This window comes from Macaca mulatta, chromosome 4 (genome assembly GCF_049350105.2).
Source record: "Macaca mulatta isolate MMU2019108-1 chromosome 4, T2T-MMU8v2.0, whole genome shotgun sequence".
Taxonomy (NCBI): Eukaryota; Metazoa; Chordata; class Mammalia; order Primates; family Cercopithecidae; genus Macaca; species Macaca mulatta.
Window position 1 is genome coordinate 163,433,223 of NC_133409.1, and position 72,089 is coordinate 163,505,311.

The 72,089-nt window shown below is 38.0% G+C and overlaps 1 non-coding gene and 2 pseudogenes across 1 annotated transcript; 2 read left to right on the top strand and 1 right to left on the bottom strand.

The window, feature by feature from the left end:
• The first annotated feature begins 13,734 nt into the window (after positions 1-13,734).
• LOC100430090 (cytochrome b-c1 complex subunit Rieske, mitochondrial-like) lies at positions 13,735-37,957 on the top strand (annotated as a pseudogene).
• LOC114677807 (U6 spliceosomal RNA) lies at positions 33,175-33,277 on the top strand. Its single transcript, XR_003729252.1, has one exon. It is a non-coding gene; the product is annotated as a U6 spliceosomal RNA (small nuclear RNA).
• Positions 37,958-61,279: 23,322 nt separating the features above from the next.
• Positions 61,280-62,560, bottom strand: LOC718893 (keratin, type I cytoskeletal 18 pseudogene; annotated as a pseudogene).
• Between the last annotated feature and the right edge of the window lie 9,529 nt (positions 62,561-72,089).

Below are 72,089 nucleotides of genomic sequence, written 5' to 3' on the forward strand. Positions count from 1 at the left end.
ACATCTTAAACTTGACACACTCACTAATGTTAATAATCTTTAAAAATGTCTGAAACCTAAGGATTCAGTCTTTGTTATTTGATTTTTTCCCAAATTTCTTCTTCTTTATTTCATTTGTTTTTAACACTGACTAGTCTTCAGAGCCACCAGGGGGTGGTGTGATGGGTCCCCCACCAAGGTACTTAAGGGTGTATGTCCGCTGCTTGGGTCTTGAAGGCTGGGTCATGAGCCAAGGTCATGGTGCCCAGCTCAGGAGCAGGTGTCCCTGAGAACCCAAACATCCCGGGGCATAGCTGGGAACATACCAAGGAAAACAAGGAAAACGGTCTCATCACACACACACACACAGAGTAGACAAAGGTTCAGAAAATGAACTTAAAAGCCACTTAGAGATGGGAGGCAGTGCAACTCTCTTCTTTTTTTTTTTTTTTTTTTTGAGACAGAGTCTCGTTCTGTCTCTCAGGCTGGAATGCAGTGGTGTGATCTTGGCTCACGGCAACCTTCACCTCCCAGGTTCAAGCAATTCTGCTGCCTCAGCCTCTGGAGTAACTAGGATTGCAGGCGTGTGCCACCACGCCCAGCTAATTTTGTATTTTTAGTAGAGGTGAGGTTTCACCATGTTGGCCAGGCTGCTCTCGAACTCCTGACCTCAGGTGATTCACCCACCTCGGCCTCCCAGTGTGCCGGGATTACAGGCATGAGCCACCGTGCCCGGCCACAGTGCAGCTCTCTAGAGGTGTCCCGTTGCCACCTGGCAGTGCCCTATACATAAGACCTAATGAACTCATCTACTCACCAAGGAGTATGTGAGTTTATTACAGTCCCAAGTTTTCTCTTTCTTAAAAATACATATGATACTCCAATACCATTGAATCAGAATTTTTAGGACATCTGCATTTTTAAAAGTTTCTTCAGATAAATATGATAATTGTGACCCACTGGTCCATCGTCTATTAAATATCTCCTAAAATCTCTTCCTTTTCTTTGTAAACAAGTTCATGTCAGAAGAGCGATCAATTCAAGATATTTTCTCTCCCAGTTAGCTATTGATCTAATCTATGCATTGTAGGATTTTGCCACAGATGAGATATGCAACAGTAAATAATCTCCAAAACAAATTAAATTTTTGATTCATTCTGCTGTCTAGGAAGACATAGGTAAGCAAAGACATAGTCCTGATTTTAAAAGCCTGTGAATCAAACACTTTGCCAAGGGTTATAGAGGCATCTATTGACTGTGTCCTTTCTATGCTTTCACATACAAATTTATATTTCCTGTCAATTTTCTAAATAGAAAACAAAAGAGTTGTTTAGTAAACATCCTTGGGGTGTTCACGTAGATCCCTGTTTAGCAGAAAACTTGTGAAGAAAATGCCCATTTTGTGTAAGGCTCTGTATGTAGGAACTCAGTCATGACAGAAATACGTTCTTGGAAAAATATAAACCCATATTCAAATGATTTTCAATTTTCTTTTTTTAGTGTGTTCAGCTGGAACTTGTCAGCATTTCAAGGGAAAGAAGTCACTCACTAATTAATGCTGGAGGTGGTGAGTGAATGTGTGTGTGTGAGTGTACGTGCATGTGTAGGAGGATATAGAAATTAAGGGAGAGTAGGTTTTTACTTTATTTAATTCCCATACTACTTTTCTCAGATTTATATTTCTTTGTGATTAATTTTTCTCAGACACAGTAATAAGATCTGAGTTTTTTCTCCAATCCCATGTTTATTTATTTGATTTACAGACAACACAGCAAGCCTTGCTTTGTTCTTCTGTCATCTTAGTTGTAGGTCTATTGGATCTTTGATCAATTTAGTCTTTTTTTCTTTTGAATTTTCTCCAGATACTATAAATTGTAGCAGGTCCTTTGGAATTAATATAGTTTATTACCTCGGTAGATGCACAGGAAGTGTTTATGACCTTTAGAGTGGATCAATGATTACAGGTTTTAAGAGGTTCAGAAAGTCCAAGGAGACCTTCCCCTCAAGCCATTCTGCTTAAAAAAGGAAGGGTCACCAGCCAGACCAGCAACAATATTCCAAACAAAATAAAACAATCATACAAACAAACAAAAAAACCCTCTGCATTACTGGGAAGGTAAAACAACAAGAACCCTCGTGCATTGCTTGTGAGATGGAAATGTAGGAAAATTTTGGCTAGTGTCTAGTAGAGCTAAACATACATATACCCTATGAGTCAGTAATTTCACTCATCTGTATATGTTCACCATAAATTCCTGCTGAAGTATATCAGAAGATTTCTAATATTTTTCTTTTCTTTCTTTCTTTCTTTTCTTTCTTTCTTTCTTCTTTTCTTTCTTTCTTTCTTTCTTTCTTTCTTTCTTTCTTTCTTTCTTTCTTTCTTTCTTTCTTTTCTTTCTTTTCTTTCTTTCTTTCTTTCTTTCTTTCTTTCTTTCTTTCTTTCTTTCTTTCTTTCTCTCTCTCTCTCTCTCTCTCTCTCTCTCTCTCTCTCTTTCTTTCTTTCTTTCTTTTTTCTTTCTTTTGAGATGGAGTCTTGCTCTGTCACCCAGGCTGGAGTGCAGTGGTGCGATCTCAGCTCACTGCAACCTCTGCCTCCAGGGTTCAAGCAAATCTCCTGCCTTGGCCTCCCGAGTAGCTGGGACTACAGGCATGTACCACCACGCTAGGTTAATTTTTGTATTTTTTGTAGAGACTGGGTTTCACCATGTTGTCCAGGCTGGCTTTGACCTCCTGACTGCAAGTGATCTGCCCACCTCAGCCTCCCAAAGTGTTGGGATTACAGGTGTGAGCCACCATGCCCAGCCTTGACATATTTCAAAGTAGCGTTGCAATGGACCAAAATATATGTGTGCATGCATATGTGTATATATTAAAATGAGCCAAAATGCCCATCAACAATCAAATACATGAGTTAATTATGACATACTCATACATTGGAGTAGTATGTAACTATAAAAATGAATAAATTACAAATACACAAGAAATGTGGATCCACCTTAAGGGCATAATATCGAACAAAAAAAGGCCAGACATGATATATCCTATGCAAATGGAATCACATCAATAAAACAGACATAATGTAATCATATTTTAGGCATGTATAATTGTATGTAAAATCTTAAAGTCAGGAAGCAAATAGGCATTTCAGGGATACTGGTTACAGCTGCAGGACGGGAGGCATTTATATTGAAGAAGTGGCAAGTCTGGGACTCTCTTATATTATGTCTTGCCATGAGTACCAGTTACGTTGCTGTGCATGTCAACAGTTCATTAAGGTGTACATTTGTTTTAGGCACTTCTCTTTATGTATTATATTTGATAATTACAAATAAAGTACCTGAACTATGTTTAAAACGAAAATGAAGACACAATCACATGTGTTGATAAAGGAAGTTTCAGGGTTTCACCTAAACTTACAAAAGCAAGGACAGACCCTGCTAATTGAACTTTGCTCTTCACTCCTCCTGGTGCGCCTTGTTATTAGGGCACATGTGGCAAGCTGTGACATGCTGAGGAGCCCCCCTGCAATGGTGTCAGGGGGATGAAATAAGGTTGGAGAGGAAGCCTTACATCGGAATCTCATTACTTGGGTGAGGTTAAGTCAGACACTTCATGTTACTATAGCATAGTTGTGTGTGTGTTCATATGTTAATTCTATTCTAGTATAATGAGGGAAGTGCTGGAATTCAGCACCAGCCAAGTACCTAATGTGCCCTTCAACCCCTGACCATAATGAATATAAAATGCTGGTAGTAATAGATAGATTGAAATGAAAAACCCCTTCATCTTGGCATGTGAGAGATTTGCAATCACATTTGGATTCTCAAAGTGCTGTTTGATTGGAGATTAACATGTGGGTGGCTTGACCTTTCTTGCAAGAGCCGTTGTTTTTACACTAGATGTGTGAAAAACAAATTTCAAATAGCTGCCCTATTGTACTTCTTTTGTGATTCATATTATCACCCTTTTAGATTTCTCAGCAATAATGGCGCTTATTAAACTCACTGGGTCTTTTTTTTCCCCTTAACTCTACTTAAACACCTTTTTTTTTTTTTTTTTTTTGTCTTCCATAGGGGTGGAATTTTCTACCAACAGAAAAGTTTTTTCACATTCTTACACTGTCAACATATGGTTTTTTGATTGGCTTGTGCTTTAGTCCCAAGAATGTCTGCTTTAGAAATTAAGGGAAGCCTTGGGATATTTTGTATAGAGATTTTTCACCAATTCCTAGGGGGGAAAACATCGTATATTATTTTTATCAGCTTTAAAATCATTTTCTTTCTTTCTTTATTTTGAGACAGAGGCTCACTCTGTTGCCCAGGCTGGAATGCAGTGGTGCGATCCCTGCTTACTGCAGCCTCCACCTGCCAGTTAAGCAGGTGGCAAGATTCTCTTGCCTCAGCCTCCCAAGTAGCTGGGATCACAGGCCACACCCGGCTAATTTTTGTCTTTTTAGTAGACTTAGTTTCACCATGTTGGCCAGGCTGGTCTCGAACCCCAGGCCTTAAGTAATACACCCACCTTGGCCTCCCAAAGTGCTGTGATTATAGTAGTGATCCACTGTGCCAGGCCCATATTTTCTACATATAGATCTTTCTTTTGTCTTAGTTTCTTTCCCTTCATAAGTGTTTCCTACATGTTACCTTGTAAACCAATATGTCAATTTTTCTTGTTACAGCTATCAAATTGCAACAAAGTAGATTTAGGTTCTTGTCAAATTCTAAAATATTTTTAATTAAAAAAATTTAGAAGATGATCAAAATTGACCTACACTTTTAAATCTCTGAGTGAAGAAATTATCTGAAACTATATATTTTGTACTCCCAGTGTGGATCAATTTATTTTAAGCTTTTTGGAGTTGAGGTTGGGGTGTGGTTTGGAGAAGCAAATAATAGTTCCCCAAATTGAGGGCAAGTAATCATACCACTGTTGAGATATCTGACATTCCTCCATATTTTATGTAGGCTGAGATGTAAATTATTTTCCATCATGTATGCTTTGTTTGGTTATAGATACAATCTTTATTTTATTATTATTATTATTATTATTATTTTTAGGATAGAGTCTCACTCTGTCACCCAGGCTGGAGTGCAGTGGTACAATCTCGGCTCACTGCAGCCTCTGCCTCCTGGGTTCAAGCGATTCTCCTGCCCCAGCCTTCCGAGTAACTGGGATGACAGTGAGTGCCACCACACCTGGTTAATTTTTGTATTTTTAGTAGAGATGGTGTTTCATCATGTTGGCCAGGCTGGTCTCGAACTTCTGACGTCAACTGATCCATCTACCTTGGCCTCCCAAAGTGCTGGGATTACAGGAGTGAGCCACAGTGCCTGGCCTTGGTTATAGATACAATCTTTATACCCGTAGCTCGTTTGAACTTATTTTAAATATTTGGAAGCTATTAAATAGTTCCTACTCAATGGAGTAATGAATGCCAGCTCAAAAATCAAATATACGTGAGGAATCTTTTACCCAATCAAATCAACTAATAAACAGTAATATATCCCCTCTAGAAAGTTTAGCTATTTTGGTGTTCAGTGGTATCTTGTTCTGTTTCATAGAACATCTTCTTTTGAAGAACGGCATGGGGCAAAAGGGAATGTAAAAAGGCATTAAAATATTTAAATTTAATTCTGGGGTCTAAGTTTCTTAAGTAGCATCTGTAAAGGAAGCCTTTCTGTTTTAATGTTTCCCCTGTATTACTCACATCATTTTAGGGGCACACCACAAAATATGTTATTTCAATAGCTACATATTGAGTTTGTTTGAGGAGAATAGCTTTGAAAATCAATTTATTTTGTCTTATTTTCCTTAAGGCTGACTTATAAAAGCAATATTCCCCTAGTTGATTTCCTTTCTTTTCATAAGCTACCCAGGAAGAGATTTTGTGAGTCATGTTGCACTAAAAAATGGCCCTTGTTCCTTAAGTGTCATATGGACTAGAGCAAATACTGACTTTAAGTGGTCTTAGGAGCAGATTGATGGGACATTTGTACGTTGAAAAGCTATCTCTGGGGATTTGTAGAAACTCTTATTCAGAAAATAGATAGAAGTATGCACGCTCTTCAGGGTCACTGGGGAGTATAAGCAAAATGCCATCCAACCAGCAGTGACTGCCAAGACTTATCCACACTTCTGCCATCCGGTAGAATATGAAACAAAGCTGGAGTAAGCAACTTCCTGTGGCCCTTCTGCTGCTCTCACAAGTGGCTTTCTTAGATGATAGCCTTTGTCATCTGTAAACGTGATTTACCGTGGAGAGGAGACAAGTGATCCTCAAGTAGCGTCAGGCTGAAGTTCATCCTGGTTCCATCAAGATTTTTCAAAGTCAGAAGTTAAAATGTGGATTGACCTACTTGAAACTTTCTTAGCTGAAATATGGAGGATAAAATGTGGATGACACAAGCAGGCAAGATCTGGGAGGATTCTCATGCACCTCAACATCAATGGAACCACATTTGAAACCCATATGAAAACCCAAGCCCTAGACTGAGTTACTCACAAACAATGGGAAAAGTGAAGTTTTACAGGGGGTAGGGAGAGTGGTGAATTATAGGAATATAGATAGTGTAGGGAGAAGAGAAATAGACTCAGAAGAGCATTTATTAACCCTGCTAACATAAACTTTGCTGATAATGAGCTTAAAGATACTTGAGATGATGTCTTCCCTGCCATGATTCAGTCTGGCTTCTCTAGGCAGTGCACATACTTTGGTGTAGGTGACAGGGAGTGTTACACAAGAATACACGACCACTTTGTAGTGCTGGCCAGCCAGATGAAAATGAGCTCTAGGTAATGCAGTATTGCTGTTGGGAATATCCCTGTTTCTGTCCTTGTGTGTGTATCTACATATAGTTAGATATCAACACAGACACACACACACACACACACACACAAATACACACACACAAACTTGGTGGCAATACACGGAGATTTTCATGATGCTTAAGAAAAGTGAAATTTCCTTTTCCTGGGGTGCATATATGTCAGTGGCAGGGTGCCTGAGGTGCTGGGCCAGCTCTGCCCCGTGGGTGAACTTGGGTGGTCTGTCTGAGGTGAGAGGCTTAGGTTGTGGGCTGGTGACCTATCTCAGCCTGTGCAGCTGACTAACAAGCAATTGTCTTCTAACCAAGTGTTGAACTGCATCCAGGTCTGTGGAAGGTTAGTCTACTTCCCCTCCAGGATTCAAGGCTCAAACAAGTTTCTCTTTGCTTTCCATGATGCATAAAAAGATTAAAAAAAATTCTGAAAGCTTGCTGGCACCTTCATCTGGAAGGAAGTACAGTAGGTCCTTAGAAAGATACTCACCTCTCTGTGCCCTCTGTGAGGGGTGAGAGCCCTGACTCTGCAGGGGAGCAATTTGTTAAACGAAGGAGGAATTTTGGCAGTGAGAGTGCCAATGACTGGATGGGGTATATATGTCTTGGTCCCTCTGCCAGCAATTCCAGAACTTCCTTCCTCTAGTTCTGTGGCTGCAAAAATGAGAGCTAGAATAACGGGGCAGGGGGTGGGTGTGGGGCTAAGGGATGGGACACTATTCGTCTCCCTGCTTTGAGTATTAGCAGAAGAAAGTTGGGCGCAACCACTAGGGCTCCCTGGATGCTGTTTTTCATTAGAGCTACAGAAGATGTTTTACTTTGCGTCCTCTTTTAACTTGCAATCTTGCATATTCTAGCTCTGAATGTGTAAAATAACTTGGGGTAAATCAGTCTTAAGCAAAATCTCCAAATGAATGACTTGTTTGTGGGACTTGCTGTTCTCTTTTATTTATTTTAATTTTTCAAATGCTCGTTACTGTTTGGTACCACCTCAGTTTTTAGGATGACTAATGATTTCATGCAGCCAGGGATCCCTCCTCAGAGAGGTCGAGAAACGTCAGATTAAAAGCAACCACAGCTATTTATAGGATGTGAAGATAGCTGAGTTTCTTGATAAAATCCAGAAGCATTTGCATTTTAAAAATGGAGACCTCGTTGCTGAGAAATCCAGAGGAACAGACCTTTAAAGACAGATTGTTGGGTATTTTTATGTCTGGGCAAGGGAGATATTTTGGGGCAAGGAAAGCTTCTTAAATTACACCATTCTGGCGTGCTGCCTTTATCTACTTGTAAGGTTAGTCCTAGTCATGGATGGGATGTATCCAGATGAATGGCATTGTTCGCTAGCAAAATGAGGCCATCAAAAGTGCCTGTGATTTTCCCATGGTCAGATGAAAGTTACTCTTAATCATTTAATTTTGCTTCTCATTTTATCAGCAGCCTCTAGAATGCTTTCCAGGGTTATTAAAATGATGATTAATTAAAACACAGGTAAGAGTTAATGAGATTTGAAAAGTGCTTGGGCATCATTGAGGCAGATAGTTCTAGGTAAGGAGATTCTGAAAGAAAGTCATCATCATTCCATCATCATCTTGATCACCACCATCACCATTGATAATAACCGTTAGCATTTAAGTGGTACCTATTTTCCAGAGATTTCAGCATCTGACAGAAAATTCCTTGCTCTCACAACATCCTATTAATGACAGAAGGTGGTTGTGGTTTAAGAAATCATGATGGTTATCACTCACTGGGTCCTGGCTGTCTAGTCATGCTGATGCATCTGTTCTCTCTCCTTGACTTTTCTGTCCCTCTAGAGCTGTGTAGCAACAGTACAGTGAATGGGCAGAACCTTGTCACCCAGAGACTGTGAAGAGCAGAGCTCTCTGTTCTTGTCAGTTGCCATTCACACTCATCTTGGCGGAATATTACACCTAATTCGTCTCAGCTCATTCTGTTCATCTGTTGCCTCATTCCTTTTTCTCAGCAATTTGTCTTTTTCCCTTTCTTTCTCCTGTCTTTTCTAGCATTCTACTGCCTCCCCTATCTCCATTCTCTATTCTCTTTCTATTTTCAATGGCCAGTTCATGTCTCTATTGTTCCTTAGTTTGCCCTGTCTTGGAAGCTTATACAAGATAAACTAGAGATGTAGAGATACGTGCGGGGAAACAGCTCTCTTTGACTTTCTTTTCTTTTCTTTTTTTTTTTTTTTTTTGAGATGGAGTCTCACTCTGTTGCCCAGACTGCAGTGCAGAGTGGCATGGTCTTGGCTCACTGCAACCTCTGCCTCCTGGGTTCAGGCAATTCTCCTGCCTCAGCCTCCTGAGTAGCTGGGACCACCAGTGCACACTATTACGCCCGGCTAATTTTTGTATTTTTAGTAGAGACGGGATTTCGCCATATTGGTCAGGCTGGTCTTGAACTCCTGACCTCGTGATCCACCCGCCTTGGCCTCCCAAAGTGCAGGCATTACAGGCGTGAGCCACTGCGCCTGGCCTGTTTGACTTTCAAAACTGGGGAATTAAGTACTTTGCTCTGTTTCTAGTGTACATGGTTTTATGTGTTGATACTTCTCTACCTTTGGTGACTGTTAGCATGTTTTTAGTAACTTGATTAGGTCAAAGTGACTGATTTCTTTTTTAGTTCAGCTCTCTTGTTCTCTATTAAAGTTTCATAGAAATTGGAGTGGGAGAGGAAATTTTGAGGGCTTCCAAGCAGAGTTTTGGCAACATGTACATTCAAGGGAGGAGTAAGAAGGATTGTGGACTCTGTACTGGTCAAGTGTGCATACAAGTCTGCAGAGTAACAGACAACAGCTCACATGCATTGAGCACATGCTCTCTGCTAAGCATGGTTGTAAGCACTTAATAAATAATAACTAGGCATAGTCAACTCTGTATTATTAAATTACCTGTACTCTATGACTCCTTAGCTCCTGCCTTTTTGTATTTGCTTTTTTTCTTCAGTGTTCTTGGTAACAATTTCTTTTCCCTAATTTAAAATTCATCATGCCTGAAATATAAAGACAAAGACCCATCCATACTTTGGATGGGACTGAGAAGGTCACTCCCTATAATCTGTTACAGTGGGATGGTGTTTCTGTGAAGGGCAAATTGAATTGCAACATTAAAGAATTAAATTAGGCAGTAATAGTGAGTCTTTCTCTATTTGAAGTAGTCTTTCTAGTCTATGATTTTAATGTTTCTGAAGATGTTACAAAAATAATTGTTCTTGCCTGGCACAGTAGCTGAGTCCCAGCTTCTCGGGAGTCTGAGAGGGGAAGATCACTTGAATTCAGGAGTTAGAGTCTAGTCTGGGCAACACAGTAAGACTGAGCCCTCCATCTCTCTCTCTCTCTCTCTCTCTCTCTCTATATATATATATATATATATATATATTCTTTTGTAAAAATCGAATTTGTCCAGATGCTGATAGCCCCAGAAAAATCAGGAAGAATTGGTAAATCACTCAGGTAAAGTGATTCCTGTGGCTATAGAAAGGTGGTAATGATGGTGGGTTATAAATAAACAAATTACCCTGCTTTTGGCTAGAGTTTATTCTGGCCACTTTCAAAACAAATAATTTTTCTGTAGGCATATTTTTTACAGGCATATTCATTTGTGAGGAAGAAAAACATTTTCTATAGATGGTTAGAAGTTGCAGCATCCTCCTGTTTTGAGAAATGGTAAATCTAAAAACATAAAACAAAACAAACAGAAATCCACAGCACCTTTACAAATCTAAGATTTTTTTTTTTTTTCACATGATAGAAACTTGGTTCTCTTGGCCTCCATTAGGGAGGTGTTTTGATGTTCTCCTTTTTACTTCTTTTTAAAATAACCTTTTATGTCCTAGTGCTTGTGAAAAATACCTTTGATTCTCACTTGACCTCTTCCACTGAATTGGAAAATTTGGTTCCATTCTCTTAGCAGGTAAATAGCCTTAAAACCATTCATGGTTTTGTCAGGGTAGAGAAGAGTTGAAAAGCATTACATATGTTCCAAGTTAAGAGAGGCCAATCTTGCTGTTTTCAAGTGGTTCCTTCCCCTCCCTTCTTCTATTACGGGCTCAACCACAATGGAGCTTTAATCAGCTTCATTGATTTAAAGCTAATTTGCACTTGGCTTCAAGGTTAAGGTCCACAGCATAAGCTGAAGACCTTTAAATCAGAAGTCAGACTGAAAAGCCTTAGGTATATCATATTGTCTGCTGTGCATAAGAATGACAGCTCTTGATGACTGCGAATTAACTATTGGGGAAAAAGGCACAAAGCCAGTTTTTCTTCTGTGTTAATATAACCTCTGCTAGCCGAGTTTCACAGCATTGCTATCAACATTTCTGCTTCATCATGTAAATGGATGGAATTGTCTCAAAATACTTTGGGACTATGATGTTTGTAGCCATCCATTTCTGCTTGGTTTCAGTTGGATTTCAACCTAATTGCCAAACTGATTCCATCTGTAATAACTTTTAACATTTATTTTTCCCAAAGGGAAAAAAATGTCTTGTCTGTATTCTGCAATTAAGAAGGTGATGAAATATTCAGTGTATGTCTCCACTCTGACTAAATTCTTTTGTTAACTTTATCAGATAAACTATAAAATATTAACCAGGCTCACTGTTTGAGCATGTGCAGATGGCATAATATTTACCAGACATATTTTTAATACACATTTAATTTTATAAATTGAATTAACTATTACATGGCTAATTTTTTTCCTCTCTTTTCCAAATTGATGCAACAAGCATCCCTGTTGTTGGCTGTATGTACTACACTAGAACATTTGTGGATAATTACATAAGCTTAGCTGTGGATGTAATAAATAACATTTCCTCCAAACTTAACCACATGAAATCAAATCAAGCAGAAATAATGCTATTTTCTAAGCAAAATTATGCTGAGTCGCAATATGTGGGTTCTTTGCTTTTTTTTCTCTGACAGCTCAGTTTTTAAAATTTTCTGGAACGTTTAAATAGGTAAGTTAATTTTACCCACCTCTCTTATCCTCTATACGACTTGTTGTATATATCCATATCTTCTCTGCCATTCCCAAATGTACTAACATAATACCCACATAATGCTTCACCTAAATCAGATTTTCTTAGAATGTGATTTCTACTGAATCAAGGTCAAATTCTAAATCATGGCACAAAGAGCCATGAAAACCTTTTTTTTTTTTTTTTTTAAATAATTAACAAAAAGGCTTGGTTATTGGTGAGCTGCTAAAATATCAAAATGGTTCTGAGCAGGGCAGCCGTGTGATAGAGGTTATACTAGAATTTCACGGTAGGGATTGGAGAAAGGAGGGCGGATGGCTAATTCTGAGAGTCAGGGATAGTGGTAAGGAGGACATAACAATTTGGCTAAGATTTAAATGTTTGCCTATTTGGACGAGGGGTGTGCAGTGTAGAAAGGACATTCTAAGCAGAGGGAATGGTGGGAAGGGCCTGTGGGAAGTGGTGAATGTGTGATTACCATGAGAGACCTGTGAAAATACCTGGAGTATGAAGGAGAGAGTGGTAAGAGAGGAAATTAGGAGGGTAGTTGCAGCCTAGAACCTAAAGGTAGAATTAGCAGGACGTGCTGATGTCATGGTTCAATGGACCGTGCAGCCGCAGGAGTATGATGTGCGGGGAACAATGTGATGGTTGACAAAAGGCAAGCAATAGAGGGAACAGAGTCAGGAATGGTGATTGAATTCCTGGAGGTCCCCAGGACTCATTTAGAGAGCTGCATTTTGGAAAAGAATTCAGCTATGAGCAAGATGAAGAGAGCATGAGTATTCAAAATAATTCATTTTGAATATGAAATCTTATTTTGTACCCCAAGTTGATGAACAGGGGACTCAACAGCTCCATGCACGAATCACATTCAAATGTACACAAATGTCGAAGTTGTGGAATCTGATTTAATCATGTTTCACTATGCACTCAAAAGTGGTTTTGAGAGTCCCTCATCCCCTGCCCTCACTAATTGATTATAAACATAATTACTTAAAGTATCATACAGTGCAAAATTATCAACCCTAAAAAGAGCAAGCACTCCCATCCATAATGAGTAATATGTAGTTAAGCCCGAAAAACTCAAGTATTTTCCTAAGTAAAGAGACTAGTGTTGGGTGCTGAGGGATAGAGGTGAATAAAGCCTCTAAGAGCTTTCACTGGCATTGAGGACACAAAGCATGAATACATCACATTTTAAATAACAAAAGCGTTAAATTATTCAAAAGAACACAATTTAGCATGAGAGGGGATAGCTGCAGATGCAAAGAGGGTGCTTACAACACTGAGGCAATATCATTGCATCTACTTATTTTAGAATATATCAGTCCATAGTAATGTTGACAACCCGCTTCAATTTGTACATGCAAGTTAAACATAAAACACATGTTTCATAGATAAGTGGAGACAATAATGATGGGTTATCTCAAGTGAAGGAAGGCAGACGAAGCCAAAGAGACATTTGTGTAATAGAAGTGCAATGCAGACTGAATTGAAGCTAAAATTTGCTCACACAAAGGAGCAGGGGCACGCACAATAACTGAATTCCCCCAAAAGCAAAAGGGTGCGTTTGGACAAACAATGTTTTAACATCTCTGTTTATTTTAACATTAGTTTTTAATTCTCCCCCGACCACATTTAGTTATTATTCAGAGTTTTATTGTCATGGTCAGCACTATCATCCTCAAAGGCAGCCTCAGGCAAAATTGCAGAAGAGAACCAACATTCAACACCCCTAGCCACCCCTTTTAATGTCCTTCTCTGCGTCAGTGATGGTTGCCACCCACTTAGGGCTCAGAGCTCTTACCACCTTCCTGACAATCCCTTATGGGCATCTGCTCTAGGAAAAACAAACAAGCAAGTGTATTCACACAGAGGTGCTAAAATGTGAGAAGTTTAATTTTAACTCTCTCTGTGGGGCATTTACACTATCACTATGGACAGAGACTTTTGCTACAGGGAAGATGTCTGCTTGTATTTTGAGGATTCAGCTGGTTTAGGGAAGAAACAGTCTGAACAGATGTTGATCTTCTTCACCCTTGAGCATGCATCACAGAATCAGTCACCTACTGCACCTACCGCCTTCGCCACCTCTTATCTGTGTGATGACAGCAGCCTTCAGGTGGGTTTCTTCCATTTTTCAAGACTTTTTCTGTAACAGAACCTAGTAAGCTAAAAAAAAAAAAAAAAAAAAGATATAAACATGTATTGGGGTTCAGGATATAGTATCCCTGAATATTTTAGGCTAAAGGAATTTGGGAAAGCCACAAAAGCAGGAAGGTCTGCCTGACCTTCCCCCCAAAGTAGGTCATAAAACCTAGGGAGGATTTTCTGACCTTCCTCTGACGCAGTTCATGAGAACTTCATGTGGGAGGTACCCTCCCTATACCCAGAGGAAAGGGCTATCCTTATTTCTGAAGACAAAGGGTCACAGAGAAGAATCGGAACAAACAGGTCCTGCTAAGTTTTCCCCAGTTTATTGCCATTAGATCATACTACTTTTGTCATATTATATTTCTTCACGACTATCCACCCTTCAAATTTAGCATTAAAACACACAGGTTTAACTATTTCTTTGGGTCTCATTTTCTTTTGAAGGCTCCTGCGTCATGAAAAACTTACATTAAATAAAATGGTATGCTTTCCCCTTGTTAATCTTTCTTTTGTTACAGGGACCTTAGCCATGAACTTGAGATGGGTGAGGAAAATATGTTTTTCCTCCCTTACAGATGTGCCAGAATGATAGTCAAACTACTGACTTTCTCTGCCTTACTCTGTTACTCCAGAATCCCTGAAAGTTTCTAATTGTTCATTAGGACAAATAGGAATGTTTCAACCTCATGACAGTATTTTTTTTACTATTTTTTTTTACACTATTTTTAATAGAGCACCTCTTCCCACCTCATCTCTTTACAATAAATCAACGATTTCCCACTAAATCCCAGCAATCCCTATGGTCTCACATTTGCCATCATCTTTTTTTTTTTTTTTTTTTTTGAGGTGAAGTCTTTCTCTGTCATCCAGTCTGGAGTGCAGTGATGCAATCTCAGCTCACTGCAGCTTCTGCCTCCTGGGTTCAAGCAATTCTCTTGCCTTAGCCTCCCGAGTAGCTGGGACTACAGATACATGCCAGCACACCCGGCTAAGTTTTGTATTTTTGTAGAGACGGGGTTTTGCCATGTTGGCCAGGCTGGTCTTGAAGTCCTGATGTCAGGTGATCCGCCCCTCTTGGCCTCCCAAAGTGCTGGGATTATAGGCATGAGCCACTGGGCCCGGCCTCTGTCCTCTTTCCTCTAACCTATGTGTGTTGTTTCAGAATACAGACTCACTTTATCCAATCATCTTTTCTTTCTAACCTTACTTATTCTGACCACTTACTTTACTGGTACCGTTTTGTCACTTTCTTCAAGTTTAATAGCCTGTTTCTTGGTATTTCCTGATGTATTGCCTTGGAGGTATCATTTTAAATATTGCTCTTGGCTTATAGCTCTTGGTGAACAAAGAATAACCACCATCATCACGATAGCTTCTGTTAATCTACAAAATAGATATTTTTTCATGTGTTATTAATAATCCTACCAGGCAGTTGTTATCACCACTCTGTAAGTGAGAAAACTGAGGCAAGGAGAAACTGAATGAGAAAACTGAATCAAGGTCAAATTCTAAATCATGGCACAAAGAGCCATGAAAACCTTTTTTTTTAAAAAAAAAATTAATAAAAGCCTTGGTTATTGGTGAGCTGCTAAAATATCTAAATGGTTCTGAGCAGGGGAGCACTGATTCTTACAAGACTGTCCTTCATTCAGCATCATCAAAGAGCTAAAGATGGAGCTGGTAGGGAGAGAGACACATAAGGACACATTACAATCCAGCGTGATACGGGTTGTACTAGAATTTCACCGTAGGGGTTGAAGAAAGAGGGTTTAAATCATTAGTCATCCTAATGACCAGATTTAGCTATGACAGGACTGGGATTTTAGCCCCACTCTCCTTGTTGAAGTAGTGCCTTTCTATCGTGTTCATAGTATTCAGACTTGGACTGGTCTGTGAGGTAAAAGCCTTGCTTCTGCTGTTAGGGCTTTCTTTGGAGTCCTGAAAGCCTGGTAAACATGACTTTCTTTGGACCTGCCCTTTAAAATTAAAAACAGAAGATTTAGATACTATTCATGTGACAGGCATTTGCAAGCACTGCTTAATTCACCTCCCTCCAGTCTCTGGTCACATGACAGTAATATAATTTCACCCGATTACAGCCACACAAGAAACTGACAAGCTGATGTCCTGGGAATGGAGTCCTATGGTTAAATTTTCTAACCCCCATTTTGTAGATTTATGCTATAATATCATGAAAATTTATCCCATATCACCAAAAATAAAGAAATTGTTTGTGGCAAATACTATACACTTCTACCTATTGATCATATATTGACATGTGTTTAAACTTGTCTGGGTTAAGCCAAGGATAGACTAGGAGATAAAATTAAAAGGAATAAAATACAACACTTTAATTGCATTTGTGGCCAAGGGACCTACATTATACAGCAACCAGCATGTAACAGTGTACTTCATGTTCCATGATTTACCTTGCTGATAATTGCTTTGCACTCCTAATAAATTAACCCACAGAAAATCCATTCATCTGCATCTTCTTTTTATGCAGAGCTAGAGGAAAAAGGACCAGTATAGCAATTTGAGTGGCAATCATGCACTGATTGTAGCAAAGAAAGTAGCATGGTGAGAGTCTTAAGCATTCTGAAAGCATTTCTTTGTAAGAAAAGAGGAAGGAAAAAAGAAGAGAGGGCTTTTGCTAATTAAGTTCTGTTTTTTGTCTTATTTGCTATGGAGAATATATTATGTTCTAGGTCAAAAATTCTTGCTGGATATACTATATTTCTGGCCAGATATTTTATTTTAATATCATTTTCTTTAAATATTTGTAGAAAATTCTCATTGTTATGTTTAAGATTCCTAGAAGGAAAGAATGTATAAATATGTTATTATATTCCTATGAGGTTCCTTCCATAAATATTTTTCCATAGTAAATCTCACATTTAAGCTGCCCAATTTTTGTTAGACTCTGTAATCAAAATCATTTGGAATACCTTAATTTTATTCTAATGCTTTATGTACTTTCAATGTTCTGCCTAGTGCCTTGATGTTACTTAGCTCATTTGATCCTCATGGTCAACATGGTAGAATGGAAAGAATGCTGAATGAGTGAGGAGGCAGGATTTCTGGTTTCCACCCTGACGCTAAATTGGGTATAATATTGGCCTTGGTGTTTTACTTGTCTGAGTCTCAGTTTTCTGTATTTTAACATAAGGAGATTATAAGAGATGATCTCTAAGGTCCTTTCCAAATTTCAGGATATGCAGTCAGAATACTGAGAGTGATTAAGGTTCACAGAGGCCAGTGACTTCCTCAGTTTCATAAGGTGGATAGGTGGTAAGAGAAAAGCAAAAATGAGTTCTGCTTCTAGCAGTATGCAAACTTGACTGACCTTCTTGCAGAAAACAACAAAAATGCTGTTTACGGTTTTTGTTTTTTTTTTTGAGATAGAGTCTCACTCTGTTGCCAGGCTGGAGTGCAGTGGTGCAATCTCAGCTCACTGCAACCTCCGCTTCCTGGGTTCAAGTGATTCTCCTGCCCCAGCCTCCTGAGTAGCTGGGACTGGGACTACAAGTGCGCGTGACCACACCCAGCTAATATTTGTATTTTTAGTGGAGATGGGGTTTCACCATGTTGGCCAGGATAGTCTTGATCTCTTGACCTCGTGATCTGTCCACCTCGGCCTCCCAAAGTGCTGGGATTACAGGCATGAGCCACCGCGTCCAGCAAAAAATGCTGTTTAAGTTTTAAAAGGCTCCCTAGATACATCAACGAACTGGCAAGAAAATAAGAATTTCTTCAGTGCAGTGTTGCCAGAAAACAAACTACAGGCAATCCAGTCGAATTTGAATTTTAGATAAGCAATAAATAATTTGATTATATGAGTATGTCTCAAATATTGCATGAAACATATGTATACAAAATTATTTATCTGAAATTCAAATGTAATTGAGCATCCTGCATTTTTATTTGCTAAATTTGACAACTTACTCAGAGGTTAAGAACTAAGTGAAAGCAGGGATCTGGAGAGGTAAATTACCATGGAAGCTGCTTTCAACCAAGAAGGTATTTGCTGAATCCAGATAACCTTGAGCTTTGGCTTTTGCATTCCCACAGAGGTGGGGAGAGGACAGGAATCTAGTAAGAGATCAGCAGAATAAAACTGAGACCCCAATAGGCTACATCATCACTGTAAAAGTCGCTAGAATTAAATCTGGTCCCTGTCCTGGATTGTATGTGTGGAAGCAGGTAGCATTGACAGAAGGAGCAATTTCCTGTCTTGAACCTCGGTGTTGGCTGTGGATAAGGGAGAATGTTTACCCTGAGAACTCACATCTGAATTTTATACCTGCATAGTCTCAGGAACCTCAAGCCAATAATTTAATTTAAAGTGTACTTTTGTTACCAGTATGACCAGGCATCTGACAGAAGCGAAGACTGATGCTGAGAAAGATAAACTCATGTATGGGAGAAAAGATTCCTCACCCATTCATTACAAGGTTTGTGACCGAGACCCCTGTAACAAAAGACAGATTAGAACAGGAAAGCATACAAATTTATTTATAACTTTTACATGAGGTGGGAGCCTTCAGAAGTGAAGACACAAAGAAACAGGGAAATCTGTTTTTATGAATGACTATTGCAGAAGTATGATTGGAGGACAAAAGGGTATGGTCTAATGGTAACAAACCGGGGGGGACATAGCACGATCTGTTTGTTCGGATGCTTCTTGGCAACTCTGTGTCTTTAATCCTTTCCTCAATATCTTGTGACCTACTCTGGAGGAAGTTTAGAAAATTCTTTTCTGGATGACCTAATGGCAGGAGAAGGTCGGTGAGACCTTCTTGCTTCTGCTGTTTTTTTCAAATGTCAAGGCGCCATGTTTTGAGGTAGCATGCCCTGAACCTCATCATTCAGGTACAAGTATAACAAAATATACAAGGAAATATGGCCCTGTGAATGAGGCTTGGTGTAAACAAAGGTTGGCACGATCTCAAAAACGTCAATTAGAGTTATCTGGCAGGGAGAATAAAATATACGTTATCAATATGCTTAAAGATTAAAAAGGGAATTGAAAATGAGCAAGAGACTTCATGATCAAGTAGATTTAAAAAACCAAATATAGTTTGTTTTTAGGAATAAGAAAAAGGGCAATATTTGAAAATAAACATTCAACAAATGGTACAAACGGATTATACACATTAGGATAGATAGGGATATATTTAGGAGTATTTGTAATACAGAATAAGGAAAAACAGGTGAAAAATGAGAAAGAGAGATTAAAATGAATTAGGGTCCTTAAAGAAAGGAGAGAGAAAATAGAGAAGAGGCAATCATTAAATAAATAATGGCTGAAAATTTTTCCAGATATTAAGGTTACCAATCCTCAAAGCCAGAGACCATAATAAATGACACAGGATAGTCACAAAGAAATCTACACATAGAGATATTAGAGTATAGATTCAAGACACCAAAGACAAACAGAAGATCTTAAAAGCAGACAGAAAGAAAAAGATATATACCTATCTTTTTCATACATATGTATATACACAAACATATACATATATGAAGAATATATATCTCTTTCACATGTACATACATATATACACATATATGTCTACACTTTTATATACTTCTTATATATTATCATATATATATAAAAATATATATACATATTTAGAAGTAACTAGGTAAATACTAGTCAAAGGAATTTGAGATAGTTCTATTGATGTCAGAGGAAACAGACATTAAATCAAATGGCTAACTAGAGATAAGGAGTGATTATAAGATAAAAATTTCTAGCTAACAAGAAGTTGTCTGTGTGTTTGTGTGTGTGTGTGTATTGAACTTATATGTGCTTAGTAACCAAGCCTCAAAACATATAAAGCAAAAATTGACTGACCTGCAAAGAGAAGTTGATACCCAAGTCTATCGTTATAGTAATTGTGTCTTAGTGCTTGTTAGATTAAGACAAAAAAAATCAGTAAAGATAGAGAAGACCTAAAGAGCTTAATTAACCAGAGCTAATTGTGAACCCCATGTTTATCTCAAGTTATTTATGGAAAAAAAAGATCATATACTGGGCCACCACATAAGACTCAACAAACTCAAAGGATTTATCTCATTCAGAGTATTTTTTTTGAGCATTAAACAATTGAGTTAGAAACCAACAGCAAACTATCACCAACAAAACCATAGGCATTTGAAGATCAAGAAATATAAATTTAGGCCGGGCAAAGTGGTCCATGCCTGTAATCCCAGCACTTTGGGAGGCTGAGGCAGGTGAATCACTTGACATCAGGAGTTCGAGGCAAGCTGTGAAACCCCATCTCTACTAAAAATACAAAAATTAGCTGGACATGGTGGCACATGCCTGTAATCCCAGCTACCTGGGAGGCTGAGGCAGGAGAATTGCTTGAACCTGGAAAGCAGAGGCTGCAGTGAGCCAAGATTGTGCCACTGCACTCCAGTCTGGGTGACAGAGTGAAACTCCATCTCAAAAACAAACAAACAAACAAACAAACAACACCACCCCAAAACAAACAAACATAATTTTAAATAAAGTATGGGCCAAATAGGAAATTATAATAAAAATTAGAAAATTTTTAGAATAGAACAAAACCAAAAATACTATACATTAAAAGAGAAAAAAAGATAGAACATTAATGAGCTAAGACTTTTATTTATAACACTAAAAAAACCTAATGGAATGTAACCTAAAAATAGATTAAGTGGAATTTACAATAAAATAAAAAAGTACAATAGAACCCACAAAACCAAACTTTGTTCTTTACAAAGGCAATCCCAATCCACCAGCCAAATTGATCAAGAAAAGGGAGCACAAAAATAATAATTTTGAAATAAAAGAGGATATTACTGCAGAGTCTTCATAATCAAAGAATAATAAACAAAATTATGCTAACACTGAAGTCTTATGAGACCTGGAAACAGTCTTCAGAATATAGTTTACCATAATTAATGCAGTAAAGAATAGATCATCACATAATCCTATAATCATTAAAGAAATTGATTCAGCAGTTAAAAACTTCCCCTTTTCACAAAGAAACAAACAAAACTGAAACAAAACATTATTTCCAGTTGAATTAGTCAATGTGGATTATGTAACATTCATGGAATAAATTATTCAAATTTCATACAAATGAATGTAAGGACTAGAAAGTCTGATCTTGCACATAGAGAGAGAAGAGCATTTCTTAAACAAAACATTAATAAAATGAATCACACACTATATAAAAAAGAATACTGGACTAAACTGGCATTATTCCAGAAATGCAAGGCTTGCTTTACATGGAAAGAAATTAAATTATAATTTATTATTAATAAAGGGCGAAAAGTACACCACTTCAGTAGACAAAGGAAAAAGCTTTTGATAAAATTCGTGATCTATAATCTATTCATTATAAAAACTTTTAGCAGACTAAAAGTAGATAATATTTATCTTCAAGTAACATGCAGCATTTTAGTGGAATAATTCGCAGTTAATTTAAAATTAACTCAAGATCAAGAACATGAAAATTTTCGTACCATTACTACTTCTTATGTACATTACACTAGAGATTCTAACCAGCTCATTAAGACAAAAATAGGGCTGGGCGCAGTGGCTCAACCCTGTAATCCCAGCACTTTGGGAGGCGGAGATGGGTGGATCGTGAGGTCAGGAGATCGAGACCATCCTGGCTCACACGGTGAAACCCCGTCTCTACTAAAATATACAAAAAAAAATAAATAAATAAACTAGCTGGGAGAGGTGGCCGGGCGAGGTGGCGGGCGCCTGTGGTCCCAGCTACTCGGGAGGCTGAGGCAAGAGAATGGCGTAAACCCGGGAGGCGGAGCTTGCAGTGAGCTGAGATCCGGCCACTGCACTCCAGCCTGGGTGACAGAGCGAGACTCCGTCTCAAAAAAAAAAAAAAAAAAAGAAGACAAAAATAAATAAATAAGTAAATTGTGACGATATATGGATTGTAAAAAAAAGAGATGGTTACTATTTGCATATAATTGTGCAGAAAACACAATATGCAGATTATTTATTGAATTAACAAGATAATTTAGCAAGGTGGCTAGATATAAAATCAATGTACGAAAATCAATACATTTCTATTAACTTAAAAATAAGTAGGCAAGAGAGTGTGATTTATAAAAGCAAAAGTATGTACAGCGTTTTCAGAACAAAATCTGTAAAAGATATGCATGACTTTTACACGGAAAATAATAAAGCTCTGTGAGAACACATTGGAAAAGCCCTATATAAATGGAGGACTCTATGGTATTCATGGACAAGAAAATTCAATATCCTAAAGATGCAAATTTTAATAAAAATTACCTAGATTAAAATTCCATTAAAACTCATAACATAATATTTTTGGTGATGCTTTAAAACTGGTCCTAACATTTATTTGAAAAAGTCAGAAGCCATGTAGAACTCAGACATGGGTCAAGAACCAAAAACTTAGGTAAAGATATTTTCCTGCCAGATACCAAGAATTAATGTGAGTGTAGAGTAATTAAGACAATATGATATCACCAAATGGGCTAACAAAGACAATAATTAAATTGAACAGAGGGCCCCAAATAGATCCTCACATGACTGGAAATTTGATTTATGACCCAGATGGCATTGCAGGGCACTAAGGAAAATATAAATTTTTCAACAAATGACACTGGACCCACCCATATACTGTAACAGTTAAATTAGACCTCATATTTTATACAACACAGATACCTGTTCTAGGATGATTGAAGACTGAGGCATGAAAGGCAAAACTGAAGCTTTTAGAAAATGATGTATGAGATGATCCATATAACCTTAATGTAAGGATAGATGTCTTTAAAAAGAACCACCAACTTGAAAAATTGACTTCAATAATGTTTAGAACTTTTGTTCATAAAAAGACCTCACAGAGAATGTGAAAATATATGCCTCTGACTGAGAGAAGGTATTTGTAGCACACATAGTGAAACATTGATTAGTATTCAGGACACGTAAGGAACGCACGCAAATCAGACTGAGAAAGAAAACCCAGTGCGGAAATGGACGATAAGACTAGAACAGGTACTTCACACAAGAAGAAACTTGAACGGTTTCTAAATAAATGAAAGGAAGCTCAATTTCAATAGTTTTCAAAGAAATCCAAGTTAAAACCATAATGAAACAGCATTTCATACTCATCAGCAGATAGGTGAAAATTAGGAGGTTGACTGAAACAATTGTTGGTAAGTTTATGGAGCAACCGTAACTTTTGCACACTGCAGGTGTATACCTTGTACAAGCACTGTGGAATATCACTAGACATTATCTAGGAAAGTTGACCATATGCTTATCCTGTAAGCCAGCAAGTCTCCTTGCAGGGATATACTCTAGAGAAATTTTTGTATAAGAAAGATAGGAAACTCTTTAGGCTAAAATATTTAGGCTGGTAACTTCTATACTAGCAAAAAACTGGAAGCAATGAAAATGCCCATTAAAATGAGCATGGATAAAAAATATGGCATAGTCATACAAAAAATGATGTATCCACATACATGCAGAAATTCAAGGAAATGAACTGCAGCCACAAGTAACAACAAGCAAGTACATGCATGAATTTCAGAAATCTAATGTTAAGGAAAAAGCGAGTCACATAATACTACTGATGAATATAGGAATGTTTATGTGCTAAATTATAAGCGACTAAGCAATACATTGTTTCTGAATGCAAACTGTGTAGTAAAATTACAAAGAAACAAAGGGAATGAGAAACATGAGATTTAGGAAAGTAGTTCCTCATGGAAGGAGGGAAGCAGGGACTCCACTGATCACATTAATGCTCTATTTAACAGTATGGTCCAGAGATAAGCATTGATTTTGCTGCGGTTCTTAAACTACAGATATTTACAGATGTTTCTTTGCATCTATTCAATATTTAATAAATGCATGTTAAAAATGGACCAAAAATCAGGTTTTGGGTCCCTGATGCAATGCTCATTCTAGTGAACCACATACCTGGCCACTGGCTTTTCTCTATTTCGTGTGTTCTAGAGCAATTAATTACATGCACATATACCTGCATTATTTTCATTGTATGCTAATTGTCTTTCAGTTTTCTATCATCCAGCTATTTACCATGCCTTCTGCAGACAAATGTTTTATTGCTTTTTAAACGCACTTGTACTGTATTCTTTGAGAATGAAAAACATTAATTAAAACTGTAGGTATGAAAGAACAACCTGTACTCAAATGGAAAGAGAAACTTCTGATAATTCTGAAAGACCTGGCAGCTGGGACAGTACAGTGTAGTGGTTAGAGGTGTAGGTTTAAAAGTCAGCACATGTCACTTTTAATCCTGACTCCACTATTTATTCAATGACCTTGATTTTAGATTTCTGAGTCTTGGATTCTTCATAATCTTCCACTGTTGTGAGGATTTTGCGGGCTGGTATAGGGAAAACATTTATTTGTCTGCCTAGTAGAACTCAGTATCAGGTGACTGATATCTGTCAACATTATTATTAAGTATCATTAAAGAGTAAGAAAGATTAAAGTTAGCACCTAGAGCTACAGGAAGTAAAAATATACCTTGAAATTAGCTGTTAGTGCAAGTGTAAAACTTCCAGCTTTCCTTTGCTTTGGAGATAATTTTGATATTTTCTGGGTTAAAAAATCCAGTGAATAGAACTCATTTCCCCTCGTTGCCATGTATTTCTCATTTGATCTGACTTTTCATAGTCTCATTTTTCTTATCTGAAATATGATGACGATGTTTATACTGGGTCTTTGTGAACTTCCAAAGGAGTGATATATAGAAAAAAACTTATTTAATAAATATATTACCGTGAGTGTTATACCCTGAGAAACTATTTTGAGTATATTATTTGTAGTTTTCCAGAAACAAAAAGGCAAGTGCTCCAGTTTTTAGTGTGTGTGTGATTATGTTTTCATGACCCCTGGTCATTATTGTTGAAACTGCATAAAAGTGGTCGTGTAAAATGTCACATAGCAACATGTCCCATCTGCTTAGCAACAGAAAGAGGACAGGTAATAAAATATATATATCAAAACAGAGACTCTGTAAGAAACTAGAGTCAAAGAAGCATCAAACCCTAAACCTACTCATATTTTTTTCCTTAATAACAAAACACTAAAAACCACTCCCCAAATTGTTGTCTGAAATTCTACCAAGTTCTCTAACAATATTCAATTCAACTTATTTTTGTTATGAACCTCACAGTGTATTTCATTTAAATGGCACAAATTCAAATAGTCACAGTAATCTAGATGACTTTCTTAGACTCTACATGATCCACGTGAGGTAAGAGGAATAAAATACCCCACAGGAGAAAAATTCTCCTGTGTGGCAAATTAACTGCCTAGAACATCAATGTATAATTTAGTACTCTGTAAGAAGTGATTTTTTAAATGGTATCTGGAAGAGTTAATTTACCTCATAGCAGCAAGTAGTTTACTACAAAAGAATTGCTTACTCATCTTAGATACTTTGGAGTAAATTCATTATAGGATTACTCATTTTGGGGCTAAAGGAACATGTTTGCCATAATAATGGATAATTATACTGTACAATTTCTGCATTATTTATTCTGTTTACCAGCTGATGGACCACTGTTCTTGACAGGGTTTCCATCTGTTTTGATAGGAATTAAGGAGTTCTGAAAGCATTTAAAGGTATTCTTCAGTTAGTGCTTTATTTCCTCAACTCCAAAACACCATTTATTATACCAAGGCAGAAAAAAATGCTAATTAAACTCTGACACAATGTATTCTTATTACTGAAGAATTTTTATTTCATACTTGTTGGCAGAGTTCTTTAGACTGATTCAGATATAGAAGTTTTAATCACATATTACTCTTATACATTCAAAAAAGGGAAAACAGAGGCAAAGTATATTAAAGGTATTCCCAAACTGTCTTCAAATTCAGTTTGACTCTTCTGAATTATTTTTCGACTCAGAGTCACTGATATCCATGTTTTTCCACGAAGTGTCTTCTTCTGTGCATGAAGTGGACTAGTGAGTCAGTATATTTCCAGGACTATTGCACGATTGTCATTGGCATTAAATTCTAAGTAATTGACAACTTTTCACTAGTTTTATGTCTACACAGTCTTCCCAGAAAATGTCAATGGAAGGATTTCAAGCAACGATTAGAGCTCATATTTTTTTTTTTCTAATGGTCCTTAAATGTTTTGTTGGCTGAAAACTAAGAAGTTGCAGTTTGCCAGGTAAGCCACCAAGAAAAGCAACCAACTTTGCTCATGAGTAAGAAGATAACTAAGTCAAGAGTGCTGCCTGGTTACGGTGACTTTAAGGTACCTTTGACTCTAAGATGCACTTCTATTTTGAAGACTTTAAGAATGAAAAAGGTGCGTATTTGTAGTGAGAAACATGACATGGAGTTTTAAAACATTTTTACTTGAATTAATTACAGATATATCTGCTTCTATGAATCTATCAATGTATTGCTCAAATTAGCATTATTTGCAATCTTGTTATTCTCTTTAGAGTAGGCAAGAGGATTAGCACTTGTGTATTTTTCTATTTTTTCCCTTTATATGTTGATATCACAGTTTGGGTTCTAATTTTGAACCTTCCAAGAAATATGATCTACAATTACAAATACCATTTACTGAATATTTTCCAGTTCTTTGTGGAGCTAGTTCACTACAAATTCATTTGGACTTTCCCCATCGGGGCCACTGATGCTGCTTGAGAACATCATTTTTTTCCTGTCATACACGGGGTTCATATCTTACTCTTTGCTTCTCTAAATCTTTTCTACACAAGGACCAATTGATTCCCCCACCTCTATCAAGTTTCCCACAAATAACGCAGCTCAAGGTGATCCTCATTTACCACTATCCTCTGTCATCCCAGATACTACTGTCTTTTAAACATTTTATGCGTGAGAAAATTGCAGCCTAGTTATAAAGTTGTAAAGAGCCTTGTGTGCCATGCTAAAGAACATATGACTCCTAAAATAACCGTGAACATTTTTTTTTTTTTTTGAGACATAGTCTCGCTCTTGTCACCCAGGCCACGTGCAGTGGTGTGATCTTGGCTCACTGCAACCTCCACCTCCTGGGTTCAAGTGATTCTCCTGCCTCAGCCTCCCAAACAGCTGGGATTATAAGCGTCTGCCACAATGCCAGGCTAATTTTTGTATTTTTAGTAGAGATGGGGTTTCACCACGTTGGCCAGGCTGGTCTCGAACTCCTGACCTCAGGTGATCCGCCCACCTCAGTCTCCCAAAGTGCTGGGATTACAGGCGTGAACCACTGTTCCTGGCCTAGGAGTTTTAATTCCTTAGACGCCATTTTCCTATCTATTAAGTGGGAAGAGTACATAGTTAGCAAGAGTTTTGTAGATAAAGTTATATATGTAGAGCATCTAACTGAGGGCTTGACACATAATAGTTGCTTAATAAATCACACTAGTTATTATCATATAGGCAATGATAGGACATTAGATGATTTTTCTTCCGAAAACAATGCAAAGACACACACATCTAGATAAGGTCCACAGAGCATGCAGTATCCCCAAATTCCAAGTGCATGATGATAAATAAATCCAGGTCAAACTGGTAGGACCACTAACAAATTTTGAGGTTTTCTTCTTGAAGTTTGTCTTCTTGGGTGAAATAAACATCCATTTGCTTATTTGCCTTGTGAATCCTTTTTTAGTCTGGCTGGATAGGGTTGTGGCTCCATTAGTAATTCAGTAGGATACTCCTGTTTTTAAAAGTGATGAAATCACTTTTAATTGCTAGTGCTTCAGAAATACCAACCTTCTGTTAGATATGGGAAGGGTGAAGCCTTTACATACATCATCCCTAATCTTCATATGAGTCCTCTCTGGAGGGCAGTATCCTTATCCTACTGGTGAGGCAACTGAAGTTGAAAGATGAAAAGGGCTCCATTCTTGGAGGGTGACAGAGCAGGGCTCTGCCTAGAATCTGCTGACTGTGAGGCTGGCCCTCTCTCTGCACTTTACCAGGTCATACTGGGTCCTTTTTTCTAAGAGTTTACTTTAGGTCATCCTCCATAGTCTGTTTCACACTATCAGCTTGGCTATTTGTTTGGGGTTGATAAATCATGACTGGAGTATTTGAATAATATCCCTGCCCATATGTTTTTTAAATTCACATGAAATAAGCACTGGTGCATTGTCAAAAACTCTATTGTCTGGCGTATTTTTCAAGTAATAGGCATGGAGCTATTGATTTTACAGCAGAACTTTGAATCGAAACCAGAAATCTGCTGCCATCAAATTATTATTATCTTGGAACTGTCCTGCAAAATCAATAGAAATGTAGATACAAAATACAAAAATGTAACCTGCCATTTCATTTAGAAACTGATATAGTTTGGATTTGTGTCCCTACCCAAATCTCACGTCAAATTGTAATCCCCAGTGTTAGAGGAGGGGCCTGGTAGGAGGTGATTGGATTATGGCGGTGGATTTCCTCCTTGCTGTTCTCAAGATAGTCAGTGACTCTCACAAGACCTCATTGTGTAAAAGTGTGTGGCACCTTCCCCTTCACACTCTTTCTCCTTCTTTGGTCATGTAAAACGTGGCTTCTTCTGCTTCACTTTCTGCTATGATTGTAAGTTTCCTGAGGCCTCCTCAGCCATGCTTCCTGTACAGCCTGTGGAACTGTGAGTCAATTAATCCTCTTTTCTTCATAAATTACCCAGTCTCAGGTAGTTCTTTACAGCAGTGCAAGAACAAACTAATGCAGAAACTTATCGAAACATGTTATCTGTCATTTAATAGTTATTTTTTCTAAACATGATTTTTAATGGCTATGTAATATTTTATTTTATTAATATCCTTAAACAAGCCTCTATTTTATAGTTATGAATCCATTTATTAAATATTGTTATATGCTTTTTACATATCTGTAATGTTTCTTTAGGCTATATTTCTGAAAGTAGAATCTAGGTCAGAAACAGACCTTGTTTAAGGCCTTTAGTGTATTATATTGCCTTCAACAGAAATTTCAAACTATTTCCAGGAGAGAACTGCTTCCCAATATCCTTAACAATGGTAAATTTTATTATTTCTATGAATTGTCAATTATATAAATGAAAATGGAAGCTTATTATGTAACTTGCATTTCATTCATTATAAGTGAAGGTGATTTTTTTCATATATGATCTGTGTGTATTTCTTCTGCACATTTTGTATTTATTACTTTTGCCAATTTTAAAATTTGACTGTTTATCATTTTATTATTGATTTGTGAAAGTGTTTCATAAATTAAGGATTTGCAATGTGTACTGTAAATACTTTTCTAGTTTATTTGTTTTTAAATCATATTTTTGTTGTTCTTGAAGTTGCTTTCTCTCCCTTCTTTAAGTTTCAATACAGAGAATTAAGACAAGATTTTAGACAATTTTCTCATGGAAATAACTGTCTTTGATTAGGTTCCATCAAGTAACATAGATTAAACATGCTACTGTAAACTTCAAAAACAGAATTGGGTCAATGTCACTAAACTAAGGCCTTCTAGCCAGAATACTTTTTTCTTTAATGCATCATTTATATGTATCATTATCAAAGTACTGTGAGAGCGGTTTTCTGAAATGACATTGTAATTCACTAAAGTAATCATGTTGAGGCATATACATTATGTTTCTAGGTTGTGACTGCTGAGGTTTTCTTATGGAATTTTATCTATTGATCATGCTCTTTCCTGCCTGCCTCTCTCATTCAGTTTAAAAAACTCAATCTGGGATTATACAGTTAATAGCTTGTGTTTAATCATATTCTACACTGCACCTAATATAGTATCTTACCATAATGAACTCTGAACTCTATTTGTGAATGCCTAATTCAAAGATAACTAGGTGGAAAAAGAGAGAAATCTTTTTTTTTTTCAGTTTTGAATAAAAGCAAGAATAAAAACCTGGCAGTATGTCTAGAATGTATTAAAGGATTAGATATCTAAACAAGTTTCAAATTGGAATTATCATATAGATCAAGACAATGAAACATGAGGAAAGTAAGTGACTAGTTCCAACTGCATGTAATTCAGTCTGATTTCCTGAACAAGTGTATGGGCTGGGTGGAGACCAGAGTTGACCAATAACATGACTTAGACTGTGTGTGTTGGTTTGGGGAGGGGGTGTCAAAAGAAATGTGCTTTGCAGACTTTCGACTACAGCAAACAAGACTGATGAAGGGCCCTAGCTGCTAGGCTCTAAAATCCATTGCCATGTCTGGGCTGAGGCCACGCTTCCCACCTGTTTCCCCGAAAGTGAGTATGGCAGAGATAACCAAGGCATACCTGTTCTTGTGAGACATGAAACTCCACTGATGACCAACTTTCGTTCAGGAACTCTCCTATAACCTTCCATAGACCACATGATGGCCTGGGGGTGATTTCTTTCCTCTCTTCTCTCAGGGTCAGAACTGCATCTTGGTCTAATGGGTCTTTTTGTCTTTCCGATTCTTCCCCCATTTTCTTCTCACAGCCATTTTCTCTAATAAAGTCCTTGCATGTTTAATCTTGTCTTTGACATCTCCTTCTTAGGGGACCTAGATTAATCTACAGAGAAATTGTTGGCCAATTTTCTTATTCCTTAGAGACTCTGTTTTGTTTGTTTGTTTGTTTCAAAAAATTTCTAAATCTTCTTAAAGACTTCTTTCTTCAGTAAATGGGAACAATAAATGGCAAAACGTACATAAAAATTTGCATGCAATTTTAGTTGGTGCATGAGAATTTTGGAAATAACTCAAGGATCCTCTGAAAATCCACTGGACACCAGGTCAAGTATCCCCAGAATTCTTTCTGAAGACATTGATAGTTGGTATTGATGAAGACTAATTATATGCTTTAAGGACTTTTATCTTCCCCTGGTAATGCAGGCTACATACCCATTCATACTCTGTGGTGATATTCAAATTACTTAACAACCAATCAGAACAATCACTAGCCTCTACAACACAAACTAGTTCTCACCCTGTTCTTTTCCATTATCTGTCTTTCATGAAATTGACGATAATTCTTAATGTATATATTCTTCTTGATATTTATTATGAACTGCTCAATAACTTTTATTAAATGTCAACAAAGTATGTGGCCTCGGGCAGGGGGAGACATCAGGAAAACCGACACAAAAACTAAGAGACAGGAAAACTAGCAGTAAAGAGCCCCCCTTTTAGTTCAGAGTTAAATGCAAGCATGGCTTGCGTGGTTTACGTTTGAGCAATTGTTTGTACCCCACTATTCTTTAAATAGCCAACAAAAGGTTTTCGAGGCAGCCATTTTTAATTGGTCCAATCCTCATTCATATCTTTTGAAAAACCCTAACAATTTGTGTTGAACTGCATGTCTACCTTCTTGTGTTCCAACTCTTTGGTTCACTTTGTCTGTTGTCTTTCCCATATGGTTCAAAAAAGCACTGTGCATAATGCCTTTCTCTAGCATGCCCTTTTGATTCCTAACATTCTTCTGAGGGCCTTAACTCTATAACCATTACCTGAACATGGTGCTTTCATCTAGGATTAAGTTTTGCACTTCTATTGATCTTCCTCTATGGGGTTGAATGTAGTAAATGAACCTCCTAGCTCCCAACAAATTTGCATGTAATTGCCTGTCCAGTCCTGAACACTGAATACTGGGCTGGAAGAATACACTAGCATTAACAGAGCCAAAAATGTTTTTCTTTCAAAGCCTCTGCTCCTTTGTAAAAGTGGCATATATGGGAAGAATCAGAAGGCTTTCTCAAGGTTTGGGAAAATGGCGAGGTGGGGGGGATGTCCGGAAATTATTACCATGCTATCAAAATTATTATAACCTGAAATGGACCTTTTGAATAAGTCTAGAGCTGGTGTTAACCTCTTTTTGACCACTGAAATATACTGACCTACATTTACATACCCCCAAAGAGAATTGAAATACTTTAATCATGCCTTCTTTTCACTTGAATTTCTTTAGACAGATTTTACTAGGTAGTGATAAAAATTTTGTCCTGTACTGTGTCTTTGATGGATTTAATGATCAATCATATTTGAAGGGTTATTGTTGAATTCTTTTGAATAAAAAAGTAGTTTTACTTGAAGCTAGATAACTTTCATACTTAACGCATTATGTAAACCCTCAAACTTTTCCTCTGATCTGTCACAATGGAAAAGGTATGAAATTTTTAAGGGAGATGTAAAATTTACCACAGAGAAATGTCTGATTGTTAGACTTTTATCACAGTTAATTACAAACATTCAGTACTGCACTGTCTCAAGTCTTGATTTTTAATTTTTAAAAAAGTGATGGCTCCATCAATATTTTGAAGAGTGAAGACACTCTTCATTTGCTGTCTCCCCAATGCAACCGTATTATAAAGCACCCACTCCATTTACTTTAAAACATTAAGTGATGGATTTAATAAAAATTAAATGAAATAAAGTTTAATTTGCTCTGTAATAATTGGAGACCCAATACCGTGTCTCATATCAAGGGGCTTGGGAATTAGTTTTTTCTTTTTTTCTTTTTCTTTTTTTTTTTTTTTTTGAGACAGAGTTTTGCTCTTGTTGCCCAGGTTGGAGTGCAATGGCATTATCTCGTCTCACCGCAACCTCTACCTCCCGGGTTCAAACGATTCTCCTGGCTCAGCCTCCCGAGTAGCTGGGATTACAGGCATGTGCCACCATGCCCGGCTAATTTTGTATTTTTAGTAGAGACGGGGTTTCTCTATGTTTGTCAGGCTGGTCTCGAACTCCTGACCTCAGGTGATCCACCCACCTCGGGCTCCCAAAGTGCTGGGATTACAGGCGTGAGCTACCACGCCCAGTTGGGAATTATTTCTTATAAGTAAATCCCTTGTTCCTCTTTGGAGAACGTAGAAGCTCTGCATTCTGATGATATGTGACTGGGAGAGGGGTCAAAGTTCCTCTCCTCATTTGTCCTATTCAGTCTGATGAGCTGATGAAGTCAGCAAGTTAAAGACATGCTTTGGAATGATCAAGAGGAATTATTTAGGAGGAGGTGTGGTTTGTGAGGAAATGTTGAAAGCATTTTTAAATTGCACTAATAACTGATGAAGTTCAAGCATTATTAGCACTGACAGGAATCCAGCTGAGTCTTTAGTAACATCATAACTTTTTATACCATCCCTGTGAAAGTGACAATGTTAATGTTAATTTGAGTTAAATTCTTAAGCATCCTGCTTTTGATTAGTTCAAAATGCCAAATACTAACGCTGTTTCATAAAATTCTGTGAGATATAAAAATAGATATATTTCAATATGTCCATTAGTGTTGGCATTGGCAGCACATATACTAAAATTGGATACAGAGAAGATTAGCATGGTCCCTGCACAGGAATGACATTCACATTCATAAAAAGCATTCCATATTTTAAAAGAAATAAATATAGCAATTACATTTAAGAAAGATGAGAAGGAAGATTTCAGAAAATAGAACAAGATCTATTGTTTTAGACCAGATAATTATGCCAAGAATTATTTCTGTCATTGCCATTCTATTATTCATGTTAAGGGATATCATCTGACTAATAATAATATCCCCAGACACTGTGTAAAGCCCTATATGTGTTAACTCATTTGATTCAACACAAATAGTGAGAATATGAGATGTGGACAACTTTAAGATGAGGAACTGGGTTTTAGGGAGGATGGGGGACCTGTCCAGAGTCACTTTATTTGTAAAGGATATTTTCTGCCTTTGAACCCTGATTGTTGGATACAATCATTCTAACTCAAGAAATGTTCAAACTGGTGTTGTATGTGCATCATACTGCATTGAAAACCACTTAGGTGATAAGGTGAGAAGGGTCTCAGTTTAAGAATCAGAAGATCTGTGTTCTAATTCTGACACTAATCTCACTTTGTCCATGAGACAGTTTTTTTTTTTTTTTAAACTAACAAAATTCAATTAAACTTGTATCATACAGGCTAAAGGAAGTCAAGCATTTAAGCTATGGCCTATATCTCTCCACATCTTATGTGATATATACACTCCTTCCCTCTTCATAGTGCTTTTGTCTGAATTGCTCATTCTGCAGTAAATTTACATGAAGAAATGTAAAATAAAATATGAATAAAACAGTTAACACTAAAAAACATGTTTTAAATTAATATGAAGTCATATAAACATAAAATAATATTTGAAAGAATAACATTATTAAATTCTCTATCATTTTGAAAGCATAGGACAAACATAGCTAAGAAGACAATGCCCAGTTCTTTGAAATGAGTTGCACACACTGGATTTAGATCCATCACACCCTAAGATACAGAAGTAACTTGTAGAATTACTGCCAGAAATATTTTGAGAATTTATGGAGAAACGAAATACTGTTGAATGGAAAATGTTGCCTCAATCATCATAAAGGAGACAAAATATATGTTTTAAAGCTGCAAAACTGCACAGTGATAACCCTGCAGCCCTCTTTAGTAGGTTATGAAAGGAACAGTTTGCCGAGGAATGGTCACGAGGAGCCAGCATGGGTTCACTGAGAATGAGCAATGCCAGGGTCGCTAATTTCACATTTTAATAAATTAGACTTACATGTTTGGGGAATTTTGTAGACATAGTATATAAATATATTTCTGGACTTGAGTCTAAATAGCAACATATTGCTTAAAAATCCCAGAAATTTTGTATTTACTTTAAAGAAATTTCCCTTTAACTTTTGGGATGCCGATTTACTAGATCTTGGTTGGGACCGGGAATGTGTTTTGTTTTGTTTTGTTTTGTTTTGTTTGAGACGGAGTCTCGCTCTGTCGCCCAGCCTGGAGTGCAGTGGCCGGATCTCAGCTCACTGCAAGCTCCGCCTCCCGGGTTCACGCCATTCTCCTGCCTCAGCCTCCCGAGTAGCTGGGACTACAGGCGCCGCCACCACGCCCGGTTAATTTTTTGTATTTTTAGTGGAGACGGGGTTTCACCGTGTTAACCAGGATGGTCTCTATCTTCTGACCTCGTGATCCACCCGCCTTGGCCTCCCAAAGTGCTGGGATTACAGGCCTGAGCCACCATGCCCGGCAGGGAATGTGTATTTCACAAAGTTCCCTAGGGAGTTCTGATCATCTTCTGTGTTTGGAAATCTCTATGTTGGGCAATCCATTTTTTTTTAATTGGGCAATCCATTTTTTTTTCTAGCAAATATGAATACATTTCTTTTGAACTCCACTCTCTACTTACAGATTTAGCATCTGTTTTTGAACCTCATAAGGTCTTGGACAATTTGAGAAAGATGAGAAGAAAACAAGGATGCTTACTTGGGAGCATCTTACTGTAGCCATTCCAAGGTTAAATGCACAGATACGAAGCTGGCTTCCTAGGTCCAAAGCCTGACTCCCTAGCTGTGTGTTACTTTATGTGTTTGTGCCTTTGTTTCCTTTTACATGTAAAATAATAATAGTGCTTCCTCATTGGTAATTAATTGAGATACAAATAGAGTACTTACAAAGGTGTCAGTGTATAGGATATTCTCAATTAGAGTTAGCTATTATTATTATTACCATTGTGATAAATACCTATTATTTTTCAGGTGGGATTGACAAGATTAATAGACATAATCCTCGATTTAACAACTTCACAGTTTATCATGGGAGTCAAGTGTGCAAATAAACAATTGTCATGCAACTTTCAAGGTACAAGTTTAAAGGTACGTACGAATTTTATTGGGCAGACATCAGTGACAGCTTCACAGCAATGTTGTCACCTGAGCTGGATATTTAGGTGAATTATCTGGACACGTAAGTAAGGGAAAAGTCATTCCAGATGACAGGAACACTATGACAAAGGTGCTGGGGACTAGAAAAGCCTGGCTTTCCAGAGAGTGAATATTGCTTTAGTGGGCAATGGAAGAAGAGAGTAAAGAGAGGTATATTAGGATTTGCTTTAGGGGACTCAGTGCTGGCTAGATCCTGAAGGGCCCTGAATACCATGCCAAGGAACTTGGCTTTTTTCCATCCTTAATGAGAGCCATGAAAAGATTTTAAGCCAGAAAATGATCCTATTAGATTTTCATATAGGATTGTAGGAGGCTGTTAGTAGAGTTGAAACTAGAGGCAGGCACACCAGTTAAGAGGCTGTTACTACAATTCAGGCAAGGCTTGGTAAGGGTCAAAACCAGAATGGTGACAATGGGAGGGAGAGCAATACGTGATAGCTGCTGGTAGGAAGATCCCAGACATCTTGCAGGAGGAATGCTGGTTACTGGCAGATGATGAAGGAATGGGAAGCAAAAAGATTCCCCTGATGTCACTCAGCAAATAAATGGTTGAATCTTCCTTCAAATTGAGCTAGGAAATATAGCATAAAGAGCATATTTTGGAGGCAATATGAGTTGTGTTTTATTCTTGCTAAGTTCTGTGTGTGTGTGTGTGTGTTGGGGGAGTGTTGATATATTCAGATAAAGTTATCCAGAAGATGACTGGATATCTAGGTCATAATCTTTGGGAAGAAAGCAGGGTTTGGAGCATTGATTTTGGAGTTGTGTCCTAAAGCCACACTTATGAGTTAGGTTTCCATTTTACTACATGTACTGCACGTGACGGTGACTTAATGAAGATAAAAATGCATTTCTATCTCACCTAAAATAATTTTGGAGATATATAATTCAGAGAGAGAATCATAACTCTATGACAGTTTTGTCTCTTTCCAGCTCACTTCTCAGCTACCTAGGTCAAAAGCTGCTACCAGAGTTCTAACATTCATATCTTTGCATGTTGTTATGGGTTGCAATTTGGAGAAGAAAAGAAGGCTGTGATCTTCCTTTCAAAAGAAACTCCTTGGGAGTACCACACTTCTGTTTATTTCTCATTGACTAGAACATAGTCAAGTCATGGGATTCTGGGTAATGTAGTAATTTAACTGGATGGATATATGCCCAGCTTCTTGGAGTTCTGTTATAAATGTAGATTAGCGCCCATCCTGTTGGCCACATGCCATGAAGTCGCAGATACACCGCGACCCCTGGTGTGGGCTGTGGTGCTTGCTGCTCCGGAGCTGCCTGTGCTGGACATGAAGCGGCCCTTCCTGTGCTGGGAGCCGCTGAGTAGCCAGGACGTGGGCCTCAATGTCCCTGCTTCTGTTCATTGTTCCCTTATGGACATCAAAGTGCTTGCCTTTTTTGGGTAGCATTACAATGAAGTTTTAGGTAGTACAAAGTCTTCAAAAAAGAGCAGCAAGGCTAGAAAAGGCTTCTCTTATTTGTTAACTGCAACAGCTACTGTTGCATATGGTGCCAACAATATCTTTCCCCAGTTTGTTCCCAGCACGAGGGCTTCTGCTGATGTGTTGGTCATGTCGAAATCAAATCCAAGTTATCCGATATTCCAGAAGGCAAGAATATGCCTTTCAAAGGAAGAGGCAAACTCCTGTTTGTGGGCCACAGAACCAAGAAGGAAACTGACTAGGAAGCTGCAGTTGGAAGGCCCCATTTGCAGGATCCACAGCATGATTTAGAACAAGTAAAGAAACCCCACTTTCTTTATCCAGTTTATCACCATCAATGATAGACTGGATAAAGAAAATGTGGCACATATACACCATGGAATACTATGCAGCCATAAAAAAGGATGAGTTCATGTTCTTTGCAGGGACATGAATGAAGCTGGAAACCATCATTAACACAAGAACACAAAACCAAACAACTCCAACAAGTGGGAGTTGAACAATGAGAACACATGGACACAGGGAGGGGAACGTTGCACACTGGGGCCTGTCAGGGGGTGGGGGTCTAAGGGAGGGATAGCATTAGGTGAAATACCTAATGTAGATGACGGGTTGATGGGTGCAGCAAACCACCATGGGACATGCGTACCTATGTAACAAACCTACACGTTCTGCACATGTATCCCATAACTTAAAGTAGGTTATCCTGATAAGTGTTTGCATTCGCCTTGGTTATGTACTCCCTGCATTTGCAGGACATTCTGGTAGTTATTACGACCCTTGCCATGGGTCACACTATGATGCCTTTCGCATGATTAGGAAGGGGCCTGCACCTCCCAACCTTGAAGTTCCTTCTTATCAGTTCACCAGTGTTGATATAGTCATTGTTGGTTAGAGACTTGGCCTCAAGTCTTGGGCTTTTTTGTCACCTCAGAAGAGTTATTTGAGTGCAAGCCTTCTGCACTTCAAGTTAGTTGATGTGAAATATGTAAGAATTGATGATAATGTATTTGCAAACGTTAATGTGAAGTAAGTTGAATTTAATGTTGAAGACCCACGTATTCACTTAATAAAGCCATGGTTAAACATTATTAAGCTCAGTCATACACTTGAAAAGTGCAATATCTTTTAGCTAGTTTTAATTAAAATTTTAATGTTTTACCTAATTTTAATTAAAAATTACAGACTGGTGTACAAACAAAATATAGGAGAACAGTGAATATTTGGAGGCCACTCTCAATCTCTGGTACTCTAGGGAGTGGATGCATTCAACCAGGAAAGGATACCAAGTGAGGAAGGTGAGCAGCAAGGATGGAACCTGGAAGACCTTTCGAGCATTCCATCCTTTTGTAATGACCTCTGGACCTCTGGTAGGCTCTGCCGGGTTGCTTCTCCCCATCATGTTACATCTGGATGCTCCTTCCTTGTTTCTTTTCAGCCCCTGCTCTGTGCATCTGCCAATGCCTGGTTTCAGAACCCAAATTATGTCTACACACTATCAAAGAATGACTGGAAGAATAAAAATAAGTTTATTAAAACATCTACATATTTTTCTATATGTTACTCAAATTAAGTTTATATGTTTGTAAGTAAAAAATGAAATTTTAACTTTAAGTATAGGTATTCTGAGTACTTCAGATGACAATGATCACAACTTACTTTCCTAGCTTGATGTTCACAAATTTTGAAGATTTTCTCTGAAGCATGCTATAAACCTCCACTCAACTTTTATGTTAATGAATCTTGTTAGGGTGTTGCTGTAAAAACACCAACAGTGGAAAAAACAATACCCTCCCATTTGTTTTCTTAAAATTAAACCAACAAAGCCCCTACATCTTCCTTCCCTCCCTCCCTTCCTTCCTTCCTTCCTTCCTTCCTTCCTTCCTTCCTTCCTTCCTTCCTTCCTTTCTGTCTGTCTGTCTTGTCTTGTCTTTTTTTTTGAGACAGAGTCTCGCTCTGTTGCCCAGGCTAGAGTGCAGTGATATGATCTCGGCTCACTGCAACTTCTTCCCCCCAGGTTTAAGTGATTCTCCTGCCTCAGCTTCCTGAGTAGCTGGGACCACAGGCGCCCGCCACCACGCCCAGCTATTTTTTTGTATTTTTAGTAGAGACGGGGTTTCACCGTATTAGCCAGGATGGTCTCGATCTCCTGACCTTGTGATCTGCCCGCCTCGGCCTCCCAAAGTACTGGGATTACAGGGGTGAGACACCATACCCAGCCCAAAGCCCCTACATTTTAAAAGTTAAACACATTCTCACTCATGACACAATTGTCAGATTATTTCATATTAAAAATTATTTTATTTCATTTTTTAAATTTTTGGGTGGTTTTGTTTTGCAGAGAGTTAGTTTTCCTTTATTTGATCTAGAATTACTAACCCAGAAAAGGTACCATGGAAAGGCTAATATGGAGAATCTTTTTATTAGTTTCACATTGGAATTTTTATTGCCACATCTGTTATAAGTTGGCCATAGATGGTAACAGAGGTTTTTATAAAACTCCTATTTCACTGATCATATGCACTGGGCTTAGAAAAGACCTGTTATAACCTACTTCATATGTATAGCACAGTCATATCAAAGCTCGCCAACAGGAATTTCAAAATAAGCTGACTCCAAGGCAATCAATTAATATCCTTTAAACAGTGTACCACAGAATTTCCAGTAACCAGATTTATTATAACATCATGTGCATTACAATGAAATCTCATAAGATAACTGTCAATTACATTTTCCTTCATTTCATTAACAGAGAGGCCAGATATTTTTGTACAGCTGAGAATTCATGGCACTTAGTACACAATTGTATTGTAAATTGCTTCATTTTAAAAAGTGCCTGTTTGTGTCACGGCGTGATTGACATTTTGGCGGAACTGTGTAGAACTCTGAAAATAATGTTTGTTACTTAACTGATGGATTTACAGGAAAGGCTCAAAAATGCAAAAAACATTTTTTTGGTAGAAACAATGATAATTGCTTTTGGGACCATATGGCTTCATGGTTAGAGCTGGGTGATGTGTCTTTCTGAGCTATCTCTCTATATTTGTATGAATAAGTACAAAATACGTGTCTATGCATTCATTCACTGCACAAATATTGTATGAACGCCTATTATGTAGGTATTCACCTAGTATGGTGAATTCAATAGACCTGGTTCATGCCATCAGTGAACAAATAGTTCTATAGAGGAAACAGAAATAAACATGAACATACCTTTATATTATATATGAACATATACATAAAATAGATGTTTCAGACACCATTTTATGTCTCCAAAATGAAGTGGTGCTAAACTAAGATTTTACAAGTAGGTGGCAAAAACCATGTAGAAAACTTTTAACTCCCTCCCTAAAAATAAAGGATTTAAAAGGGTCCAGAAAGGGGATCATGTAGAGAGAGAGAATTTTTAGGGAGACCTGCATGGGTTCTGTGAGTTCTTCTTTCCCACCTCATCACAATACAAGATATTAATTGAGTTCAGTTCCTCAACTTATTAAGAAAGGACTCATTGAGATAATCCTGAGGGTTGATGCATGTTCCTCAAAGTGAGAAGACCCAGGAGACAGTCCAACTCCTGCCTAAGACATGTAACAGGCATGGGATCCACTGGCTGACTTCCATTGGAAAAGCTGAGCAAGAAGTGACTGCAGTGTTATAAAGCCTGGATTAGCAGGTGCGGCTGAGACAAGTGAATGTTTCCTGTGCATTAAATGTGAGACAAGTAAGAGAAAGAACATCAGCTTGAGATGATCTCAGATTCTAAGGTCAAATCATCTTTGAAGAAGGAAACAGACTTCACCAAATAGATCCAATCTCTCTAATTCCTTGAGTGCAGGAGCAGAGGCAGTAGTAACCAAGGATCATTGCATTGCCTGCCTCAAGGGAATGGCAGGTGAAAGTTCTCCCAGTGATGGGAGCCTCCAAGAACCCACAAAAGGAACCCTGAGAGAGGATACTTCTCACCACCCTCCTGACTTTCAGTGTGGGATGCCAACTCACAACAATTATCAGTTGAATGAAAACTTCTATTTCCCCTGGCCCATGTTCCATGAAGGAGTCAGAAGCCACTTCAAGATGGGGCAGAAAGAGTATAAGTGAAAGGTTACTTAAACTTCTGCCCTTGAATTTCCTCATGGTTAAAGATAGGGTTAATAGTACCATATCACAGAGTTGTTGAGAGGATTACATGGGGTAAATAAGACCCTTAGAACAGTGATTGACACATAATAAATACTATGCAAGAGTTAGGTATCATTTGAAAAGAAGCAGCAGTAGCTGACACAGTGTCAAAAGAATAAAGGGAGGATGGTTTCAGGAAGACTCTCAGCATTAAAAGAAAAAAATCAAACAGGGAAGGAAACCTAATACTCAGGTCTTCATAAAGTTAGTGTTTATTTATTTTACACAATGATTTCATCTCTCCACATCATGTTTCCTTCGGAAACTTTTACTGCGGATCTGGCTGACCTAAGTATTGCCAGCTTGATTTGGCTTAAAAAAATGCCTCCCATCCCCCCGCCGCCTTATTGTGCGCATTAACCTGCATGGAATAAGGTCAAACATTTTTAAAGAGAAAGAGGTTGACAGTTATCTTTGTTAAATGATAGCATGGTAGCGATGTTTCCTTAAACAAATTTCTAATGTTGATCACTGCATTTGTTTATTGTTGTTAGCACCTTATAGATACCATCAGTCGAACAGACATTTTCCATCACTCTTTTTTAGACAGATGACCCATCACCTTCAATAGCTTTCGCATGGAGCAGTAGTTCCTGACATAGAGGTGGGGAACCGCACTCTATCTGTAGGAAAAAAAGATGCATGTAGTTTGATAAACTGCTCAGTGATTCTGCTCTAGGTCATCCCTTCCTTGCCATCTCATACATCAATACTCTTCCTATCCCACCTTCCTTTCCACACACACCTTGAGAACCTGATGGCAAGGGTCCAAGATGGTGTAACTAATGAATTAATTCATGGCTTTTTTGTTCAGAAAATGAAGTTGATTACTAAATTCATTTTCTGAAAAAAAATGTATTGGGATATAATTCATGCATGATACAATTTGCTCATGTAAACTGGACAATTCTATGGTTTTTAGTGTAGTTACAGATATGTGTATCCATCCCCACAGTCAATTTTATAATGTTTCCATCATTGCAAAGAGAAACCGTCTACCCTTTAGCTATCACCCCCTTGTCTCTTATCCCCCACTCTGAGACCCATAGTTCTAAATAACCACTAATAGATTTTCCTAATCTGGACATTTCCTATGAATTCATCATATAATTCATGTTCTGTGTGTATGTGTGTGTGTGTGTGTGTGTGTGTGTCTGTGTCTGTGTATGTCACTGGCTTCTTTTCCTTAGCATAATGTTTTCAAGTTTCATCCATGTTGTAGCATGTATCAGTGCTTCGTTTATCTTTATTGCCAAAAAATATTCCAGGGTATGGCTATGCCATATTTGTTTATTCATTTTTGCTCATCTATTGATGGACATTAGTGTTACTTCTGCAGTCTCTTTCTCCTTTTTGTATCTTTGCATCTCAACTATGCAGTGCATCAAATCATATAATTATTCCGGATGAAGTTAATGGATATTAGTGGCTATCCACGTACCAAATTAACTCAAGAGAGTAGTATAGCTTAGAAAATTATAAACAATAATGTTGGCTATTTTACCATAACCAACAATACGTAGAGCTGATGAGCTTCAAATGCTAAAAAGTGAAGCAGAGCCAGCAAAAGTGAAATGAGTTTTCAGTGCTAAGGACTGTCCACGTTTCTTGGAATACTAGAGTCAGTTTGCCTGTTCCTATCCCTGCTGCTAGCTCGCACTGAGACTTCGTTTGCAGAATGAAGAACAGGTAAGGATTAAATCATAAAGAATTTCTAAAAATAAATTGTTTACTTATTTTTAACAATCATTTGCAACTTCAGCAAACATTTTTCTTAAGGTACATAGCAGCTTTTAATCCACTGCCAAAATATTAGGGTGAATAGGCTTTTTTTTTTTTTTTTGGCTTGGCAGAGTGTACATAAACATACGATGCCTTGCTTAAATATTCATAGACTCCCAGCTCGCAGTACAGTAACTTAATAATAAAATATTTTGAAGAGGGAATGATGCTGTGGAGCTTGTGATACCACTAATGGATTTGAAGAGGATGCTAATGCATTGTAGGAGGAAGTGAATTGAGCTCTCGTGTGTAAAGGAGGATTATAAAATATAATTATGAAAAAGCAATAGTGGCAGGCTTGAGGAAGTTCTGTTGATGTGTGAGTACTACAAACAACATGTTTTGTTGATGAGAAAGAGGCTTAGATGGATATTTACTGTGCTAGCAATCTTCTCTATCCGGAAACATGAAATGCATTATAGAAATGGCCATTTTGTGAACTCCAGAGTGAAAATTAAATAGTGTAAGATGGAGGCTGACAAGACCCATGCAGCTTTTCATTTCAAATAGCAGTTGTCTAGGAAGGCAAGGTTTTCACATCAAGAGTTTCATGAAGACACCGGAAGAGGAAAAAGTGATATGACTGTCAAAGTAGAGGGAAAACTTTTTTTGCAAAAAGAAGCTTAAGGAATTCTAGAAAATTAAATAATTCATGACATCCTGCAAGAAGTGGAGGAAACATGAAGACTTTTCTGAATATCATTTCCTGGGTTCAGCTTTGACAACTTCTTGTAAATTGTGGGCATCAGTGGGGGCAACTAGACTGGGGCATACAATTAAAATCTTGACTTTCCTTAGTTTCCAGTCCTAATCTCATTGCTTTACCTAAGGCTCTGCCCCCTCAGGCAAAAGGAAGAAATGTTCTTAGAATGTTACTCTAATATTTGCTGAAAAAATATACAATGCCAATAATTAAATAGAGATAAGAACATTGAAGAGACAGGTCATAAGTGATATAGCTTTAGTCTGAAACTATACCCCTTTTCTTCCTGGGAAATTATTATTATTATTTTTGAAAGAGGGTCTCCCTCTTTCTCAGGCTGGCCTTGAACTCCTGGCCTCAAGTAATCCTCCAACCTTGGCCTCTCAAAATACTGAGACTACGGGCATAACCACCCATGCCTGGCTGGAAATTCTTAATGATATGAATTTAATTCTTAATGATATTAAAGCTCAATGTTTTACTCCAATCTATTTTTTTCCTTTTTTTTGAGACAAAATCTTCCTCTGTTGCTCAGACTGGTCTTGAACTCCTGGGTTGCAGGATCCCCCTGCCTCAGCCTTCCGGGTAGGTGGGACTATAGTCACCCACCACTGTGCCAGGCTTACTTCAGTCTTTAAACAAGAGTGACATGTGAAATAGGAATAACGTTTATTTTTCAGAAGAACATAAGAATGTTGCCCTTTTATGGAGCTATTTGAGAGGATAAATGAGTGCTCTAATAATTTTGACATTGTTTAAAACATGTATGAAATGCTGTGATTCTCTAAATAAATTGTTTAAAAGTTATAAAAAATTCAAACACACAGAAAATGTATGCAACACCAAGTATAAATAGTTGTTAACATTTGCCATGTTTAGTTCAACTCTTTCTCTTTTTCTCTCTCTGTCTCTTCGTTTTCACAACACACACACACACAGACACACACACAGACACACACACAGACACACACAGATTTTTATACAAACAGCACTCTACGGCTATATCTACATTTTCACCCTCAGAGGAACACACTTTTGAGAAATTGATGTGAGCTTTTCCCAGGCATTTTGAAATGTTTTTGAAACTATAAATGCATGAAAACTTACAGTATGATTTAAAAATGTTTATTTTTTATGTTCCCCTGAAAGTGTCCTTTTGCAACTTATTTTTTTCACTCAACAAAATGTTTTAAGGTTTGTGTAGATATATGTTCATTTATTTAAACTGCTATGTAGTATTCCATTGTATTAATAAACCACAGATTTTTTCATGAATTTTTTCCCTGAAGGACTAAATAAAAATATCAGTGTATTTTATAAATTAACAGCTATTCAAGCTTTTAGAACATTTTAATTTATATCCTTTGCTCACTGTTTGACTGAAATTTTTGTTTCTTTTCTTTTTTTTTTTTTTTAAGATTTCTTCCTACGTCCTGGATAGTATTAGTCATTTGTATTTGTATAATACAGAACAGACTTCTACAAAATAGTGCTACAAAATCTCCCAATCTGTGATCATTTTTGTTTGTTTCTCCTTAATTAAGGAATGCTTTTCACATTGAAATTTTTTAGTTGCAATAGTCAGATTGAGCATCTTTTCTTTTATCTTATTGTGGTATGGTGTTTATATAAAAATCCTCGGCCGGGCGCGGTGGCTCAAGCCTGTAATCCCAGCACTTTGGGAGGCCGAGACGGGCGGATCACGAGGTCAGGAGATCGAGACCATCCTGGCTAACACAATGAAACCCGTCTCCACTAAAAATACAAAAAAATTAGCCGGGCGTGGTGGCGGCGCCTGTAGTCCCAGCTACTCGGGAGGCTGAGGCAGGAGAATGGGGTGAACCCGGGAGGCGGAGCTTGCAGTGAGCCGAGATCGCGCCACTGCACTCCAGCCTGGGCGACAGAGCGAGACTCCGCCTCAAAAAAAAAAAAAAAAAAAAAAAAAAAAAAAAAATCCTCTTGTCAGATGCGATGGCTCAGACCTATAATCCCAGTACTTTGGGGGGCCAAGGCGGGTGGATTGCTTCGAGCTCAGGAGTTTGAGACCAGCCTGGGGAACATGACAAAACTGTGTCTCTACAAAAAATACAAAAATTAGCCAGGCATGGTGGCACATGCCTGTAGTCCTAGCTACTTGGGAGGCTGAGGCTGGAGAATCTCCTGCAGTGAGCCGAGGTCATACCTCTGCACTCCAGCCTGGGTGACAGAGTGAGCTCCTGGTAAAAATAAAAAGCAAAACCTAAAAAAAAAATTCTCTTTGACCCAAATATTGTACATTATTCTTTATATTTTATTCCAAAATTTCAGAGTTTACTCTTCACATTTAGGTCTTAATCCATTTGTCTGTGTGTATATGTTTGCATGTGTGCATATGCATGTCTGCAATGCAAGGTAAGGATCTAGTTGCATATCTTACCATACGTCAGTAATTATTTTATCACCATTTAATTGAATAGCTCATCCTTCCCCAGTGATTTGTAAGGGCAGCTCTGTTATATCCTAAGCTCATATACCTACAATAGTCTGTTTCTAACTGGGCAAATGGAGTAGAATTGTTCAGCTGTATAGTAAGTGTGTTTTATTTTATAAGAAACTATCAAACAGCTTTTTATGGTGACTGTACAATTTTGCATTCCCGTAGGCACTCTATGAGAGTTTCGGTTGCTCTGTATTCTCGCCAGCACTTGGCATGGTCAGTTACTTATTTATGAATTTTTAACATTAGCCATTGTAATAAGTGTGTAGCAGTTTCTCATTGTGCTTCAGGTGTTTGCCATCTGTAACTTTTTTGATAATGTGTCCATTCAGATTTTTGTCCATTCTTTTATTGGTTTGTTTCCTTATTGTTGAGTTTTAATAGTTTTTTATATATTCTGGATACAAGTCTTTTGTCAGACACGTGATTTGCAAATATTTTTTCTCAGTTGGTAGTTTGCCTTTCATTCTCCTATGTATTTCACAGAGCAAACAATTTTAATTATGAGCAAGTCCAAATGATCTTTTTTTTCTGTCTTTTATTGGTTGTGCTTATGGTATTGTGGCTAAGAATTCTTTGCCTAACCCAAGGTCAAAAGTTTTTTTTTTTTTCAGATTTATTTAAAAAGTTTTAACAGTTTTACATTTTTTTGCTTTTATACCTATGATCTATTCTAATTTAATTACAGTAATAGGTGTGAGTATAGGTTGAGTAGCTTTTTGAATACAAGTGTCTAATTATTCTAGTAACATTTGTTGAAAAGCCTATTCTTTCAACAAGTTGCCTTTGTATCTTTATAAAAATCAGTTGGGCATATTTGTGTGGGTTTATTCTGATACTATAAGTTTAGTCTTGATAACTACACCTTTATAGTAGATTGTAAAGTCACATAGTATGCATCCTCCAACTTTGTTCTTTTTCAAAATTTTCCCTTTGGGATTTTGATTGGGTTCATATTAAATCTATACATCAATTTGAGAAAAATTTTCATGTTAATAATATCAAGTTATTAAATATGTGAACATGATATATTTCTTCATTTTATATAGACATGTTTAATTTCTTTCATCAGTGTTTTGCAGTTTTTAGCATACAGATCCTGCACAGAGATATTAGAGACACAGGTACTGGACACTTGGGGAGCTGTCAGGGTACAGGTAGCAGCTGCAGGGGAGCTCAGGTGAAATGAGGGGTATCAACAGTGCCGAATTTGTCTATGGCTAGGTTTAACTTTTTAAATCCAATCTGAGAATCCCTGTTTTTCAGCTGTTGGTTTGTGTCTATCTACATTTATTTCAATTTGTTTCTATTTCCTACTTTTATGCTGTTATTTATTCCATTTTTCTTGGCTTTTTCCCTTCTCTATGGGTATATTAAATGTATTAAAGCTTGTTTGTCTTCATCTTTTTTCCCTTTTCTAATGGTTTTGAAAATAAAGATTTTGTTTGTATTTTCTTAATAGCTATACTTAAAATTTGAATAAGAAATCCTAAACTTAACCTAAAGTTAAGTATTAGTTATCTTTAACTTTTCAAGACAAAAGAAGCTAAATTTTTAAATCTGCAAATCTCTTATGCCATATATGAGTTATTTTGTATAATATTTTAATTTACACGTTGTCTTATATTTAGCTGGTGTTATTTTATGAAGTCCATACTTGCTCATTGATTGATTTGTTTAGTATTGTTTATCACATTTACTCCTTCAATTTAACCTCAATTATCTTTTTCAGTAAATATTACTTAGCATTTCTTTCTTTTCTTTTTCTTTTTCTTTCTTTCTTTTTTTTTTTTGAGACAGAGTTTCGGGTCTGTCGCCCAGGCTGGAGTGCAGTGGCGCGATCTCGGCTCACTGCAAGCTCCGCCTCCCCGGGTTCACACCATTCTCCTGCCTCGGCCTCCCCAGTAGCTGGGACTACAGGCGCCCGCCACCACGCCCGGCTAATTTTTTGTATTTTTAGTAGAGACGGGGCTTCACCATGTTAGCCAGGATGGTCTTGATCTCCTGACCTCGTGATCCACCTGCCTTGGCCTCCCAAAGTGCTGGGATTGGAGGCGTGAGTCACTGCACCCGGCTTTACTTAGCATTTCTTTTAGTGAACATTTGTAAGTGGTATATTTCCTTTGATTTTCTTTCTTTTTGCTAACACTTATTTTTCTCACTTTTAAGAAAATATAGTTTAGTTAGAGACAAATTCTTGTTTGACAATTATTTTCTGTAAGTATTTTCAGCATGTAATTCCATTGTCATGTAGCCTCTATTGTCTGTTACCTATTTAATTTTGTCCCTTTGCAGATAATTTACTATTCTTTCTGGTGGCTTTTGAACTCATTTCTCTCTCTCTCTCTCTCTCTCTTTTTTTTTTTTTTTTTTTTTTTTTTTTGAGACGGAGTCTTGCTCTGTCGCCCAGGCTGGAGTGCGGTGGCCTGATCTCGGCTCACTGCAAGCTCCGCCTCCCGGGTTCACGCCATTCTCCTGCCTCAGCCTCCAGAGTAGCTGGGACTACAGGCGCCCGCCACCTCGCCTGGCTAGTTTTTTGTATTTTTAGTAGAGACGGGGTTTCACCATGTTAGCCAGGATGGTCTCGATCTCCTGACCTTGTGATCTGCCCGCCTCCGCCTCCCAAAGTGCTGGGATTACAGGCATGAGCCATCGCGCCTGGCCAATTCATTTCTCTTTTCTAGTACTCTTTGGTATCACGGTAATGTGTCTAGGTGTGGATTTATTTTTATTTATGCTCTTTTAGAGTCACTGGACATGCGTCTTCAATCTGAGAACTTATGTATTTCATTTTTTCTAAGAAATTTTGGCTATTGTGTCCTTGCAAATTATCTCCCTTTATTCTTCTGGAAGTTATCTTAGTCATGTATTGAAAGTCCTCATTTTTAATCTATTATGTCTCTTTATCACTGCTTTATGTTTTCTAACTTTGTGATTTTCACTGCCTTCTTCTGTGCAGTTTCCTTAGATCCGTATTATAGTTCACAAATTCTCTCAGCTGTGTCTAATCTTTTCTTTAAGTTGTGCATTGAATTTTTAGCATAATTTTTTAGCCAAATGTTTTCAAGTTTCATCCATGTTGTAGCATGTATCAGTACTTCGTTTATTTTTATTGACAAAAAATATTCCAGGGTATGGCTATGCCATATTTGTTTATTCATTTTTGTGCATCTGTTGATGGATGTTGTTGTTACTTCTGCAGTCTCTTTCTCTTTTTAATTTCAATGATTATATTTTTTATTTGTATAAGTTCTATATGACTTTTTTTTCCAGTTTTTTTCCCCCAATGTCTTATTTTAGCCTAAGCAACTTGACAACTGGCTTTTATGTTTTAAATTATTTTACTTATTCTTTATTCACTTTCTGATTTTTGTTTTATCATCTGAAGTTCTTCCAATGCAAACCTTGCTTAGGCTTGTGCATGTTGGATTGATTTATTTTGTGTTTGGCAATTTTTCATTGTGATCACATCTTTTAGGTAGGGCTTATTCTTTCTATGAGAATCCTTTGGGTCTGAGCTTTGGAAATGTCTAGGTGCTCCAGGACTGTCAATGGTTCAGGACCAAGTTCTATATTACTTATCAACTTGGAGTTTCCTAGACAACGTCATAGTATCTGACCATGGAGAAGATATATGTGAGTTGATATTTTCTTTCCCCCCCCTTTTTTTTTTTTTTTGAGTTGGAGTTTCACTTTCACCCAGGCTAGAGTGCAGTGGCGCGATGTTGACTCACTGCAACCTCTGCCTCCCGGGTTCAAGCGATTCTCCTGCCTCAGTAGCTGAGACTACAGGCATGCACCACCATGCCTGGCTAATTTTTTTGGATTTCTAGTAGAGATGGGATTTCACCATGTTTGCCAGGCTGGTCTTGAACTTCTGACATCAGGTGATCTGCCCACCTCCGTCTCCCAAAGTGCTGGGATTACAAGGGTGAACCACCACCCCCCGCCAAAATTTTCAATGGAGGTTTTTTGTTTGCTTGTTTTTCTTTCCCAGTAGAGCCCAGAAAAGTATAAGATTCTTTGGCCTTTCTTGTTCTCTTCCTGTGCCTACTGTCAAATTTTCCCCTTGGTCCTCTTTGCCTTATATGCTTTTCAAGGATCCTAGTTTTATGAGCTGGTTTCTTTCTCTTTTTTTTTACATAGAGGGTGGCCTTATGTTTGCTCATCACGTGGATACTAAAAACCAGCCCATAAGTGACCAAGATAGAATCTTCCCCTTTCCCCAAGCAAGACAGCCACAGAGTATGCTCAAGTCCTACTATCTGATTTTTAAATTCTTTTTTCTTTCTGGCTTCTAGAGATTACCTTCTAATTCCTGAAAGCTCAGCTAAGCATTTAAAAGGAGTCTGGCTATCTTTTATTAACTGTTTCTAAAAGTTTGTATCAAGACAGTCTTCAGACTTTGCCATGTTCTTAACTGGAAACTCTATAGTAATTGTTCTGAAATAGATTTCAGAACACCCTTCTGACCTGTAGGCTAAATAACTTTATTAGTGAATAGTCATATACTACATGCCCAAGGTTGCAGAGATTCAAATAATAGACTTTAGGACAATGCCACTAAATTTACCTCCACTGTAAGATTTGAAATTAAGCTTTATGAGAATGAAATGAATAGAACAATGCATTTTTTCCAGTGTACCTTATGCAATGCTGTCACATTGTACAGAACCTGTGACATTAAGTAGACCAAACATAAAAACTCAAGATTTGTGTATTTTTCTCTATGTCCAAGAGTGCTGCTGAATAATTTAGAGTCATAGCAAATAGAAAGAACCCATCACATTTATCACACTTTATGCTTTTAGCTAACCCAGGGTTTGGAAAATTCTTGTCTTTTTTTTCTTTATTTTTTTTTCTGTATGTTCTCTTTCTGAGATAATCTGACAGGTGGCTGACAATGATTTAAATAGGACTTAATCTGATCAGTAGAAAAAAGAAGTGTAGGAACTCATCTTACTCAAACCCTGAAATGCTGCATTTTCTATTCGTAATGGTAACCCTCATGCCTGTGATACAGGACTGGAGTCTCAAGCGTGCCTTTAGTTGTCAGAAATTGCAAAATAGTTGCTCATTGCTCCATCCAAAATAACCACTGTATACTTTTGTTTTAAAATGGTTCTTAAAGTTTTTACCCCAATGGTTTGAAGAGTCAGCAGCAATTCAGTAATTAATACATTAAACATGTTAGCCCCATTCAATGCAGTGTAATTTACCTGACCTTCAAAGAGAATCTTCTGTAGAGAATTCACTCCTGAGTAGCTGAGTAGTAGTCACTCTAGCCAATTACATAAGTGAAGCCCATGGGCAGGGAGATTTTCTTGGAGGCTTTTCTTTCAACTGTCAATGAAGAGAGAAAAAAATACAGAAATGGAGAAGGAAACACAAAGCTTTTCACCTTAAATAGGAATAGAGTCTCATAAAATCCTAAAATAGTAGGATGGATAAATCAAAGTTAAAGTGTGATAAGGTGGCAACATGCAACTAAGGATGGACAGAGCCAGACATAGATGTTGAGGCTTCTAACCCCCAAATTAGAGTGTATTTGAACACTAAATAAGTCATGAAATTTTCGAAGGTAGAGACTGCTTAATTAATTTTTATGTTCCTCTCATGTCCAGAATAGTACTTTATATACAGCAGTATCTTACTAATTTTTTTAATGTAGAAAATGAAAAAAATAGTTGGGTGGAGGCAGTGCCCCATTGTACTTTAATGTATTACAGCTTTGTGCTGAGTCATTTTGATAACTTTTCAGTCTTCATGAATATATCTCTTTATTCATCAGTATTTTAGAGTTGCCTAATTATGTTGCTATATTAATATTACCCAAGATGTAATATTTTTTATTTCAAATATGTATAATTGTCTTAATGATATGCTTTAATTTTTAAAATTAATTTGAATTTTAAGTTCTAGGGTATATGTGCAGGATGTACAGGCTTGTTACATAGATTAACGTGTGCCATGGTGGTTTGCTGCGCCTATCAACCCATCACCTAGGTGTTAAGTCCAGCATGTATTAGCTATTTTTCCTGACGTCTAGCTCCTCCTACCCCATCCCCCGAGAGCCCCAGTGTGTGTTGTTCCCCTGTGTCCATGTGTTCTCATTGTTCAGCTCCCACTTATAAGAGAAAACATGCAATGTTTGGTTTTCTGTTTCTGCATTAGTTTGCCGAGGATAATGGCTTCCAGCTCCGTCCACGTTCCTGCAAAGGACAGGATCTTGTTCCTTTTTATGACTTCAAAGTATTCCATTCTGTCTATATACCACATTTTCTTTATCCAGTCTATCATTGATGGGCATTTGGGTTGATTCCATGTCTTTGCTGTTGTGGATAGTGCTGCAATAAACATATGTGTGCATGTATCTTTATAGTGATTTATATTCCTTTGGGTATACATCCAGTAATGGGATTGCTGGGTCAAATGGTATTTCTGCTTCTAGGTCTTTTGAGGAATAACCACAGCATCTTCCTCAATGGTTGAACTAATTTTCATTCCCATCAACAGTGTGAAAGCATTCTTATTTCTCCACAGCCTTACCAGCATCTGTTGTTTCTTGACTATGAAAAATTGCCACTCTGACTGGCATGAGATGGCATCTTATTGTGGTTTTGATTTGCATTTCTCTAATGACCAGTGATGATGAGTTTTTTTCATATTTTCCCCACATGAATGTCTTCTTTTGTGAAGTATCTGTTCATGTTCTTTGCTCACTTAATTTTTTTATTCTTTTCACAATTATCTACAACTGGAGGAAATCTGCTTGGTGAAATTTTACTATTCTAAATAGGCACCACCATCAGCCTGGAAGAGGTGACCTGAAGTGTAGGTTAGCCATATTTTAAAACTCTGTTCTATGTTAGTGACAAATGTAAAACACTAATTTATAATTTAAAAAAATTTTTAAATATATGGCCTTTATTTAAAGATAATATAAGGGAATAAGGACTGGCGGGTATGACCTGAGCATTGACTGAATAATCTATGAAAGGTTATGTATTATATGTATATATGTAGAAAATATTTATTCTCATATTCACAGAGCTACAGATAGGTGTTGATAACACCATCATTATCCTCTATTTATTGGTCGCCTCTAGTGTTCTCAGTTGGATAGGAAAGTTTTTGGTTCTCCATCTACTGTCTTATAATGTGTTTTCCTTGGGTACTCATGGTGTGATACGCATTTTAAGTTGATTTTCCAATGAAGTATTGACTTGGAGAGACTCATCCAAACGTTTTTGTCTTGTTTGTGGCAAATGGCTGGCCAATGTTTAAGCAAATAGAATATTATGATGAAGAACTTTTCTTTCCTTGTAAGGATAATTGCTTACTAATGAATCAAGTCCCCATCTTCTTTTTTATTTGTACCTATTTATGGAGTACATGTGACTTTGTAATATGTATATAATGCATAGTAATCAAATCAGGGTATTTAAGGTGTTCATCACTCATGTACAATACATTTTTGTTAAGTATAGTCATCCTACTCGCTATTAAACATTGACTATATTCCTTCTATCTTACCGTGTGGTTGTACTCTTTAACACATTTTTCTTTATCCTCCCCACATCAGCTCCCCCATTCATGATTCCCAGTCTCTGTTTTCTGTCTTTTCACTCTCTACCTCCATGTGATCAGACTTTTTAGCTCCCACATACAAATGAAAGCATATGATAATTTTCTTTTGTGCCTGGCTTCATTTGTAGGACAACCTCCAGTTTCATCTGTGTTGCTGCAAATGACATTATTTCATTCTTTTTAAATAGCTAAATAGTATTCCATTATGTATATATACCACATTTTCTTTATCCATTCTTCCATTGACAGACACTTTGGTTGATTTTATATCTTTGCTATATTCTGAATAGTACTTCAATAAACACAAAAGTGCAGATATTCATTTGATATATTACTTCTTTTCCCTTGGGTAGATACCCAGTAGTGGGATTGCTGGACTGAATGGTAATTCTATTTTTATATTTTTGAGAAAACTCCATGCTGTTTTTCACACCACCTGTACTAGTTTACCTTCCCACCAACAGTGTATAAGAATTCTCTTTTCTCTGCATCTTCACCAATAACAATAAATATCTGGGTTTTTTTTGGTCTTTTTAGTAATAGCCATTCTGAGTGGGTTAAGATGATATCTCATTGTAGTTTTGATTTGCAATTTTCTGATGATTAGTGACAGTGAACATTTTTTCATATACCCGTTGGCCATTTGTATGTCTTCTTTTGAGAAATGTCTATTTCCTGTCTACTTTTTAATGGGATTATTTGTTTCCTGTTAAGTTGTTTGAATTCCTTGTATATTCTTAATATTAGTATTCTGTTGGATGAATAGTTTGCAAATATTTTGCCCATTCAATAAGTTGTCTTTTCACTGTGTTGATTATTTATTTTGTTGTACAGAAGCTTTTTAGTTTAATTAAGTACCATTTGTCAATTTTTGTTTTTGTTGCCTGTGCTTTTGGGGGCTTAATCATAAATTCTTTGTTTAGACCAATGTTCAGGATAGTTTCTTTCTAGATTTTCTTCTAGTATTTTTGTATTTTGGGTCTTTCATTTAAGTCTTTAATTCATTTTGATTAGAATTTTGTATATGGTGAAAAATGGGGCTCAGTTCCATTCTCTGCATGTAGCTATCCAATTTTCCCAGCAGCATTTATTGAAGAGGGTGTCCTTTCCCTAGAGATCTTGGCTTTGTTAAATATCAGTTGGCTATAAATATGTGGCTTTATTTCTGGGATTTTTTTCTATTTTTTTCCATTGGTCTACATATATATATATATATTTATACCAGTATCATGCTATTTTAGTTACTGTAGCCTAGCCTTGTAATATATTTTGAAGTCAGGTAATGTCATACCTCCAGCTTTGTTCTTTTTGCTCTGGATTGCTTTGGCTCTTCAGGCTTTTTGTTCCATATGAATTTTAGGACTGTTTTCTTTAATTCTGTACTGAATATTGCCATTAATTTAATACGGACTGAACTGAATCTGTAGATTGCTTTGGGCAATATGGTCATTTTAATGATACTGATTCTTTCAATCCATGAACACGGGGTGTGTTTCCATTTGTTTGTGTCATCTTCAATTTCTGTCATTAGTGTTTTGCAATTTTCCTAGTAAAGATCTGTCACCTACTTGGTTAAATTTATTCCTTAGTATTTTTTTGTAGCTATTGTAAATGGGATTGCCTTCTTGATTTCTTTCTTGGCTAAATTATTATTGGTTTATAGAAACAGTATTGAGATTTGTATGTTGATTTTGTATTTTGCATTTTAATTCATTGATCAAATCTAAGAGCTTCTGGTGAAGTCTTTAGGGTTTTTGTTTGTTTGTTTGTTTTGTTTTGTTTTTTTTCCTTTACATACAAGATTATACCATCAGCAAAAAGGAACAATTTGATTTCCTCTCTTCCACTTTGGATTATTTTTATTTCTTTCACCTGCCCGATTGCTCTGGCTAGGACTTTCAGTACTATGCTGAGTGGGAGTGGTGAAAGTGGGCATTCTTGTCTTGTTCTAGTGCTTAGAGGAAAGGCTTTCAAGTTTTTCCCATTCAGTATGATGTTAGCTGTGGGTTTGTTGAAGTTGGTCGTTATTAGTTTGAAGTGTGTTCCTTTTATGTCTAATTTGTTGAGAGCTTTTATCATGAAAAATGATGGATTTTTATCAGATGCTTTTTCTACACATCTATTGAGATGATCATATGGTTTTTGTCCTAAATTATGTTTATGTGATGTGTCATATTTGTTGACTTATGTATGCAGAACCCTTCTTGCATCTTCAGTATAAATCCCGCTTGATTGAGGTATATTATTTTTTTGATGTACTGTTGTATTTGGTTTGCTAGTATTTTATTGAGGACTTTGGTGTCTATGTTAATCAGAAACATTGGCCTGCTGGGCGTAGTGGCTCATGCCTGTAATCCCAGCACTTTAGGAGGCCAAGGCGGGCGGATCACAATGTCAGGAGTTCGAGACTGGCCTGGCCAATATGGTGAAACCCCGTCTCTACTAAAAATACAAAAATTAGCTGGGCATGGTAGAGTGCACCTGTAGTCCCACCTACTTGGGAGGCTGAGGCATGACAGTCGCTTGAACCCAGGAGGCGGAGGTTGCAGTGAGCCGAGATCATGTCACTGCACTCCAGCCTGGGTGACAGAGTGAGACTCCATCTCAAAAAAAAAAAAAAAAGAAACATTGGCCTGTAATTATTTTTTTCTTGTTGTGCCCTTCTCTGGTTTTGGCGTTAGGGTGATGCAGGGCTCATAGAATGAGTTAGAGAAAATTCCTTCCTCTTTGATTTTTTTGGAAGAGTTTCAGGAGGATTAATATTAGTAATTCTTTGTATGATTGGTAGAATTTGGCTATTAATACATTTAGTTCTGGGCTTTTCTTTGTCAGGAGACTTTTTATTACTGATTCAATCTTGCTACTCATTATTGGTCTGTTCAGGTTTTCTATTTCTTCCTGATTTAGTCTTTGGAGGTTGTATGTTTCTAGGAATCTGTCCATTTTCTCTAGGTTTTTCATTTGTCAGCATATAGTTCTTCATAATAGTCTCTGTATTGTTTTATATTTCTGTGGTATCAGTTTTCATGTCTCCTTTTTTGTTTCTGATTTTGTTTATTTGGGTCTTCTCTCTTCTTGGTTAGCGTAGCTACTGGTTTAAAGGAATCAACTTTTTAAAAAATTGATCCTTTGTATTTTTAAGTCTCTATTTCATTTAATTCTATTCTGATTTTCATTATTTCTTTTCTTCTGCTAACTCTGGGTTTATTTTGTTTTTGCTTTTCTAGTTTCTTGAGGTGTGTCATTAGATTGTTAATTTGTAGCACTTCTATATTTTGATCTAGGGGTTTATTGCTACAAATTCCCCTCGGCACTACTTTTGCTGTATTCCACAGGTTTTGGTACACTGTTTCTCCATTTTCTTTTATTTTAAGAAACTCTTTGATTTTCATTTTAATTTCTTCATTGACCTTATGAGCATATTGTTTAATTTCTATGTATTTGTTTTGTTTCCAAAGTTCCTCTAGGTATTGATTTCCAGTTTTATTCCTTTGTGATCTGAAATGATACTTGATATAGTTTTGATTTTTAAAAATTTGTTGAGACTGTTTTGTGGTCAAACATGGTCTGTCCTAGAAAACGCTTCATATATTCAGTCACTGAATAGAATGTTTTGTCAATGTCTGTTAGGCACATTTAATCTAAAATACAGTTTAAATCCAATTTTTCTTTGTTGGTTTTTTTATTTAGATGATTTGTCTAGTGCTGAGAGTGGGGTATTGAAGTACCCCACTAGTTTTGTGAGGTACCCCACTAACAATATTTGCTTTATGAATCTGGGTGCTCTAGTGTTGGGTGCATATATGTTCAGAATTTTTATATATCCTTTTGCTGGATTAATCCCTTTATCATTATATAATAACCTTCTTTGTCCTTTTTAAAAAAACTATTCTTGACTTAAAGTGTGTTTTATCTGATATAAGTATAGTGACTCCTTTTCACTTTTAGTTTCCATTTGTGTGAAATTTTTTTTTTTTTTTTTGAGACGGAGTCTCGCTCTGTCACCCAGGCTAGAGTGCAGTGGCCGGATCTCAGCTCACTGCAAGCTCCGCCTCCCGGGTTTACGCCATTCTCCTGTCTCAGCCTCCCATGTAGCTGGGACTACAAGCACCCGCCACCTCACCCGGCTAGTTTTTTGTATTTTTTAGTAGAGACGGGGTTTCACCGTGTTAGCCAGGATGGTCTCGATCTCCTGACCTCGTGATCCACCCGTCTCGGCCTCCCAAAGTGCTGGAGCCACCGCGCCTGACCATGAAATATTTTTCTTTAATTCCTTTACGTTTAGGCTATATGTGTCTTTAATGGTAACGTGAGTTTCTTGTAAGAAGCATATAGTTAGATTGTATTTTTAAAATTAATTCAGACATTCTATATATTTTAAGTGGAGATTTATTTAATTTATGTTCAAGGTTATTATTGATGTTGCAGCTTCATTCCTGTCATATTGTTAATTGTTTTCCAGTTTTTTTATATATTGTTTTCCAGTTGTTTTATATATTCTTTGTTTCTTTTTCTCTTATTGTTTGTCATTATGGTCTGTTTGATTTCTGTAGTGATACAATTTGAGTCCTTTCTCTTCCTTTTTTGTGTGATCATTTTACCAGTGGGTTTTATATTTTGTGTGTTTTCATGATAGTAAATGTTGTTATTTTGCTTTCAGGAATAGTACTACCATGAATGTTTCTTGTAGGTCTGGTCTAGTGGTAATGAATTTCTTTAGTATTTGCTTTTCTGGGAAAGACAATTATGAATAATAATTTTGCTAAATATTATATTCTTGGCTGACAGGTGTTTTCTTTTTTCCTTTTGACTATATTTTTACATTCTCTTCTGGTCTGTAAGAATTCTTCTGAGAAATCTGCTGTTAGTCTGATGGGACTTCCTTTACAAGTTACTATGGGCTTTCTCTTGATGTTTTCAGAATTCACTCTGTATCTCTGATGTTAAACCGTCTATGATGTGCTGTGGAGAAAACCATTTTTTCATTGTATCTGCCTGGGGATCACTGAGCCTCTTCTATCTGAATGACTAAATATTTTGCTTAATTTAGGAAGTTTTCATCTGTTATTTCTTTAAATAGGTTTTCTTATATTTCCTCTGCTTTTATTTGTCCTTGAGGATACTGATGATTTGTATATTTGGTTATTTCATGATGTCTCAAATGTCATGAAGCCTCTGCTCATTCTGTTTTATTATTTTTTCTTTATTTTTGTCTGAATGGGTTATTTCTTTTATTTTTTCAACACTTAAGTTCCAGGCTACATGTGTAGGATGTGTGGGTTTGTTACATAGGTAAACATGTGCCATGCTTGTTTGCTGCACAGCCCAACCTGAATGGGTTATTCCAAAAGACCTGTCTTTAAGTTCTGAAATTCTTTCTTCTGCCTGATCTAGTCTATTGTTGAAGCTTTCAAACATATTATGTATTTCTTTCAGTGCATTTTTCATTTCTAAAATTTTTATTTGTTTTTTAAAAAAAATATCTGTCTCTTTGGTAAATTTCTCATTTGTATCCTTAATTAGAATTTTTAAAAAATATTGTTTTTCAGAAGTCCCTTGTATCTCATTGAGCTTCTTTAAGATCAATATTTTGAATTATTTATTTGGCATTTTGAATATTTCTGTTGATTGAGATCTATTGTTGGAGAATTACTGTATTTTTGAAAGGTGTCATATTTCCTTGCTTTCTCATGTTTTCTGTGTCCTTATGTGGATAGCTACCTATCTTGTGTAATAGTCACTTCTTCCTATTTTTGAATTTATTTTTGTAGAATAGAACTTTTCCTAAATATATATATATGGTGTTGGTTGTGTACAGCATTTTAGTTTGATTCTGGATGCAACTAGTAGTGTAACCTCTGTGTGATTTCTTTGGCTATAAACAGTATTAGGGCTTTCTGTGATTTTCTTATGGGGGTTAGTATGCAATCATTGATGGAGGTTGTGGTGAAGTTGTGGGGGACTGGGAAGCCAGACGGGCCAATATTCAGGCCCTAGTGGTGGCAGTGGTGGGCTATGCATGCCTGACTTTGAGCCCCAAGGCAGTGTACACTGGCACCTGCATTGGCAGTTAATAGTGGGCCAATTCTTGGGACTCCAGGTGGTTTGCTCAGTAGTGGCAGTGGTGGGCTAGGGGTGGCTGAGCAGGTTCTCAGGCCTCTGGGTAGGTAGTGTGGTGGGTGCAACTGCGGTAGCAGTGGTGAGATGATACTTTGCGTCCTGAGTGGTGGTGGTGGTGGCTGTGGTTCATTTACACCCAATGGCCTCAGACACTCTGCTCTCAGGCTCACCTGATCTCTGTAGCAGTACTAGTGCCAGGGGGTGAGGGACCTGCCTCACTCATGAGCCAAGGCAAGAAGGCTACTCTGCCAGTGGTGTCACAGTTGCCACTTACCCCCCAGACAGGTAGTCCTCTAACTCACCTGCCCCAGCCTTTGACAGCAGCAGAAGCAGGTGTGTGGAGGAAGGATAGGGATCCTGTTTCCGACCTGAGTGCCCAAGCACAGAGGCCACCCTACCTGTGGGAATGGATTTTACCTTTCGCTTACAAAGGCAAGCACAGAGTTTGTGCTGCCACTGGGGGTGGGGTCACTTCTCACAGTTCTAGACAGACAGCTCTCGGGCTCTGAAAAGCACATGCTTTGTTTTGCTTTGTCTCAACGGCTGCCTTTTCGTACACTTGTACCATCTCTTCTCCAGTGAGTAGCACTCCCTGTGGGCTAGAGAACTGAGGACCCTGTAACACCTTCAGGACCAGCCAGCTCTGTGCTGCTGTAGCCCTCCTATTAGACACTGGGAAATGTCAGTGAGAGCTCCCGGGGTACGGAGATATGGGGGCTGTTGTTCTCAGGGCAAGATGAAGTCCCATGATGGCTGCACTCCCCAAATGGCACCCTCTCACACCTGTTCAAGTATCGGGGTGGGGAATAAGTGGCCCAGTGTGAGTTTCCTGTCTGCTGCAATGACCTCGCAGGGTCTCCAAACTGCCACTCGTACTTGGATCACTGTACATATGGGTAGAAGAGCTCTCCTGCAGTTCAGATGGCAGGAGTCCATGGCAGGCATGTGGGGCAACAAAGCTGTCTTGCTAACTCTTACCCTGCAATATTGAGGCCCCTGGGGCTCTTGGCCAACCTTGGTTGAGTGGTCACTTGCTTCCTTCCCCTTCAGTGCCTCAGATGTTTCATGTGGGTTTTTTGTTGAATTCTGGTGTTCTTTACTAGATATTCTATTTGAGGTATGATTGTCTATTCATAATTTTGGTTCTTCTTTCTGGAGAGGGTGGATGTCTGATGTCTCTAGTTAGCCATCTTGAATTAGAATCTAAGTCCCCATCTTCAATTTCATTCTACTGTACCACCTCTGTGTGTGTGTGTGTGTGTGTATGTGTGTGTGTATCTATATCTATATCTATGTCTATATCTATATTTATCTCTGAACTTTTTATTGGCCTCCTGGTCCCCAAAGGGTACTCTGCTTTTGCTGGCTTAATGTCTCACAACTTTGGTGTCATTGGTCTCAGACACCACTTTGCCATCCACTATCTGGCTGGTGGTGGTCTTCTGGATGGTTTGCATGGAGTTGCTGCTGTCCAGGGTATCACTAAGATTAAAGCCCTTGCCATCTTCCAGCAGGAGGCAGTTGGTGGCGATCTCAGCCTCCAGCTTGCCCTTGATGTTCAGCAGGGCCTTGTACTTCTGGGCCTGGTGAGCTGTCCCTCTGCCTGGGTCTGTGCCAGCTCTGACTCCAGGTGCAACAGGATCCCGTTGAGCTGCTCCATCTGCAGGGCGTAGCAGGCCTCCACCTCCCTCAGCCTGTTCTCCAAGCTGGTCTTCAGATTTCTCATCAAGTCCAGGTCGATCTCCAAGGACTGGACTGTACGTCTCAGCTCCATGAGTGTCATCTCAGCAGCTCCAACCTTGGCAGACTGCATGGTGACCACTGTGGTGCTCTCCTCAATCTGCTGAGACAAGTACTTGTCCATCTCTTCTCGGTTTTTCCAAGCCAGCTTGTCATATCGGGTCAGGATGTGTGCTATGATCTTGGCGAGGTCCTGAGATGTGGAGGCATCTACCTCCATAGTCAACCCAGAGCTGGCAATCTGGGCTTGTAGGCATTTTACTTCCTCTCCGTGGTTCTTCTCCAGGAAGAACAGCTCCTCCTTGAGAGCCTCGATCTCTGCCTCCAGTCGCAGCCGAGTGACATTGGTGTCATCAATGACCTTGAGGAGCCCATGAATGTTGCTCTCCACAAACTGGCACATGGCCAACTCTGTCTCACACTTGACTCTAAAGTCATCAGCAGCAAGACGGGCACCGTTGATCTGCAGAAAGATGCGGACATTGTCCACAGTATTTGTGAAGATCTGAGCCCTCAGATCCTTGATGGTCTTGAAGTAAAGGCTCCAGTCTCTGAACTGGGGTCCCTTCTTCTCCAGGCGCTCCCGGATTTTGCTCTCCAGCTTCTGGTTCGCGGTCTCCAGGCTCCTCACTCTGTCCAAATAGGAGGCCAGGTGGTCATTCAGGCTTTGCATGGTCTCCTTCTTGTTCTGGATGCCTCCCATTCATGCCAGACCCTCAGCCATCCCCATGGCCAGGCCCCCAGACCCCATGCCATCCTGGAGGCTGGTGGAGCAGGACATGGATATCCAGGAACCAGAGCCCCCAGTGCCTGCATAGATGCTGGCTGCCCTGCTGACTGGCTGGACCCATAGCTGGGCCCAGGGACTAGTAGTTGGTCGAGAAGGTGGAGCCAGTGGTGAAGTTCATGCTCTCCAGGGTTGGGGGAGGAGTAAGTAGAGAGCGAGAGGACAGGACTCAGGCTTTGCCAACGACCGAGTGTATGTATTTATTTATGTATGTTATGTAAATGTGTATAGCTATCCATTCATCTATCTAATTTACAGTTATCTATTGACTTTACTCATGTAATATAAGCAACAATTTATGAAACTAAACAATAAATAGAGTTGGACACTAAAGATAAATATTAAAAAGAAAAAAAAGTAGATATATCAAAAATCATTTAGAGAAACAGCAGAAATTTGACAGGAACTCATGATTGGTTAGTTGCTATTGATAAGATTATATTGGGCTCCATGTTTCACAAAGGACAAAGCACAATATAGTCTTGGCACAAAAACAATACAGGAAATCCAGTGGGTTAGATGGTATTTATTGAAGAGTAATTATGGAGGCTACAAGTTATTCTGGAAAGACAATTGCAATAAATTCTGGAAGGGATCTGTCATTTGTATCTTTATGGAATGGACACTGGGTAACATGATAAATGCTATGCTCAGTTATTTTGTAGAAGATACACAGTTCTTCCACAAATCGAGAGCAGTGTGTATTGACTATAAAAGTTGTAACATGAAATTGTAACTCATAGAAAGCATTTTTCTAAAATCTGGGTTACTAGAATTGATGATCAACTGTAGTTGATCACATGTTTCTGATAATCAAACTTAATTCAGTGAGTTTCCTCCTGCTCCTTTGGTTCAAAGATGAGCATTCCAATCACCTTTAGTATCAAAGTTAGCTCATGATTAAATTATGTGATCAGACTAAAGGGAGAATATTTTTCATTGTTTATTAAAAAGAAATTCGAATGTTGTAAGTTACTCGGATGTCAATTTTAACCTTACCTGTGGAGGTAGGCTGTAAGAATAGTTATAAACAAAGCCATTACTATTCTTAAAATGGAGTTTAATCTCCTTACATGTTTGAGCAAATACTCAGAGAAGATTCTAGCATTCTGGACACACAATATGAAAGGAAGCTTTTTTTTTTTTTTTTTACCTTAAAAAAGAAAAAAATGCAAGCACTGGTATTACCAATTAGACACTTAGACCATCAAAGAGCCCTGTAGGGCAACTGACTTTAGAAGAACGCGATACCTTTGTTTTGGGCTCATGGACATAAATTGGCTCATGAGAAACAATATTGTTTAGCCATCAGCCCCAGACATGATTAAGTCAGATAAGCCTGACTTCAAATCCCAGCTCCATCATTTATTATCTGTGGGATCTCAGGCAAATTACACTTTTAATTATAGATTTTCTTATTTATAAAGTATACACAAGGGTGCTACACAGTTCAGGATGCTGTTGTGAGACTGATATGAGGCAATACACTTAGCACAATGCTAAATATGTGGTAGGTGCTTAATACTCTTATTTATAATTATTAAGTGAAAAGTATTCTTCCAGGTATCTGAATGAATTGACCTATTTTAAAAAATATTCTCCAATTTGGAAATTTTCATACAATAATTTCATTTTATCATGGCTAATGCTAAACTGTTATTTCTGGTAACAATTAGCCTCCAGGTACAGTTATTTCTTAGTGTTACCCTTAGCTGACATTTACAAGTCCATTTCATCAGCATAAGATGGGATCTGCTAATTTTATTGTTCTAAGGATCGGCCTGCTTTCAACCAATTCATGTAAGATTTTTATCAAATTACTTAAAATACAAAAAAGAGGGATAACACTATAGCCTTTATTCTACTGAATTTAGAAACTCCTTGCATGCCCCAAGGCAGATGATGGAGAGGTGGGAGCTCCGGGGGGATCCTGGTAGACACTGGATGGGACTTGTGGAGCGGTGTGAGGGTCTTGGGTGCATGAATGCAGAAGGAAGACCAGGGACCATCAAGGGAAAGCTTTGATTGGTGAGAATTTTGCCAGGCACAACATGTCCTGTGGCCACTATGTTGAAGGACAGAAAGAGAGAGGTTGTAGGCCTGTGCTGCATCCACACAGATGACAGGTAAGCTGTGTTCTTGTCTCCAGCCTGTCACCTCAGTACCACAGAATTCCTTGTCCAGGTGTACATATTTGGTCCTAGGAAAGTGACCAAAACAAGGTAAGGGAGGGAAGGGAGGTGAAGGGCATATTAATGAGAGAGGTCTGTGATGTTGGCAGTGTGGACATTTTTACCTGGGTTCCTGCTAATGACTCTTATTTTAAGTCCTGAATTTCTCCCAGAACTGCAAACAGCTATCTGCACTGAAGTGCTTTGACACATTATTGTACTGTACACTGGGTTGCTCATTTAATCAGCCGTGGTGCTGCTCTTCACATAGAACATGTCACATTTGACAGATTTATCAAAAGACTGTGGGCTCTATTTTCCACAGCCCTGTGGAACCCTTTCCCATTAGTGATAGCAGGAGTGATGTTTATGCATGAAGAGAGAGTGTTCGATTGGGCAATCGTAGCCCTCCACGGCAGGCGAAAGCACAGCTCCCACTTATCAAGTGGGGCTAATAGGGGATATTCATATGCACTGGAGAATCAATTCTCTGTACATGGACCTCTACTACAAAAATAATTGCTACTCACTGGTGGTAAAGACCTCAGCAATGTCAGAGCCTTAATGGTGAGATTAATGTGCTACCACTCCCCGGCTGGGCCATTTCTCTATAAGCAGAAAAAAAAAAACCAAAACATATTCCTGGCCTGAGGTCTTGAGAGCGTGGTGAGATGTTTTTCAGGTGAAATCCAGAGCTGTGCTGATTTGCTATGCTATTTTGTAAACCTTTTCTCTGTAGATAATTTTCTCTTTGTAGACTTTAATTAGATTGAAGCAAGTAATGAACAGCTTGGAGTCCAGTCCCAGATTCCACTACCTAAATATACATGCTCTTTATGAGCTCAGTATTTTCAGCTTTGAAACAATGCAGCTGCATTAGGTGGTTTCTTAGTACTTTGCTCATGTATCTGCTACACAGGTATCATGATATATTGAAAATAAGCTTGATCTTTGGTTTGTTTCTTCTTCCCTACCAGATTGTGATTGTATTTCTTAATTTATCTCAAGAGCCTAGCCCAGTATATATTTATCTCAAAAGCCTAGCCTTGGTATATATTATACACACACATACACACACACACACACACACACCCTCAATATAATAATATTTTATATATTATATATAACTATATATAATTAGTTTTATTTATTGAGGGGTTCAATAAATATTTTTACTGAAAATAAAATTTTATGCTTATATAAGTATAAATCATTTGGACAATGATGCAGTTCCTTAGAACAATGTTTATTGTTTCTCTTCCTTATATCAGCAAAATTTTCAAAAAAATTAATGGAATTGAATTTATTACACTAGTATCAATGATATTATGTTACTTTATTATATTATAAAGTATTCAGTAAAGAAAGGCTTGTTGGTAAAAACAGATGGAATTTGATCCTTTTCTCCTTAACCAGGAAGGTTGGCTATTTACTAATGGCAAGAGTAGTCAGAGATGAATTCATAGATGAACTTGATTTGATAGATTAGGTAGAACTTAATTTGATCTGTGAAGGATAGTTATGCTTGGTGAATAGGCAGAGAAAAATGGGGAAGTCATTGTGGACTAAAAGAAAATAAAAGCTACACAGCATGAATAGTATAGAGTCTGTAGAAGAAGGAAGAGACATGTTGATTGTAGCTGAAGTTGCAGCTGGGGAATTAAAGGAAATAAGGTTAAGTGTGGTGGCCAGATGATGAGAGTCTCACTTGAGACCCAGGAATAATTTAGATTTATTGCATCAACCACAAGATAGCCATAGGAATCAATAGTGCTTTCTGAAAAGCAATGTCATAGTGAAAATTGACTTGGAGACAAGGTACTTTGAAACATTCACCTGATTCAGAGAAACAGATGAAATCTGATACCTTTTTCTTTAACCAGGGAGGTTGACTTCCAACCACTGTAGAGTAACTACATTCAAATTGATGCTCTGAATTCTGTTAATGAGTAGTCTGTTTAGAAAAATTACATCCATTATGACAGCACTTAATCATCTGATTGAGTCATCTTTTACTTTTTTTCCTGAGTTCTCTCTGTTTTTTCCAGTGTTTGGGTTTCAAGATGGTTAATTTTATGTGTCAGATTGGCCAGGCTATGGTGCCCAGATGTTTGAACAAACACCAATCTAGATGTTGCAATGAAGGTATTTTAAAAATGTGATTAACTTCTAAATTGGTAGAGTTTGAGTGAAGCAGAGCACTATCCACAATGTGGGTGGACTTAATCTAAACAGTTGAAGGTCTTAAAGGAAATTAGGTTCCCCGAGGAGGAAGACATTCTGCCTGGAGACTGCCTTTGGATTCAAGCCGCAACATCAGCTCTTCCCTGGTTCTCCAGCCTGCTGGACTACTCTGCAGATTTTAGATACATCAGTCTGACAATCATATGAGCTGAGTCCTAAAAATCAATCTCTCTCTTTTTCTCTACCCCCTTCACACACACACACACACACACACACACACACACACACACACACACACACACACACCCTATTCAGTTTCTTGACGCAATATATATATATTTTTGAGACAGAGTCTCGCTCTGTTGCCCAGGCTGGAGTGCAGTAGCGCCATCTTGGCTTACTGCAACCTCCGCCTCCTGGGTTCAAGCGATTCTCCTGTCTCAGCCTCCCGAGTAGCTGGGTTTTTATGCAATATTTTAAAGAGACAGTTGATGAACTTGGAAGTCACTGTGTCATGTCATGTTTTTCTGCCTTGGTCCCATTCCATATGTCTCCACCTTAAACTGCTTGATGAAAGAGAGTGTGTATTTCTTCCACATCATTTCTGTTTGTCACTCCTTGAGTCTTAGAGAAAGGAATGTATATTTTGGGGGTTTCTAGTATGACATACGTTAGAAGTACCACTCTCATGAAAGTGACATCCTTTCTCATACTTTTTCTTTTAGTTATTATTTTTTGAAAACAGTGTCTTGACTATTCCTGCTCTCTAGTTGCCTTCTCCTTCTCACCTCCCTCTAGAACTCACTTCATCCAGACACGTGAAAGTAAAATGGATACTGTTTTGAAATATTGTTTTATTTGTTCTTTTATTCTGGAGCAACATAGAAAGCTTAATTTCACTGAAATGAGAGTAAAGACACATTCCTAGAATCCACGGCAGAGTAATCTCCTACCTTTTGGAAATAGTGAAAATAGATAGTAAGTGTGCTAAAGTAAGAGCTGTTAGGCGGTTTATGCCAGCATGTGTAAACACTAGGCAGCTAGTTCTTCTCTACTTAGGAGAACTATTTTTGCTTCAATCTTCTTGCTCTGCTTTTGACCATATAAACTCATGCCTTGGATTTTGCTTGGAGCCATGTGTCTTATTACAGATCAAGAGGAACTGCTGGAAAGTAGAATATACTTTGGGTTTTGGCTTGTCATCTAATTATGCTCTTTTTTCCTGTGTATATTTTGCAATTTTGAAGTTAATGCATATTCACTGCAAGAAAAAGACTCGAAAAATTAAACAATGCCAGCCATAATTTAACGGCATATAAATAACAATTGTTAAGTTATAGCATGTTTTCTTTGTGTGTGTATGAGAGAGAAATTGTGAGAGAGGGAGAAAATAGGTCTAAATTGCTCTTTAATGTAATCTCGGCCAAGGACAGTGGCTCATGCCTGTAATCCCGGGACTTTGGGAGGCCGAGGCGGGCGGATCACTTGAGGTCAGGAGTTTGAGAACAGCCTGGTCAACATGGTGAGACCCCCCATCTCTACTAAAAATACAAAAATTAGGCGGTCATAGTAGCTCACGCCTATAATCCCAGCTACTCGGGAGACTGAAGCACGAGAATTGCTTAAGTCTGGGAGGCAGAGTTTGCAGTGAGCTGAGACTGCGCCACTGCACCCCAGTCTGGGCAACAGAGTGAGACTCTGTCTCAAAAAAAAAAAATAGTAATCTAATTTAATCCCTCCCTTCCCTTTTACTTCCCTCCCCTTCCCTCCTCTCCCTTCCCCTCTCTTCCCCTCCCTTCCCCTCCCCTCCCCTCCCTCCCTCCCTTCCTTCCTTCCTTTCTTCCTTCCTTCCTCCTTCCTCTTTCTTTCTTTCCTTTCTTTATTTTTTCCCTTCCTTACTTCCCTCTCTCCCTCCCTCTCTCTCTTTCTTTCTCTCTGTCTTCCTTCCTTCTCCCCTCCCCTCCCATCCCCTCCCTTCGTCTTTCTCTCTTTCTTTTTTTCTCTTTCTTTCTTTCTTTTTCTTTCTTTCTTTCTTTCTTCCTTCCTTCCTTCCTTCATTCCTTTTTCTTTCTTTCTCTTTCTTTCTTTCTTTCTTTCTTTCTTTCTTTCTTTCTTTCTTTCTTTCTTTCTTTCTCTCTTTCTTTCCTTCTTTCTTTCTTTTCTTTCTCTCTTTCTTTTCTTTCTCTTTCTCTCTTTTCCCCTCCCTTCCTTCCTTTCTTCCTTCCTTCTTTCCTTCCTTTTTCCCTCTCTGTTTTCTCTTTCTCTTTTTTTTTTTTTTTTTTTTGACAAGAGTCCTGCTCTGTCACCCAGGCTGGAATGCAGGGGCATACCATGGCTCACTGCAGCCTCAATCTCCCGAGCTCAAGGGATCCTCCCGCCTCAGCCTCCTGAGTAGCTGGGACCTCAGGTGAAAGCCACCATACCATGCCTGGCTAATTTTTAAATTTTTTGTAGAGACAGGGTCTCACTATGTTGCCTAGGCTGGTCTCAAACTACTGGGCTCAAGTGATCCTCCTGTTTTAGCCTCTCAAAGTGCTAGGATTATAGGTGTGAGCCACTGTGTCACATTTCTTAACAATGGGTACAATCAAATTTCGTCGACTGCATTCTTGTTTATTATGTTGCAGTTTACTCTTAGTTATTTTTAGTGCCTTCCTCCTCCTTTCTTAGGCTAGGACAGATTGGCAGCATTTCTACAATCCAAGAAGTTAGGGTAGACCTCTGTTCTTCGGTTTATCTAGTGAATTGGAGACTGCACCTCCCAGTCCTCTTGCCCCATTCCACATGGGGACCTGTTGTGGTTCCCAAATCCACTGAGCTTAGTGTTCTGCCTTCAGAGGCCCTCCCATGCACCTGCGTGTGGAGGTCCTGACACCTCCAGCTTGCCTTTCAAGCACTTCTATGGTTTGGTTTGTCCCACCAAGACTCATGTTGAAATTCGAGCCCCGTGTGGTGGTGGTGGTGGTGGGAGGTGGGGACTAGTGGCAGGTGTTTGGATCACAGGGGATGGATTCCTCATGAATGTCTTAGCGTTGTTCTCTTGACAATGAGTTCTTACTCTGTGAAAGTAGATTAGTTCTCTTGGGAATAGATTAACTCTTGAGACAGTGCGTTGTTAGAAAGCCAGGATGCCTATTGGGTTTTAGCTCTTCCAACGTGTTTACTTCTCTTTGACTGTCTCTGTCATGTTGTGACTCAGCAGGAGAGTCCCCACCAGAAACCAGGACCATGCCCTTGAACTTCCCAACCTATAGAACCATGAGCTAAATAAACCCCTTTTCTTCATAAATTTCCCAGATTTAGGTATTCTTTTCTGGCAACACGAAACAGACTAAGACAAGAACACTTAAACTTGCCATCTAGGCTGTCTCATTGAAGGTACCGGCAACCTTCTTCTTCTTTCCTCACATTCCTGAGGAATTCCTCTACTCTTCTAATTGCTGATTTGTTCATCCCAAATCAGGCCACACTCTCCTTCAACCCTGAGAAATACTCAGCCTTTATTTCCTGTTCATTTGAATCACAGTATTTAAAAACTCACCTAAACACCTTTCTCTTTGAAATGGCCAGATTCTAGGCCCTTAGACCCAGCACAGACCATTTAACTTACCAGGAGCTAAGGCGGTTCCAGTCTTGACATATAATACCTGAAAACTCATCCTCCAAGTATGCACAAGAAGCTTCGTCTAAAAGCAGCAGAAGATAACAAATTTGAGTTTTCATATACTATTGCAACAAATGCCCAATACCTGCCAAAAGACAAAATTACAAGTTTAACCTAAAGACCTAATTAACTTTTATTTGACATCCTAGATCTGGACAGCATTTTGTATAAAATAGACCATGTATTCTGCCGGGTATGACAGAGGAGCTGGGTTTTTAAGATGGGAACAAGGAAACAACACACTAGAAAAAGCAGATTGGTTAACATCTCATTACTTCATTTTACCTATCTTATAAGGGTTAAAGCAGAAGGGACTTCCCTATTACACTGAATCAGATTGTCTGGGCCCATTCCAATTGGTTGTTTTGAGCATCTTGTTTTCAGGAAAAAAACTAGTCTGTTTGGTGATCTACCTGCTTTCTTTTTTTGGCTTGGTAAGCCGGGGAATTCTTTTTTCTTTCTTTCTTTCTTTTTTTTTTTTAATTACACTTTAAGTTCTAGGGTACATGTGCACAACATGCAGGTTTGTTGCATAAGTATACATGTGCCATGTTGGTGTGCTGCACCCATTAACTCATTGTTTACATTAGGTATATCTCCTAATGCTTAAAGTTTCAATTTGATTATGTGGCACTTAGCACAAGTGACTCCATTTTGATTTGGTCTAGTCTATAGGAGTCTAATGCAGGAGCTCAGCCCAAAACAGTGGCTTCCCATAAAATTTGTTTAACATGCTTCAACTTACTACACACGAGTAAAACATAATTGGGATGATATTATAAATACAAGTTTGTAACTCTTTTTTTTTCTTTTTTAGCTAAAATTGTGACTGTTTTCCCAGGAAACATTTTTCCCTAATTAGCATTGGTTAAAACAAGTGGGCAGGGTGTTAGCTGGTATATGTCCAACTGGTTTGTGTTCTTCACTTAGGCTATCTCCAATGATTTATAAAGAGAGAACATAAACCCCTTCTTTGGAGCACCCAAGTCTTACTAGACAACCAGGAAAAGGCCAGGTTTTCTGTCTCTGAACTGTGCAGGAATCCGTTGAGAATCTTCACCTTGAGCTTTGCTTAACCATTGGTGTAGTGTTGGATTCTTCTACTTATTCACAAACAAAAGAAGTTGTACCAAAGTAGTCTGTATTTGTTTTTCCTTTTTCCCATTTTGTGGTGGATTAAAGATGATTCCATATTCTTGATCACTCCCCTTTCAGAATGAAACTTATTTTCTCAACCCTTGAATCTCACTGGTGCTGTGACAGCTTAACCAATAAAATATGGCTAAGTACTGGATACTGTGGCAGTTCTGAGTCTAGCTTTTATGAAGATTGGCAGCTTCCATTTCTTCTCCCTTAGAATGCTTGTTCTTGGTCCACCCTCTTGGAACACAGCCCCCATGGCAGTGAGATGCTCATGTCTCCCAGGGAGAAGCGTCCTGCAAGACTTCTAGCAGGCTGCCAATCTAAGCTCTCAGCCAACAACCAGCATCAATTGCCAGCAATGGGAGGGAGTCTTCTTGGTGGTTCCAGATCAACTGAGTCCTTGGGTAACTGCAAATCAGCCAATATCAGAACTGCCTAGTCAATGTGCAGAATCTCAAATGATAATAAGACATTTGTTGTGTTAACCC